We start from the raw sequence: 72,089 nt of genomic DNA on the forward strand, positions 1-72,089 counted from the left end.
TTTAACATTACCAGACTGTAAAGAAGTGTCTTTTAATAAACTAGTAAAAGATGCGCATCAGAACATGGTCTGTTCTCAATGTAAGTCTGAAATGTTATCAACTTTATTTTTCCATAGATAAGGACAATATGTAATATTAATGTTTCAACGATGCAGAGCTGATGGGAGTAAATTGTCAACTTTAATTAAAAATTTTGTGGCTACTCAAGTATCTATTTCTAGAAGAACATTTGTAACTGTAGCCATCATTTTTCATGAAGGGCCTTCCACATCATCAGGACATTATACAGCTTATTTGAAGTGTGCAAGTGGCTGGACGCTTTGCAATGATACCGAATTGACTTTTAAGAAACGTTTGCCTTTTGCCTTAACTAACTCCTATCTGCTATTTTTGGAACCCAAATTTCAGTAGAATCACTTGCTGTAGGAAGATTAATACTGTAAAGATATGAAACTTTCTTGTTTACAAATATCATGTGACTGAGGGTCTACAAATCTATAAATGAAATTTGTGTTTGGTATAGTGATAACATCAGGTAGAAATGTAGTTAATGTTTGATGGTATAAAACATGTTACACATTGTTACTGTAAAGGTTCACAAAAGAATAGATAAGATTAAGATTAAGAAATTTCAGAAAAAAACTACTTAACTCATAGTATTTGGCCATGTGGAAAAATATGAGAGAAGAAAATGAGTACTTTAGATAATTATTTTAGAACATATATGGACGCAAGTTTTTGGGAGAGGTATTTAAAAGATAATGAGTTAACGTATACAATTTGGCCACGCGGAAAGGTATGAGAGAAGAAAATGTATAGTTAAGATAGATTTTTATAGGAGATACTTGCACGGTGTTTTTTTGAGATATATTTAAAAATAGGTCGTATAGTTTAATTAGTTTGTAACTGTGGAAGATGTAGTGTGCTTACTCAAGAAATTGCGAATTTGAGAAAAACATTTAAGATATGTCTTTTTCAGGTATTTATAATATGTATGGAGATTTTGGATGGGTTTTTTAAACACAATCATTTTGATTGTGTTTTTTCCCCGCTGTTATATGATGATTAATATTGAAATCACTGTTTATAGTGAAAATCAATGTATTCTGAGGACAGCAAAAATAAACCATTTAATATGTTGTTTGAGTTATTTTGTTACATTGAATTTAGAAATATGTATTAAAACATATTTTTTTACTGTCTTCCACAGATATTATATTTATAAGGTAAGTACAACTAATAACATCCGAGAGTTTTCTCTGCCTCTCTCTTATTGACTCCTACTTTTTTTTATTTTATGAAATGTACATTATAATCTTATTTTTACTTTTCTTCCACAGGTACTACGTTTTTAAAATAAATTTACTTTACTTTTTTACTATTTTTTAGGTAAGTATAAAAAATAAAGAAACTTTTACATCACTGTGTCATTTCTTTGTCTATCCTGCTTAAAGCAATGTCATGTTTAATATAAGCACTTCCACATAGGATTGGGTGCATTGTTATAAGGCATGCTTTAAAAGTGATTTAATGAAATGAGCGACATTTTACTGAGTGAGTTCAGCAACACTGATATATGAAAACATTGGTGGGAAATGATATTAAATTTTACATGTTGTTCTTTCCAGGAGTTTAAGTCCTTTGCTGCAGTGGCAATTCTGCCTCAGCATTAGGGGGCCGGGGGGCTGAGTGGTACTTCTATGCTCATGATAGAGGTACTCCTTCATGAGCCACGGTTGAGATCTGTTCATGATACAGTGGTTCTGTCATGGCTCTGCTTAGTCAATAGAACGTGTCATGGAGGTACAATATTAGTGCTGTGCAAGCACAGCGGCAAGCCCATGACAAAACTGGTCTATTCTGAGGACAGCTGAGGCAATGCTCGTGATGGAGCGGCTCTGTCATGAGCATGGAAGGACTTAACAGGTGTTAAAAAAAACATGAGGGGTCTCTTCAAAGAGAGTGTTGGTTGTAATTTAAAGGGCACTTTAAAACACATTGTAGCAGCTTTATGTTGACGTTGCGTCTCTTTGCGCCACAATTTCGTCAGTTTATTTAATACAATGACAGTGGAAATAATGTACCATATTTACAACGTTATGGATCTAGGAGATATGTCACATTCTAAAGCCCTGCACCATAAGGAAGTGTTCCTCTGAAGGAATGCGTCTTGAAAGTGGCTGACTGTAATGCATGATATTTCACTCAGTGACTTTCAGACCTATGCTGTTTCAAAACTGTGCATGTGCTTGAAGCAGGCGTAGGTATTGACGCAGTATTGTGAATATAGTGCATTGGTGAGCCTTGCTGGAGCTGCATCACACTTGCGATGCAACTCTAGCAATGTATTACTTTTTGAGCACAGATGTGTTACGCATGTATGGTGTTTTTGTATCATGGTGCGCCACATTTCAAATGTGGCACACCATGGGTAACGGAGCACTAGCATACTGTGGTGCACATTAACTGGTGCCTATCTGGGTATGAAGTAGTTAACATAAATCTGCCCCATAGGTTACAAATCTGCGTTTAGTAGAGTGTTCGGCCTTTGTAGTGTTATGTTTTTTCTGTTATTCTATGTAGGTATGTAATATTGCAAGATTTTTGTCACGAAAAAGAAGCCATGAGTATTGGGTTTGTGAAAGATTGCAAGATTTTTAAAATTAAAAAGCAAGAACCATGGCATTGTTTAATATAGCATTGTAAATACTTATCTTTAATAATGATGAGAGAGTAAAAAAAGGTTAACCTGATGTTTTAAAGTTATTCACAGGCTTCTTTAGAGGAAGTGTTCTATATGATTGTAGCGTGGGTGTTTGACTTTTTTATAGGTAATAGAATGCATTCTGTATGCTGTAGCAGGAGGAGTACTACATACTTGAATATTCTTCAGTGCTTATTTTCATTTTGTAAGTGGTATTGAGACCGACACAGAACTTCAATGGATCGGAGGGGCTGTTCCTGTGCATCTGGAGGACTGCCAAGCCGTTGCAGCAGTGGGAGTGAGGCCTCTCACAGGGGCGTAGCGCAGCTCCTTTTGATGCTCACAATTGCAGATAACAGGGTAGAGATGTCTGTGGAATTTATAGATGGTTAGTCACACTAGAGTGTGGGCGGCGCCCCTAGCACTTCATTACGGCACACAGGGGAGCCGTGTTGCACAGTTTGAGAATCAGAGACTTAGGAGATAAACCTTCATAATAGGAAGGCTTCTAAGTGATAAAAATCGCCGGTGCTCGGCGTTAAAAATATCACTGCTATCGGTGGAATTTTCCACGGTGTTAGTGCTTCAACAGAAATGGGAACACATATCTGATAGAAAATCCTGTAACAATCTCAGTATTTCACATTATCGCGTGAAAAGAAAGTCTTTCGAAAGATGTTGAACGTTGTTCTCTTTTGAGAGTAGAAAAGATAGTGAGAGAAGTGGGTGGAGTGCTCCGTGTAAATTGCAGAATAGAAACTACTAAGAACCAATTGGAAGTGTTGTTTTCAAGTCACATGACTTCACATGCGCGTCTCAGGACGTGTACGCGGTGATAGTATCTGGTCACGTACGCCATTTGGAAGTAGCGGTCTAATTCAGCGAAGTTTCAAAACGTGAAAAGGAGTAAATCCAAACACATCCGGATTTAATATATCTTCTAAACTCGATTCAAGCATACAATTGTTAAAGTATAAAACCTTTTATATTTCTTTTTAAAAATACCAAGGTGTGTACATTCAGTCACGCACGAAAGTTTAAAAAGACATTCGGCTCCATTTAATGAAAATTTTCATAATAATAAAAAAGAAGCCTAGGTTTAATGTCTTTGACGTAGTATAAGTTCTTTGATGGGTCTATGAAGAAATTTAATAAGTTGCAATTGCAAAGTTTTCATGAAATATATAGGCGGGTGCGCGCACACGGTCGCGCACTAACGAAAGCCAAAAAAGCGGAGATAAACCCCCTTTATAATATGCTCCTGGAACTCTTTTTGGTAGAATGAGTTAGTTCTGAAAAGAACTTTTTTTTTATTTTTTATTTTTTAAAACAAGTGTTATGTTGTTTTTGATTTTTTAAACTTGCAACAACATTTTCATGTGTGACACAGGATCAAAATGAAATGAAGAAATGTATCTTTTCTCGGGGCATTTATGACTCTCAATTTTTAGTTTAGTAAGAATGAGGCTCTGCTCTCCGTACAGAAGAATTTCTCCACACTCGTTGCATTTCATGTGCACCGTTGCAAGATATGGTCTCAAGTCCATCACAGCACTCGATGGAGATACAGGTCGTCCACCAGAAGATGTGCTGGCCACCTCTGATGGTAATAGCGTGGCCAGGGCTCTTATCGATGCCTTTTAAAATTCCATAGGGTGCACTTGTTTGACATGCCGCACCATGGTATGTATGGAAAAGGAATATTTTTTTCTTGGATTTCCTCTTGAGAGAACCGAATTGCATATCGTGCAGGTAACTTTTGACGCATTCACTTTCTTTTGTTCTTCAGGATAAGTGAAAAATTGCCAAATAAAAGATTACTTTTTTCTTTTTAAAGGTAGTCGCTCATTTCCTTCAGATTCGGAAGATGAATGCGGGGCGGCAGCCATTTCAGCAAAGTCTTCCGTAGCGTGTTGAACGTCGTTCTCTTTTGAGAGTAGAAAAGATAGTGAGAGAAGTGGGTGGAGTGCTCCGTGTAATTTGCAGAATAAAAACTACTAAGAACCAATTGGAAGTGTTGTTTTCAAGTCACATGACTTCACATGCGCGTCTCAGGACGTGTACGCGGTGATAGTATCTGGTCACGTACGCCATTTGGAAGTAGCGATCTAATTCAGCGAAGTTTCAAAACGTGAAAAGGATTAAATCGAAACATATCCGGATTTAATATATCTTCTGAGCTCGATTCAAGCATACAATTGTTAAAGTATAAAACCTTTTATATATTTTTTTAAAATACCAAGGTGTGTACATTCGGTCACACACAAAAGTTTAAAAAGACATTCGGTTCCATTTAATGAAAATTTTCATAATATTAAAAAAGAAGCCTAGGTTTAGTCTCTTTGACGTAGTATAAGTTCTTTGATGGGTCTATGAAGAAATTCAATAAGTTCAGATTGCAAAGTTTTCACGAAATATATAGGCAGGTGCGCGCACACGGTCGCGCACGAACGAAAGCCAAAAAAGCGGAGATAAACCCCCTTTATAATATGCTCCTGGAGCTCTTTTTGGTAGAATGAGTTAGTTCTGAAAAGAACTTTTTTTTTTTTTTTTTTAAAACAAGTGTTATGTTGTTTTTGATTTTTTAAACTTGCAACTACATTTTCATGTGTGACACAGGATCAAAATGAAATGAAGAAATTTATCTTTTCTCGCGGCATTTATGACTCTCAATTTTTAGTTTAGTAAGAATGAGGCTCTGCTCTCCGTACAGAAGAATTTCTCCACACTCGTTGCATTTCATGTGCACCGTTGCAAGATATGGTCTCAAGTCCATCACAGCACTCGATGGAGATACAGGTCGTCCACCAGAAGATGTGCTGGCCACCTCTGATGGTAATAGCCTGGCCAGGGCTCTTGTCGATGCCTTTGCAAATTCCACAGGGTGCACTTGTTTGACATGCCGCACCATGGTATGTATGGAAAAGGAATATTTTTTTCTTGGATTTCCTCTTGAGAGAACCGAATTGCATATCGTGCAGGTAACTTTTGGCGCATTCACTTTCTTTTGTTCTTCAGGATAAGTGAAAAATTGCCAAATAAAAGATTCCTTTTTTCTTTTTAAAGGTAGTCGCTCATTTCCTTCAGATTCGGAAGATGAATGCGGGGCGGCAGCCATTTCAGCAAAGTCTTCCAAAGGGTGTTCAACGTCGTTCTCTTTTGAGAGTAGAAAAGATAGTGAGAGAAGTGGGTGGAGTGCTCCGTGTAAATTGCAGAATAGAAACTACTAAGAACCAATTGGAAGTGTTGTTTTCAAGTCACATGACTTCACATGCGCGTCTCAGGACGTGTACGCGGTGATAGTATCTGGTCACGTACGCCATTTGGAAGTAGCGGTCTAATTCAGCGAAGTTTCAAAACGTGAAAAGGAGTAAATCCAAACATATCCGGATTTAATATATCTTCTGAGCTCGATTCAAGCATACAATTGTTAAAGTATAAAACCTTTTATATTTTTTTTTAAATACCAAGGTGTGTACATTCGGTCACACACGAAAGTTTAAAAAGACATTCGGCTCCATTTAATGAAAGTTTTCATAATATTAAAAAAAAAGCCTAGGTTTAGTCTCTTTGACGTAGTATAAGTTCTTTGATGGGTCTATGAAGAAATTCAATAAGTTCAGATTGCAAAGTTTTCACGAAATATATAGGCGGGTGCGCGCAGTCGGTCGCGCACGAAAGCCTGGAAATGCGCTATCCATTTTATTGAGAACTGTTGCCGAGAGTGCGCACACCGGGTCGTGCACGAAAGTTTAGAAAGGCTATTTTTATTTACAGGCAAATTTTAATGCGTTGAAAAAAAGGCAAGGTACAGACTTTCTAATTCTGTATCGCTTTACAAGGAGTCTCTATGCAACTTGAACAATGAAGAAAACGGCTTGTTTCCGAAAAAAATATTTTCAGAACTTTATTGACAAAAATATAGGTTGTATACACGAGATATTTCTGAATTAGCATTTTAAAAACCAATGAAATTCACTGAAAAAACCATAGGTTTTACACACGTTATAGTTAGGAAGTAGCATTTACAAAACCTATGAAATTCACTGAAAAAACCATAGGTTTGACACCAGTTATAGTTAGCTGGAAATTTTACTGATATAAAACCAATGAAATTCCACGTTATAGTTAGTTGGACTCACTATAACTTGCGCGTGTAATGCACTGCTGATGACGTCACATATTACATCACTCATGACATCACTGATGACACCATCCTTGTGACACAGTGACAGACCTCCTTTCACTGTAATCTAACCCTTGAAACACATATTCAAAAATAGAAACTAAAATTTTCAAAAAAATGGAGATACCCATACCAGTTACAACAACCAATTCAATAATTCCACCATCTATATACACATGCAATAATTCACCAACAATTCTATATAGTCACTCATACATATATTCACTAATCATATGTAGTGATACACCTACACATCCTGTTACACACCGACAGTCATCCAAAAGTTATTCACACACATACTCACACATGCAAATAAACTATTGAACATCCATTTATTTGCATAAACAGCTATACACACACTACCACTTTACTTCTAAGGAAACTTACACATACTTACTCTCTTAAAAAATCACTTATAGAAACACATACTAATTTAAACAGGAACTCTTACAACCCCTCACTCTCACATATACTCACTTATATACATCAATATTCACATATACTAGATTAAAACATATGTAGTTACTGATAAAGACACTAATAAGACAGTCATTCACTCACTAACACAGACATATACACACTCATCCACCCATACAGTCCTGCACATATGCTGTTTTCAAAACACATACAAACAGAGACTCAGTCATTCTTGCATCTATGTACTAAGTAATACTCCCACCAAAGCATGCAAACACTCATACTGATACTAAGAAAAACATCTAATAACCTATATACATACACATGTACCTACTCATCAACCCATGCAGCCACTTATACACAAAGTGAAACACTAATACATATATTTAAACATTTAAGCATTACTCACTAATATATGTATTCAATAAGATATTCAATAATATATACATATATAACACATATTTATTTTTCAGAAAGACACACATTCACTGGATGGTGTCATCAGTGATGTCATGAGTGATGTAATATGTGACGTCATCAGCAGTGCATTACACGCGCAAGTTATAGTGAGTCCAACTAACTATAACGTGGAATTTCATTGGTTTTATATCAGTCAAATTTCCAGCTAACTATAACTGGTGCCAAACCTATGGTTTTTTCAGTGAATATATATATTACCTACTGGCGGTCGCCAGTAGGTATATATAGTTAGGATTTTTTCCCTAGGTCGTATAGTTTAATTAGTTTGTAACTGTGGAAGATGTAGTGTGCTTACTCAAGAAATTGCGAATTTGAGAAAAACATTTAAGATATGTCTTTTTCAGGTATTTATAATATGTATGGAGATTTTGGATGGGTTTTTTAAACACAATCATTTTGATTGTGTTTTTTCCCCGCTGTTATATGATGATTAATATTGAAATCACTGTTTATAGTGAAAATCAATGTATTCTGAGGACAGCAAAAATAAACCATTTAATATGTTGTTTGAGTTATTTTGTTACATTGAATTTAGAAATATGTATTAAAACATATTTTTTTACTGTCTTCCACAGATATTATATTTATAAGGTAAGTACAACTAATAACATCCGAGAGTTTTCTCTGCCTCTCTCTTATTGACTCCTACTTTTTTTTATTTTATGAAATGTACATTATAATCTTATTTTTACTTTTCTTCCACAGGTACTACGTTTTTAAAAGAAATTTACTTTACTTTTTTACTATTTTTTAGGTAAGTATAAAAAATAAAGAAACTTTTACATCACTGTGTCATTTCTTTGTCTATCCTGCTTAAAGCAATGTCATGTTTAATATAAGCACTTCCACATAGGATTGGGTGCATTGTTATAAGGCATGCTTTAAAAGTGATTTAATGAAATGAGCGACATTTTACTGAGTGAGTTCAGCAACACTGATATATGAAAACATTGGTGGGAAATGATATTAAATTTTACATGTTGTTCTTTCCAGGAGTTTAAGTCCTTTGCTGCAGTGGCAATTCTGCCTCAGCATTAGGGGGCCGGGGGGCTGAGTGGTACTTCTATGCTCATGATAGAGGTACTCCTTCATGAGCCACGGTTGAGATCTGTTCATGATACAGTGGTTCTGTCATGGCTCTGCTTAGTCAATAGAACGTGTCATGGAGGTACAATATTAGTGCTGTGCAAGCACAGCGGCAAGCCCATGACAAAACTGGTCTATTCTGAGGACAGCTGAGGCAATGCTCGTGATGGAGCGGCTCTGTCATGAGCATGGAAGGACTTAACAGGTGTTAAAAAAAACATGAGGGGTCTCTTCAAAGAGAGTGTTGGTTGTAATTTAAAGGGCACTTTAAAACACATTGTAGCAGCTTTATGTTGACGTTGCGTCTCTTTGCGCCACAATTTCGTCAGTTTATTTAATACAATGACAGTGGAAATAATGTACCATATTTACAACGTTATGGATCTAGGAGATATGTCACATTCTAAAGCCCTGCACCATAAGGAAGTGTTCCTCTGAAGGAATGCGTCTTGAAAGTGGCTGACTGTAATGCATGATATTTCACTCAGTGACTTTCAGACCTATGCTGTTTCAAAACTGTGCATGTGCTTGAAGCAGGCGTAGGTATTGACGCAGTATTGTGAATATAGTGCATTGGTGAGCCTTGCTGGAGCTGCATCACACTTGCGATGCAACTCTAGCAATGTATTACTTTTTGAGCACAGATGTGTTACGCATGTATGGTGTTTTTGTATCATGGTGCGCCACATTTCAAATGTGGCACACCATGGGTAACGGAGCACTAGCATACTGTGGTGCACATTAACTGGTGCCTATCTGGGTATGAAGTAGTTAACATAAATCTGCCCCATAGGTTACAAATCTGCGTTTAGTAGAGTGTTCGGCCTTTGTAGTGTTATGTTTTTTCTGTTATTCTATGTAGGTATGTAATATTGCAAGATTTTTGTCACGAAAAAGAAGCCATGAGTATTGGGTTTGTGAAAGATTGCAAGATTTTTAAAATTAAAAAGCAAGAACCATGGCATTGTTTAATATAGCATTGTAAATACTTATCTTTAATAATGATGAGAGAGTAAAAAAAGGTTAACCTGATGTTTTAAAGTTATTCACAGGCTTCTTTAGAGGAAGTGTTCTATATGATTGTAGCGTGGGTGTTTGACTTTTTTATAGGTAATAGAATGCATTCTGTATGCTGTAGCAGGAGGAGTACTACATACTTGAATATTCTTCAGTGCTTATTTTCATTTTGTAAGTGGTATTGAGACCGACACAGAACTTCAATGGATCAGAGGGGCTGTTCCTGTGCATCTGGAGGACTGCCAAGCCGTTGCAGCAGTGGGAGTGAGGCCTCTCACAGGGGCGTAGCGCAGCTCCTTTTGATGCTCACAATTGCAGATAACAGGGTAGAGATGTCTGTGGAATTTATAGATGGTTAGTCACACTAGAGTGTGGGCGGCGCCCCTAGCACTTCATTACGGCACACAGGGGAGCCGTGTTGCACAGTTTGAGAATCAGAGACTTAGGAGATAAACCTTCATAATAGGAAGGCTTCTAAGTGATAAAAATCGCCGGTGCTCGGCGTTAAAAATATCACTGCTATCGGTGGAATTTTCCACGGTGTTAGTGCTTCAACAGAAATGGGAACACATATCTGATAGAAAATCCTGTAACAATCTCAGTATTTCACATTATCGCGTGAAAAGAAAGTCTTTCGAAAGATGTTGAACGTTGTTCTCTTTTGAGAGTAGAAAAGATAGTGAGAGAAGTGGGTGGAGTGCTCCGTGTAAATTGCAGAATAGAAACTACTAAGAACCAATTGGAAGTGTTGTTTTCAAGTCACATGACTTCACATGCGCGTCTCAGGACGTGTACGCGGTGATAGTATCTGGTCACGTACGCCATTTGGAAGTAGCGGTCTAATTCAGCGAAGTTTCAAAACGTGAAAAGGAGTAAATCCAAACACATCCGGATTTAATATATCTTCTAAACTCGATTCAAGCATACAATTGTTAAAGTATAAAACCTTTTATATTTCTTTTTAAAAATACCAAGGTGTGTACATTCAGTCACGCACGAAAGTTTAAAAAGACATTCGGCTCCATTTAATGAAAATTTTCATAATAATAAAAAAGAAGCCTAGGTTTAATGTCTTTGACGTAGTATAAGTTCTTTGATGGGTCTATGAAGAAATTTAATAAGTTGCAATTGCAAAGTTTTCATGAAATATATAGGCGGGTGCGCGCACACGGTCGCGCACTAACGAAAGCCAAAAAAGCGGAGATAAACCCCCTTTATAATATGCTCCTGGAACTCTTTTTGGTAGAATGAGTTAGTTCTGAAAAGAACTTTTTTTTATTTTTTATTTTTTAAAACAAGTGTTATGTTGTTTTTGATTTTTTAAACTTGCAACAACATTTTCATGTGTGACACAGGATCAAAATGAAATGAAGAAATGTATCTTTTCTCGGGGCATTTATGACTCTCAATTTTTAGTTTAGTAAGAATGAGGCTCTGCTCTCCGTACAGAAGAATTTCTCCACACTCGTTGCATTTCATGTGCACCGTTGCAAGATATGGTCTCAAGTCCATCACAGCACTCGATGGAGATACAGGTCGTCCACCAGAAGATGTGCTGGCCACCTCTGATGGTAATAGCGTGGCCAGGGCTCTTATCGATGCCTTTTAAAATTCCATAGGGTGCACTTGTTTGACATGCCGCACCATGGTATGTATGGAAAAGGAATATTTTTTTCTTGGATTTCCTCTTGAGAGAACCGAATTGCATATCGTGCAGGTAACTTTTGACGCATTCACTTTCTTTTGTTCTTCAGGATAAGTGAAAAATTGCCAAATAAAAGATTACTTTTTTCTTTTTAAAGGTAGTCGCTCATTTCCTTCAGATTCGGAAGATGAATGCGGGGCGGCAGCCATTTCAGCAAAGTCTTCCGTAGCGTGTTGAACGTCGTTCTCTTTTGAGAGTAGAAAAGATAGTGAGAGAAGTGGGTGGAGTGCTCCGTGTAATTTGCAGAATAAAAACTACTAAGAACCAATTGGAAGTGTTGTTTTCAAGTCACATGACTTCACATGCGCGTCTCAGGACGTGTACGCGGTGATAGTATCTGGTCACGTACGCCATTTGGAAGTAGCGATCTAATTCAGCGAAGTTTCAAAACGTGAAAAGGAGTAAATCGAAACATATCCGGATTTAATATATCTTCTGAGCTCGATTCAAGCATACAATTGTTAAAGTATAAAACCTTTTATATATTTTTTTAAAATACCAAGGTGTGTACATTCGGTCACACACAAAAGTTTAAAAAGACATTCGGTTCCATTTAATGAAAATTTTCATAATATTAAAAAAGAAGCCTAGGTTTAGTCTCTTTGACGTAGTATAAGTTCTTTGATGGGTCTATGAAGAAATTCAATAAGTTCAGATTGCAAAGTTTTCACGAAATATATAGGCGGGTGCGCGCACACGGTCGCGCACGAACGAAAGCCAAAAAAGCGGAGATAAACCCCCTTTATAATATGCTCCTGGAGCTCTTTTTGGTAGAATGAGTTAGTTCTGAAAAGAACTTTTTTTTTTTTTTTTTTAAAACAAGTGTTATGTTGTTTTTGATTTTTTAAACTTGCAACTACATTTTCATGTGTGACACAGGATCAAAATGAAATGAAGAAATTTATCTTTTCTCGGGGCATTTATGACTCTCAATTTTTAGTTTAGTAAGAATGAGGCTCTGCTCTCCGTACAGAAGAATTTCTCCACACTCGTTGCATTTCATGTGCACCGTTGCAAGATATGGTCTCAAGTCCATCACAGCACTCGATGGAGATACAGGTCGTCCACCAGAAGATGTGCTGGCCACCTCCGATGGTAATAGCCTGGCCAGGGCTCTTGTCGATGCCTTTGCAAATTCCACAGGGTGCACTTGTTTGACATGCCGCACCATGGTATGTATGGAAAAGGAATATTTTTTTCTTGGATTTCCTCTTGAGAGAACCGAATTGCATATCGTGCAGGTAACTTTTGGCGCATTCACTTTCTTTTGTTCTTCAGGATAAGTGAAAAATTGCCAAATAAAAGATTCCTTTTTTCTTTTTAAAGGTAGTCGCTCATTTCCTTCAGATTCGGAAGATGAATGCGGGGCGGCAGCCATTTCAGCAAAGTCTTCCAAAGGGTGTTCAACGTCGTTCTCTTTTGAGAGTAGAAAAGATAGTGAGAGAAGTGGGTGGAGTGCTCCGTGTAAATTGCAGAATAGAAACTACTAAGAACCAATTGGAAGTGTTGTTTTCAAGTCACATGACTTCACATGCGCGTCTCAGGACGTGTACGCGGTGATAGTATCTGGTCACGTACGCCATTTGGAAGTAGCGGTCTAATTCAGCGAAGTTTCAAAACGTGAAAAGGAGTAAATCCAAACATATCCGGATTTAATATATCTTCTGAGCTCGATTCAAGCATACAATTGTTAAAGTATAAAACCTTTTATATTTTTTTTTAAATACCAAGGTGTGTACATTCGGTCACACACGAAAGTTTAAAAAGACATTCGGCTCCATTTAATGAAAGTTTTCATAATATTAAAAAAAAAGCCTAGGTTTAGTCTCTTTGACGTAGTATAAGTTCTTTGATGGGTCTATGAAGAAATTCAATAAGTTCAGATTGCAAAGTTTTCACGAAATATATAGGCGGGTGCGCGCAGTCGGTCGCGCACGAAAGCCTGGAAATGCGCTATCCATTTTATTGAGAACTGTTGCCGAGAGTGCGCACACCGGGTCGTGCACGAAAGTTTAGAAAGGCTATTTTTATTTACAGGCAAATTTTAATGCGTTGAAAAAAAGGCAAGGTACAGACTTTCTAATTCTGTATCGCTTTACAAGGAGTCTCTATGCAACTTGAACAGTGAAGAAAACGGCTTGTTTCCGAAAAAAATATTTTCAGAACTTTATTGACAAAAATATAGGTTGTATACACGAGATATTTCTGAATTAGCATTTTAAAAACCAATGAAATTCACTGAAAAAACCATAGGTTTTACACACGTTATAGTTAGGAAGTAGCATTTACAAAACCTATGAAATTCACTGAAAAAACCATAGGTTTGACACCAGTTATAGTTAGCTGGAAATTTTACTGATATAAAACCAATGAAATTCCACGTTATAGTTAGTTGGACTCACTATAACTTGCGCGTGTAATGCACTGCTGATGACGTCACATATTACATCACTCATGACATCACTGATGACACCATCCTTGTGACACAGTGACAGACCTCCTTTCACTGTAATCTAACCCTTGAAACACATATTCAAAAATAGAAACTAAAATTTTCAAAAAAATGGAGATACCCATACCAGTTACAACAACCAATTCAATAATTCCACCATCTATATACACATGCAATAATTCACCAACAATTCTATATAGTCACTCATACATATATTCACTAATCATATGTAGTGATACACCTACACATCCTGTTACACACCGACAGTCATCCAAAAGTTATTCACACACATACTCACACATGCAAATAAACTATTGAACATCCATTTATTTGCATAAACAGCTATACACACACTACCACTTTACTTCTAAGGAAACTTACACATACTTACTCTCTTAAAAAATCACTTATAGAAACACATACTAATTTAAACAGGAACTCTTACAACCCCTCACTCTCACATATACTCACTTATATACATCAATATTCACATATACTAGATTAAAACATATGTAGTTACTGATAAAGACACTAATAAGACAGTCATTCACTCACTAACACAGACATATACACACTCATCCACCCATACAGTCCTGCACATATGCTGTTTTCAAAACACATACAAACAGAGACTCAGTCATTCTTGCATCTATGTACTAAGTAATACTCCCACCAAAGCATGCAAACACTCATACTGATACTAAGAAAAACATCTAATAACCTATATACATACACATGTACCTACTCATCAACCCATGCAGCCACTTATACACAAAGTGAAACACTAATACATATATTTAAACATTTAAGCATTACTCACTAATATATGTATTCAATAAGATATTCAATAATATATACATATATAACACATATTTATTTTTCAGAAAGACACACATTCACTGGATGGTGTCATCAGTGATGTCATGAGTGATGTAATATGTGACGTCATCAGCAGTGCATTACACGCGCAAGTTATAGTGAGTCCAACTAACTATAACGTGGAATTTCATTGGTTTTATATCAGTCAAATTTCCAGCTAACTATAACTGGTGCCAAACCTATGGTTTTTTCAGTGAATATATATATTACCTACTGGCGGTCGCCAGTAGGTATATATAGTTAGGATTTTTTCCCTAGGTCGTATAGTTTAATTAGTTTGTAACTGTGGAAGATGTAGTGTGCTTACTCAAGAAATTGCGAATTTGAGAAAAACATTTAAGATATGTCTTTTTCAGGTATTTATAATATGTATGGAGATTTTGGATGGGTTTTTTAAACACAATCATTTTGATTGTGTTTTTTCCCCGCTGTTATATGATGATTAATATTGAAATCACTGTTTATAGTGAAAATCAATGTATTCTGAGGACAGCAAAAATAAACCATTTAATATGTTGTTTGAGTTATTTTGTTACATTGAATTTAGAAATATGTATTAAAACATATTTTTTTACTGTCTTCCACAGATATTATATTTATAAGGTAAGTACAACTAATAACATCCGAGAGTTTTCTCTGCCTCTCTCTTATTGACTCCTACTTTTTTTTATTTTATGAAATGTACATTATAATCTTATTTTTACTTTTCTTCCACGGGTACTACGTTTTTAAAAGAAATTTACTTTACTTTTTTACTATTTTTTAGGTAAGTATAAAAAATAAAGAAACTTTTACATCACTGTGTCATTTCTTTGTCTATCCTGCTTAAAGCAATGTCATGTTTAATATAAGCACTTCCACATAGGATTGGGTGCATTGTTATAAGGCATGCTTTAAAAGTGATTTAATGAAATGAGCGACATTTTACTGAGTGAGTTCAGCAACACTGATATATGAAAACATTGGTGGGAAATGATATTAAATTTTACATGTTGTTCTTTCCAGGAGTTTAAGTCCTTTGCTGCAGTGGCAATTCTGCCTCAGCATTAGGGGGCCGGGGGGCTGAGTGGTACTTCTATGCTCATGATAGAGGTACTCCTTCATGAGCCACGGTTGAGATCTGTTCATGATACAGTGGTTCTGTCATGGCTCTGCTTAGTCAATAGAACGTGTCATGGAGGTACAATATTAGTGCTGTGCAAGCACAGCGGCAAGCCCATGACAAAACTGGTCTATTCTGAGGACAGCTGAGGCAATGCTCGTGATGGAGCGGCTCTGTCATGAGCATGGAAGGACTTAACAGGTGTTAAAAAAAACATGAGGGGTCTCTTCAAAGAGAGTGTTGGTTGTAATTTAAAGGGCACTTTAAAACACATTGTAGCAGCTTTATGTTGACGTTGCGTCTCTTTGCGCCACAATTTCGTCAGTTTATTTAATACAATGACAGTGGAAATAATGTACCATATTTACAACGTTATGGATCTAGGAGATATGTCACATTCTAAAGCCCTGCACCATAAGGAAGTGTTCCTCTGAAGGAATGCGTCTTGAAAGTGGCTGACTGTAATGCATGATATTTCACTCAGTGACTTTCAGACCTATGCTGTTTCAAAACTGTGCATGTGCTTGAAGCAGGCGTAGGTATTGACGCAGTATTGTGAATATAGTGCATTGGTGAGCCTTGCTGGAGCTGCATCACACTTGCGATGCAACTCTAGCAATGTATTACTTTTTGAGCACAGATGTGTTACGCATGTATGGTGTTTTTGTATCATGGTGCGCCACATTTCAAATGTGGCACACCATGGGTAACGGAGCACTAGCATACTGTGGTGCACATTAACTGGTGCCTATCTGGGTATGAAGTAGTTAACATAAATCTGCCCCATAGGTTACAAATCTGCGTTTAGTAGAGTGTTCGGCCTTTGTAGTGTTATGTTTTTTCTGTTATTCTATGTAGGTATGTAATATTGCAAGATTTTTGTCACGAAAAAGAAGCCATGAGTATTGGGTTTGTGAAAGATTGCAAGATTTTTAAAATTAAAAAGCAAGAACCATGGCATTGTTTAATATAGCATTGTAAATACTTATCTTTAATAATGATGAGAGAGTAAAAAAAGGTTAACCTGATGTTTTAAAGTTATTCACAGGCTTCTTTAGAGGAAGTGTTCTATATGATTGTAGCGTGGGTGTTTGACTTTTTTATAGGTAATAGAATGCATTCTGTATGCTGTAGCAGGAGGAGTACTACATACTTGAATATTCTTCAGTGCTTATTTTCATTTTGTAAGTGGTATTGAGACCGACACAGAACTTCAATGGATCGGAGGGGCTGTTCCTGTGCATCTGGAGGACTGCCAAGCCGTTGCAGCAGTGGGAGTGAGGCCTCTCACAGGGGCGTAGCGCAGCTCCTTTTGATGCTCACAATTGCAGATAACAGGGTAGAGATGTCTGTGGAATTTATAGATGGTTAGTCACACTAGAGTGTGGGCGGCGCCCCTAGCACTTCATTACGGCACACAGGGGAGCCGTGTTGCACAGTTTGAGAATCAGAGACTTAGGAGATAAACCTTCATAATAGGAAGGCTTCTAAGTGATAAAAATCGCCGGTGCTCGGCGTTAAAAATATCACTGCTATCGGTGGAATTTTCCACGGTGTTAGTGCTTCAACAGAAATGGGAACACATATCTGATAGAAAATCCTGTAACAATCTCAGTATTTCACATTATCGCGTGAAAAGAAAGTCTTTCGAAAGATGTTGAACGTTGTTCTCTTTTGAGAGTAGAAAAGATAGTGAGAGAAGTGGGTGGAGTGCTCCGTGTAAATTGCAGAATAGAAACTACTAAGAACCAATTGGAAGTGTTGTTTTCAAGTCACATGACTTCACATGCGCGTCTCAGGACGTGTACGCGGTGATAGTATCTGGTCACGTACGCCATTTGGAAGTAGCGGTCTAATTCAGCGAAGTTTCAAAACGTGAAAAGGAGTAAATCCAAACACATCCGGATTTAATATATCTTCTAAACTCGATTCAAGCATACAATTGTTAAAGTATAAAACCTTTTATATTTCTTTTTAAAAATACCAAGGTGTGTACATTCAGTCACGCACGAAAGTTTAAAAAGACATTCGGCTCCATTTAATGAAAATTTTCATAATAATAAAAAAGAAGCCTAGGTTTAATGTCTTTGACGTAGTATAAGTTCTTTGATGGGTCTATGAAGAAATTTAATAAGTTGCAATTGCAAAGTTTTCATGAAATATATAGGCGGGTGCGCGCACACGGTCGCGCACTAACGAAAGCCAAAAAAGCGGAGATAAACCCCCTTTATAATATGCTCCTGGAACTCTTTTTGGTAGAATGAGTTAGTTCTGAAAAGAACTTTTTTTTTATTTTTTATTTTTTAAAACAAGTGTTATGTTGTTTTTGATTTTTTAAACTTGCAACAACATTTTCATGTGTGACACAGGATCAAAATGAAATGAAGAAATGTATCTTTTCTCGGGGCATTTATGACTCTCAATTTTTAGTTTAGTAAGAATGAGGCTCTGCTCTCCGTACAGAAGAATTTCTCCACACTCGTTGCATTTCATGTGCACCGTTGCAAGATATGGTCTCAAGTCCATCACAGCACTCGATGGAGATACAGGTCGTCCACCAGAAGATGTGCTGGCCACCTCTGATGGTAATAGCGTGGCCAGGGCTCTTATCGATGCCTTTTAAAATTCCATAGGGTGCACTTGTTTGACATGCCGCACCATGGTATGTATGGAAAAGGAATATTTTTTTCTTGGATTTCCTCTTGAGAGAACCGAATTGCATATCGTGCAGGTAACTTTTGACGCATTCACTTTCTTTTGTTCTTCAGGATAAGTGAAAAATTGCCAAATAAAAGATTACTTTTTTCTTTTTAAAGGTAGTCGCTCATTTCCTTCAGATTCGGAAGATGAATGCGGGGCGGCAGCCATTTCAGCAAAGTCTTCCGTAGCGTGTTGAACGTCGTTCTCTTTTGAGAGTAGAAAAGATAGTGAGAGAAGTGGGTGGAGTGCTCCGTGTAATTTGCAGAATAAAAACTACTAAGAACCAATTGGAAGTGTTGTTTTCAAGTCACATGACTTCACATGCGCGTCTCAGGACGTGTACGCGGTGATAGTATCTGGTCACGTACGCCATTTGGAAGTAGCGATCTAATTCAGCGAAGTTTCAAAACGTGAAAAGGAGTAAATCGAAACATATCCGGATTTAATATATCTTCTGAGCTCGATTCAAGCATACAATTGTTAAAGTATAAAACCTTTTATATATTTTTTTAAAATACCAAGGTGTGTACATTCGGTCACACACAAAAGTTTAAAAAGACATTCGGTTCCATTTAATGAAAATTTTCATAATATTAAAAAAGAAGCCTAGGTTTAGTCTCTTTGACGTAGTATAAGTTCTTTGATGGGTCTATGAAGAAATTCAATAAGTTCAGATTGCAAAGTTTTCACGAAATATATAGGCGGGTGCGCGCACACGGTCGCGCACGAACGAAAGCCAAAAAAGCGGAGATAAACCCCCTTTATAATATGCTCCTGGAGCTCTTTTTGGTAGAATGAGTTAGTTCTGAAAAGAACTTTTTTTTTTTTTTTTTTAAAACAAGTGTTATGTTGTTTTTGATTTTTTAAACTTGCAACTACATTTTCATGTGTGACACAGGATCAAAATGAAATGAAGAAATTTATCTTTTCTCGGGGCATTTATGACTCTCAATTTTTAGTTTAGTAAGAATGAGGCTCTGCTCTCCGTACAGAAGAATTTCTCCACACTCGTTGCATTTCATGTGCACCGTTGCAAGATATGGTCTCAAGTCCATCACAGCACTCGATGGAGATACAGGTCGTCCACCAGAAGATGTGCTGGCCACCTCTGATGGTAATAGCCTGGCCAGGGCTCTTGTCGATGCCTTTGCAAATTCCACAGGGTGCACTTGTTTGACATGCCGCACCATGGTATGTATGGAAAAGGAATATTTTTTTCTTGGATTTCCTCTTGAGAGAACCGAATTGCATATCGTGCAGGTAACTTTTGGCGCATTCACTTTCTTTTGTTCTTCAGGATAAGTGAAAAATTGCCAAATAAAAGATTCCTTTTTTCTTTTTAAAGGTAGTCGCTCATTTCCTTCAGATTCGGAAGATGAATGCGGGGCGGCAGCCATTTCAGCAAAGTCTTCCAAAGGGTGTTCAACGTCGTTCTCTTTTGAGAGTAGAAAAGATAGTGAGAGAAGTGGGTGGAGTGCTCCGTGTAAATTGCAGAATAGAAACTACTAAGAACCAATTGGAAGTGTTGTTTTCAAGTCACATGACTTCACATGCGCGTCTCAGGACGTGTACGCGGTGATAGTATCTGGTCACGTACGCCATTTGGAAGTAGCGGTCTAATTCAGCGAAGTTTCAAAACGTGAAAAGGAGTAAATCCAAACATATCCGGATTTAATATATCTTCTGAGCTCGATTCAAGCATACAATTGTTAAAGTATAAAACCTTTTATATTTTTTTTTAAATACCAAGGTGTGTACATTCGGTCACACACGAAAGTTTAAAAAGACATTCGGCTCCATTTAATGAAAGTTTTCATAATATTAAAAAAAAAGCCTAGGTTTAGTCTCTTTGACGTAGTATAAGTTCTTTGATGGGTCTATGAAGAAATTCAATAAGTTCAGATTGCAAAGTTTTCACGAAATATATAGGCGGGTGCGCGCAGTCGGTCGCGCACGAAAGCCTGGAAATGCGCTATCCATTTTATTGAGAACTGTTGCCGAGAGTGCGCACACCGGGTCGTGCACGAAAGTTTAGAAAGGCTATTTTTATTTACAGGCAAATTTTAATGCGTTGAAAAAAAGGCAAGGTACAGACTTTCTAATTCTGTATCGCTTTACAAGGAGTCTCTATGCAACTTGAACAGTGAAGAAAACGGCTTGTTTCCGAAAAAAATATTTTCAGAACTTTATTGACAAAAATATAGGTTGTATACACGAGATATTTCTGAATTAGCATTTTAAAAACCAATGAAATTCACTGAAAAAACCATAGGTTTTACACACGTTATAGTTAGGAAGTAGCATTTACAAAACCTATGAAATTCACTGAAAAAACCATAGGTTTGACACCAGTTATAGTTAGCTGGAAATTTTACTGATATAAAACCAATGAAATTCCATGTTATAGTTAGTTGGACTCACTATAACTTGCGCGTGTAATGCACTGCTGATGACGTCACATATTACATCACTCATGACAAAATTGTTTTGACCACCTCCATTTCTGTCTTTGGCATATATTTGAATATACCAAGGCAGTCTGAGGAAAAAGTGCCATTAATTGCTCAAAGGTGTCCTTTAAAAGCATTTCCAGACCTACACCAGTCAAAGTGCCCAAGTCATTACCTCCACAGTGCACAATTAACAGGTCAGGTTTTGGCAAATGCATAAAGGTTTTCACCAATGGTATCAATTGGTGACATTTTAATCCTCTGTGGCCAAACCACTTAATTTCCACATCTTGTAAATTGAGGTTAGGTAAATTCCTGCTTTCAACGTACCTTTGAGCCCAGTGAATATAACTATGACCAACAATCCAGACAGAAAACATGGTGAGAGAAGGTTCTCCTGCAGTCAGATGAAGTGTGGCAATGAAATGGCAGTTGAAAAAATGAGAGTGTAAAATGAAAAAAAAACTGTGGAGTTTCTGTGTTCATGAAGCAGTAACAGTGATTGGTGGATTTTGATTGATGAAAACAGAAAGTTAGGGTGCACAGATGTGTTCTTTGAAAGATGTATTTTGAGTGGTCAATAAAAAATCATTAAATGAAAGAATGCACTGGATATGCAGGTGCACTGAGAGTTCAGAGTTCAATTGCAACATTGTTGTGTGAACTTGCAAACACCAGAGTTTTTCCAAGAGGTGGTTGCTATGGAAAATAGGCAGAAAGGGCAGAGGGGGAAGGGTTTTCATTTGAAAAAAAGTGAGGGAAGAGTTTTGATTGGGTGACATGAGAAATATGTGTGAAGAATTACAGCATTTCTGTGCTTTTGATAGCTGCAGACTCTGGAGTGCATACCTTTTGCTCTGCTGAAGACAAATTGGTGTGTTTCTTAGACTGTTTTCAAACTCAAAGTATTTGCTAAGGTGAGAAAATATTTCTTTAATTTAGATAGAGAATAGTGTGCTTTAAGGAGAAAATTATGATTTATGTGGCGCAAATTGCTTGTAAATATGCTCTCACATGTGCATGGAAAATTTTGATTTTGAATGTTTGTGTTACATAGCCATGTTAAAAGTGACCCAACCATGCTGGAAAGCCAATCAAAAAATGCTTTCATGTGTTTTAATGACATTTTAAGTCATTTTCCCATGTGCAGTGTTTAGAAATTATGATTTGAAAATCGTTTTTGGGAAAAAGGAATTGTTTTTAAATTCATGACAAGGACATAATGGTGTATGGTTCTTTATAAGGCAATTGACTGTCCCTGATGTTATTTTTCTCATTTTAGTGTAAGACCTTTCTCTGTGGCGCAAATTGCTTGTAAATATGCTCTCACATGTGCATGGACCTTCGCAGAAGCGTGTCTGCATTTACCTTGGGCACTGCTGTTTCTTCTTCGTGTCTGTCGCTGCCGGGTGCTGGGCTCCTGACGCCGTTGGTGATCCCTGTTGACGGCGCCTCACACCATCTTGGCTGCCGAGGGGAGGAACTACGGTTCCCAGCATCCATAGCGGCCGGACACCACCGCCACTTCCTGTCCCGCGCACCAGGAGGTGCACAAAATCGAGGAGCTCCCTCGGTGGAGCGGGGACCTTCGCAGAAGCGTGTCTGCATTTACCTTGGGCACTGCTGTTTCTTCTTCGTGTCTGTCGCTGCCGGGTGCTGGGCTCCTGACGCCGTTGGTGATCCCTGTTGACGGCGCCTCACACCATCTTGGCTGCCGAGGGGAGGAACTACGGTTCCCAGCATCCATAGCGGCCTGACACCACCGCCACTTCCTGTCCCGCGCACCAGGAGGTGCACAAAATCGAGGAGCTCCCTCGGTGGAGCGGGGACCTTCGCAGAAGCGTGTCTGCATTTACCTTGGGCACTGCTGTTTCTTCTTCGTGTCTGTCGCTGCCGGGTGCTGGGCTCCTGACGCCGTTGGTGATCCCTGTTGACGGCGCCTCACACCATCTTGGCTGCCGAGGGGAGGAACTACGGTTCCCAGCATCCATAGCGGCCGGACACCACCGCCACTTCCTGTCCCGCGCACCAGGAGGTGCACAAAATCGAGGAGCTCCCTCGGTGGAGCGGGGACCTTCGCAGAAGCGTGTCTGCATTTACCTTGGGCACTGCTGTTTCTTCTTCGTGTCTGTCGCTGCCGGGTGCTGGGCTCCTGACGCCGTTGGTGATCCCTGTTGACGGCGCCTCACACCATCTTGGCTGCCGAGGGGAGGAACTACGGTTCCCAGCATCCATAGCGGCCGGACACCACCGCCACTTCCTGTCCCGCGCACCAGGAGGTGCACAAAATCGAGGAGCTCCCTCGGTGGAGCGGGGACCTTCGCAGAAGCGTGTCTGCATTTACCTTGGGCACTGCTGTTTCTTCTTCGTGTCTGTCGCTGCCGGGTGCTGGGCTCCTGACGCCGTTGGTGATCCCTGTTGACGGCGCCTCACACCATCTTGGCTGCCGAGGGGAGGAACTACGGTTCCCAGCATCCATAGCGGCCGGACACCACCGCCACTTCCTGTCCCGCGCACCAGGAGGTGCACAAAATCGAGGAGCTCCCTCCGCGTCGCGGACGCGCGCGGACGTCGCCGGGCGGAGCCCGGGCAGAGGGCGGGCCGTCTGTGGCCGTCCGGGGACGACAGGGGACGGGCGGGCCACCCCCCTAAGAACATCTTAACCGTAAGTGTCATACCTAGGCGCAAACATGGGTGATTCCACTACCATAAACACCCACATTGATATATCCTCCCAGGATGCTGATACCTCTGCCTCAGTCTCCCTGATCACATCTTTTGAAACACTAATTGAAACCGCTTTCAATGAAATTGTAGAGACAGAGAGGAGGTTTTCAATGGGTCCTTATATGACTAACAACATACCAAGTGCTTCCGGAAATACCCATATTACCCCCGAGATTACAGTGGTTAAGCCACCACTTCCACCTGCAGCCGTGCCTACTGTATCGGAAGACGAAAACACAGTTATATATATAGCTACAGATTCTGCCCTATTAAGAACTACAGCAGTTAGCCAACTGGCACCTCTGTCTAAAGAAACCACCCCTATTAGCATACCTGTTTCCCAGGGGGATGTCATTACCCTGGATGTTACGGAGCCCAGCAGTAACAAACCAGGAGGGTGGAAAAGGAAACGATGCATCATTAAGCAAAGTACTAATAAAAGAAAACAACCCTCATCAAACAAGCGTCAGCCTACTCCCCAAAGCCTGTGGAACAAACAAAAATCTCTGGGGGTGGCAACTGTACCCACGGAGGAAAAAGACTCTATGGATATAGACAATACATCTTTTTCACCCATAACCCACCCTGATGGGAACGGTAATACTGTTTGGACCCAAACAACACTAATGGGAGATAATTATAACTTTTCCAAGCAGAATGGGAACTTTATTGAAACTATAGTAGACACTATTTTTAATCGAGTAGAGAAACTTATGATCAACCAATTTAATAATGTTTTTAAAAGACTGGACAGATTGGACAACCTGGTCAAAAATGTTGAAGCCAAAAGAAAGGGGTCTATTAGCCTGGACCAAATTAGAGCCGACCGTCTTCTAAAGGATCTTGAATCCTTAAGCAACACCCTTTCATCAAAAACACAGGCTGCTTGCATTGTATTGAATAAGGGAACAAAAAACCTGGAATCATCATCATCATCGCCCATTACACAACCTCCAGCCCAACCACGAACTGTTAATGCAGGGGCTAAGTGTGTAAAACCTAGTATGGCTGTTAAAACCATCCCTACCCCTGCACCAAGGAAAATCACCCCTTTGGCCACTACTAACAAAAGTGTAACCAGCAAGGATGACTACCTTACCCAACCTATTACAGCCACAACATCAGCTGCAAACGATAACATAGGTTCTACCCAAGTAAGGTTAAATAAGTCCTACAAAAACGAAGGGCCGGTGCGTCCTTTACACTTACCACCGGATGCCTGCCCATTTGTTTTGATTTTGGCAGGAGTACCAGTGCTGAGGGAGGATCAGGGGGAAACCTGGGTTCAACTCCGAAACAAATGTATAGACTGGCTAACTAAACATAAAGGGGTCGGATATGACATATCAAGAGAAATAATATCAGCCCGCAGGGTGCCTTGGATTGGACCACTACCTAAAGATAAGGATGGAGATTGTGTAGTTCTTAATTTCAAAAATTCAGGAACTGTAAGACATCTGCTTAATATAAGTGGTAACTGTTCAGCTATTTCTACGGTTGTAACTATGCTACCTTTAAGCTACTTTTACAGACAGCCACCTATGCAATTCCAACCGCCTTTAATGCATTTTTATCCTCTACCAAGGCACCCTCAGCCACCAGCCATGCATTTCCAGCCAGTTGCTTTCCCCTTCAATACATTTAATAGATTTGCACCCCTGTCAGGTTTGGATATGTTGGACTGACCATCTCTAATTAAGCCAGCCTACTCAGTTGCTTCCTTATCATCTGTCACCAACGGAAATCAGACAGATATAAATTCCCTGATAGGAAATCCTGTAAGAGGCCAATCTACGAATCATAAGTCCTCGGACTCTGTACTTTCCGTTGTGAGTTGGAATATAGCGGGTCTTAACTCCAAACTGAAAATCAAAGAATGGCTTGACTGGGTGAAAACTAATTGTGACTTGTTGTTGCTCCAGGAAACTTGGTGTTTAACTGACCCTACAATGGAGGGCTTCTGCTGCTATAACTCAAAGGCCTTAGCCTCATCTATGGGACGGCCAAGCGGGGGGCTATCCATTTGGTCTAAGATAAAACCAGGGGTACAAATCAAAACGATACCAACACCAGGCAAAAGTTTTATGGCTGTAAAATACATTAATAGGATGATTTTATGTATAATTAATTTTTATAATAATGATTTTGTTAATCATCCCAATGGAAATTTTTTGTCCTTGTTTGGTTTTATTGATGATATCGTTGAGGGTTTGAAATATGGTAATTATGATGGTATTTGTATAGGGGGAGATTTTAATGCACATATGTATCGCACGAGTGCTCCGTGTCAAAATGGTGAGGAATTAAAGAACATATTAGCCTCACGTAACTTAGTGAACGCCATTGAAATCGCTGGTACTAGCGCCGAAACAAAATTCGCACCCACCTATATAGGCCAAGGCTGCGCCTCAACGATTGATTATGTATTTCTTTGTCCATCTCTGTGTAATATAATTAGAAAAGCTGAGGTTATTTGTAGTACATATAGTGACCACTATCCGCTAAGAATACATCTAGACCATCCTCAGACAAGAAAGGCTGCATTAAAGGTTGAGAGTGGCCCACAAAATCTGGTACTGTCTACTGATAGACTTAGACTAATATGGAAAGGGGCGGACAACAAAGCTATTCTAGCCAATGTAATCAGAAAGCACCCAGTGTTAATAGACATCTGTCTGTCCTTTGAGAGCACCGATGAAGTGTTGATTGGGGCATTTGGTAATCTCTGTGGGGCAGTGAGAAGGGAATCCTCTAAACCATCTAGGCCCAACACAGACCACAGCCCACGCTGGTTTGATTCCGCGTGTTCTAAAGCCAATAGGGAATTGAGGGCGGCCTTACAACTAAACCCTAGGGATTTTAACCTAGTGAGAGAACTAAGAACTAAATATAAACTCGCCCTACGGACAAGAACAGAGGCTTTAGTGGTTAACCATTGGGAGTTACTAATACGGAATGTCTCTCTAAAAGACACCGCGGGGTTCTGGAAAGAAGTCAAATCACTCAGGTCTTTTGGTTCTAACATCCAACCAATTAACTGTAACATCAATGGAGAGGACTGGGTGGAGCACTTCTCCAAAATCTACAACATAGCTGCCCCTAGCATAGATTCTATTTTGCCTATAAACAATAATGATCAACTGAACTTCTCAATATCTGAGGTGGAGGATGCAATTTCTGATAGTGCTAGTAATAAAGCCCCTGGCCCTGATGGTCTTTCTATCGACCAGATCAAATCGGAAATTAACTTTTGGGCCCCCCTATTATGTAACTTATTTAATCATTTGACCGATAGCTCCATCCCCGAAACCTGGTCGAACAGCGTCATCGTACCAATATTTAAGAAAGGTGACAGGGCCGATCCGGCCTGTTACCGACCGATTTCGCTGATCGACAATACATTAAAAGTCCTTGGTAGGGTATTATTTAAGAGAATAAGGGATTGGGCCGAAGATAATAATGTGTTACACTGCAGCCAATTGGGGTTTAGAAGCCATGTGGGCACTGTTGAGCAGTGTCTCAACTTGAACCTAATCATGGCCAAATATATTATCGTTAAAAAGTCCCCACTTTATTTAGGTTTCATGGATCTGAGTTCCGCTTTTGATTTTGTTAACCGCTCTAGGTTATGGTCACAATTGCTGGAATATGGTTTAGATGATTCTTTAGTACATTTCCTTTCATATTTACACAGGGATCTTAAGGCAAAAGTACGCATTAACAATGAAGGTGAATTATCTGGTGACATTTCCATCCAAAGAGGAGTCCGGCAGGGCTGTGTACTCGCCCCTTTACTTTTTATTTTATATATCAATGGGCTGAGCCCTGCTCTGAGTAAGAACACTAAGGATGTCCCAATTATTAATGGTTCCCCTATCACTACCTTACTTTACGCGGATGACGCTGTATTGATGGGGCGTACCCCAAATGCGTTGCGCTCATTAATTACAGGGTTTGTTGTTTTTATGTCTGATTTAGGTTTGAATACCAATTTTAAAAAATCATTTATCATGAATTGTGGTTTAAAAAGATATAATATCCTTTCAATCAAAAGTGGCGAAAATGAACTAAAATGTACAAGTACCTTCCCCTATTTAGGGTTATTATTCTCTAATACTGGCTCGTGGCAGCATCACACTGCCCTCGCAAGAAATAAGATTGGCAAATCAATTAATTCAATTTTATCTCTTCGCCAACCGAGAGTGGCAGATGTGATTACCCCATTGTTAAATATTTATCGTACCCAATGTCTGCCAACTGGGACATACGGATCCAAAGTGTGGGGCTATTGTAATAGCTTGCCTCTGCAGCTAGAGGAAAATAGATTCTGTAGGAAGGTATTGGGTGGTATTTCTTGCACGCCCATCTTTATCTGCCACCAAGAACTTAAGTTGTCATACATAGCTGATTTCATAAAGTCAAGGCCTACGCTTTTCTGGTTAAAAACCTGGACAAATCCAGCAGCTTCCTTGACCCGTAGCATAATTTTAGACTGTTTATCTCATGAACGATCCAACCTTATACCTTGGCTAAATGCGGTCAAGAATAGTCTAATTAGTGTTGGACATGGTTCCCTGTTTAGCTCACCAAATACCATTGTGCCCGCCCATAAGAACATTGTAAAACGGGCACTATATGAGTTATACAAAGAGGAACGCTTGAGAACTGAATTAATGAAACCAGCTATTATTAAATATCTTCCACTAACTGTGACTAACAATATTGTTTTAAATGAATCCTCCAAACCCTGCAGATATCTGACATTACCGATAGGTAGATGGAATCGGAGCCTCTTATTCAGGTTCCGTGATGGCAGTATTGTAAATTTATTGAGCTTTCCACTCGGCTATAACAAAAATCTAGAAGAGCTTGAATGCCAGTGTTCTGTCGGTGGGAAACAAAGTTTATTGCATTATTTTATTTTCTGTGGCCACTATAAATTGTATATCCATCATTACCTATTGCCAATTTTCAGAAAATACAATCTAAGAGATTTTAAATTGGCATTTAAATTTTTGCAAATGCTACCAACCGATGATGTCACATTTACCGTAAGCTGCTTCATAAAATCCTGTGTTAAATCGAGGGCAAGTATGGAACATGCATAACGGTCTTTGGACGCATAACGCACTTTAAACTTTAAATACAAACTATATAGAAATTTATGAATGTTTTTCTAAACTGTTTGTGGTATAATTCTATGTAATATGCACTTTTTGCCATATATGCTGCTCATGTCTAATTGGGATGTATTTTAACATTTTTAACTTTTAACTTTGTATATGTCTTCACGTATTTTAAAAGATTCATTCTGTATGTACTTTTATGGATTTTTCAGAATCCGAATAAAGATCATTTCATTCATTCATGTGCATGGAAAATTTAGATTTTGAATGTTTGTGTTACATAGCCATGTTAAAAGTGACCCAACCATGCTGGAAAGGCAATCAAAAAACGCTTTCATGTGTTTTAATGACATTTTAAGTCATTTTCTCATGTGCAGTGTTTTGAAATTATGATTTGAAAATCGTTTTTGGGGAAAAGGAATTGTTTTTAAATTCATGACAAGGACATAATGGTGTATGGTTCTTTATAAGGCAATTGACTGTCCCTGATGTTATTTTTCCCATTTTAATGTAAGACCTTTCTCTGTGGCGCAAATTGCTTGTAAATATGCTCCCACCTGTGCATGGAAAATTTTGATTTTGAATGTTTGTGTTACATAGCCATGTTAAAAGTGACCCTACCATGCAGGAAAGCCAATCAAAAAACGCTTTTATGTGTCTTAAGGACAATTTAAGTAATTTTCCCATGTGTAGTGTTTTGAAGTTATGATTTGAAAATCGTTGTTGAGGTAAAGGAATGTTGTTAAAATTTATGTGCGCCATATGCCCCCAAATTTCTTTTTTAGGGTTGCAGCAGGGTGTTCTTGAGACACCCCTGCACCTTTGGAATAAATTCCTAATTTGTGATGAGCAAATTGTTAATCGCAAATTGCACCTTCATTTATATGAGCCTCCTAGCCCATGGAAATGAATGGGTAAAATAGCAATTAGCAATTTGCTCATTGCAAATTAGGAATGGTAAAGAATTGCTATTATTTCCTTAAAATTCGCTATTTAGGAAATGCAAAATAGTTTGATGATACATATGGCGGTTGATCTCTAACAAGATAAGAAGCTTATGGATTCATTTATGGTGACTGGCGCAATGAAGTAGACATCACTTACTTCTTTGGTAGAGCTTTACATATATTATCTCCTCTGTATTCTTCATCAGGCGTAAATTTAATCTGCAAGCCTGAGTAGGCCTCACTTTAAACAAACCTCTGGATAGGCTACATCTTATTGTTATCCTGTATTAATCATTTAAAATGCTAGGGACAGATTTATGATAGGTGTATACCTCTTTTGCGCCACTTAGAAAACATTGTCCATGGGGAAATGACTTAAAATGTCCTTAAGACACATGAATGTGTTATTTTAAAACGTTTGCAATTTTTTTGGGTCACTTTCAACATGGCTATGTGACTGAAACAGTCAAAATCTAAATTCGCAATGCACAGGTGGGAGCATATTTACAAGGAATGTGCTTCATGGGGAAAGGTCTTATAATGTAATATGGGAAAAATGACATCAGAGACACTGAAATGCCTTATAGAGAAGCATACACCATTATGTCCTTGTCATAAATTTGCAAACCATTACTTTTCCCCAAAAACGATTTTCAAATTATATTTTGAAAACACTGCACATGTGGAAATGACTTAAAATGTCAATAATTCAAAATTTGCGATTCCTTAAATGCAATGTATCAAAAAAAAATATGTAAAAAATGATATTAAGGATTTGGAAACTACCACCAACTTCTAGTTTGTGGTAATTTGCGAATTCTTTTCAAAAAGCATTTTTTTCAACAAAAAAAAAGGTCCCATATGACGCCCATACATGCCATTAGGGCATGTAGGTGTGCCATATGCTCCCAAATTTCTTTTTCAGGGGTGCAGCAGGGTGTTCTTGAGATACCCCTGCACGCTTGAAAAAAATCCTATTTTGTGATGAGCTAATTGCTAATCACAAATTGCAACCTTCATTCCTATGAGCCTCCTAGCCCATGGAAATGAATGGGTAATTTGCAATTAGCAATTTGCTCATTGCAAATTAGGAATAGTAAAGAATTGCTATTTATTCCTTAAAATTTGCTATTTAGGAAATGCAAAATAGTTTGATGGTACATATGGTGGTTCATCTGTAACAAGATAAGAAGCTTAGGGATACATTTATGATGACTGGCGCAATAAAGTGCACATTACTTACTTCATTGGTAGTCCTTTATATGTATTATCTCCTCTGTATTCTTCATCAAGCGTAACTTTAATCTGCAATCCTGAGTAGGCCTCACCTTAAACAAACCTCTGGATAGGACACACTTTATTGTCATCCTGGATTAATCATTTAAAATGCTAGGGACAGATTTATGATAGGTGTATGCCTTTTTTGTGCCACTGTGCGTCACTTTTATGATGCAGCGGTGGTGCAAAAGATTTGCTATGAGGCGACAACATTACAAATTGATGCATTTAGGCAGATATGTCATGGTGTAAAAAAAACGTACCACATAAAACCCAAGCAGCAGTGATGCAAAAGATGCACCATGTCGCAAGACAGGCCTCACTTGGGGCCATATGTATCAAGCTAATTAGCATTTGCAAAGATCAAAATTCTATGAATTTCGGCCTTTGCGAATGTTAATTAGACAAATGGTATGTATCAAACAACTTTGATGCAAAATAAGGAGTAGCAAAATTTGCTATTCCTTATTTTGCGATTGCACTGAAGCATTTGCAAATTTTGTGACTACTTAAATGCAATGTATCAAACAAAAACTATGTAAAAAATGACATTAAGGATTTGGAAACTATTGTGGTAAATTGGTGGTAATTTGTGAATTCTTTTCAAAAAGCTTTTTTTCAAAAAAACAAAAGGTGCCATATGACGCCAACACATGCCCTTAGGGCATGTATGTGTGCCATATGCCCCCAAATTTGTTTTTCAGGGGTGCAGCAGGGTGTTCTTGAGACACCCCTGCACCCTTGGAAAAATTCCTAATTTGTGATGAGCAAATTGCTAATCGCAAATTAAACCTTCATTCATATGAGCCTCCTAGGCCATGGAAATGAATGGGTAACTTGCAATTAGCAATTTGCTCATCGCAAATTAGGAATGGTAAAGAATCGCTATTTATTCCTTAAAATTCGCTATTTAGAAAATGTAAAATATTTTGATGATACATATGGCAGTTCATCTGTAACAAGATAAGAAGCTTAGGGATAGATTTATGATGACTGGCGCATCACCAGGGATGTGACAGTCATCCTGCGCCACTGTTCCGCCACCCATGTTGTGCTGCATTTACAATGCGGCGCAGCATGGGGCAAAAACGGAACAGATGCGTGACGCATCTGTGCCGTAAAGGTGGCGCATTGCTGGAGTTGTATCGCAAGTGCGATGCAGCTCCAGCAAGGCTCAGGGGTGCCCCATCTCCACAATGCTGCGTCAAGACCTATGCCAGCTTCAAGCAGGCGCAGGGTTTTGACGCAGCTTTCTCCTATCTGATTGTAAATGCGGCACACCATGGGTGGTAAAGCAGTGGTGCACATTAACTGGTGCATGCCTGGGGATGTGCCATTTAATATAAATCTGCCCTTTAACATTTAAGTATGTGCAGGGGACACAGAGTCGGTGAGGCTTATCCAAGGTTAAGAAGAGATGAGTCCTGTTCAGTGAAAAATTAGACATAGGCTTCACCTGCTCAGCATTGCTGGACATGGCTAAATAATAGCTGCAAAATGTTAATCTTGTTGAACAATTTTACTATTATAATCTCTGAGATTTGTTTCTTACTCTGCAACATCTCATTGTTGTTATCTTTCTTTAAAGATAAAGACAACCTCAACATGAGCGACAATCTGCAATCAGTTGATTTTGACCTCATCATTGAACTTGTAATTGAAACATCAGTGGATGTTGATCCATTGGATGATTTAAATCCTGAGGATGAAGAAGAGCGTGATGAGGATGCAGATTTGTCCGAATTATATGATATAGGATGGGAAGCTGACCTGCTTGAGCCTTTGGAATTATAAACATTTATTTTTAAAATGTATAATCAATAAAAAGTAAAAAGGTAAACCGTTTAATTTAAAAATAAAGACACCTTCAAAAACAGGTTATGTGTAGTGTCTTCAATAAAATATTAAAATATGCTCATAAAATTAGATCAGATTCACATATAAAATAGCATAGGTAACATAAATATAAATGTCATTTCTTTTCTGGTATTTCTGTATTGTAAAATTGCCAATGACTAAAAAATCTTCAAATTAAAATGTCAAGTAGTGTGTTATGTTTTTGATCACTATTACTGATTTACTGTTTGATAATAATGTTTATTAACATTTTTTATTATATTTTTCCTCAGATTCAACTGCAGATCATTTCAAGATTTCACCATGCCTACAATACAAAGACAGATAAAGGCTGCAAAACGTCAAAGACAGCAGGTGAAAAAAAAAACGCAGCAGTCCTCTAACAAAAAGATTTCTCAAGCCACGAAGAAAGCACCGGGTAAGAGCTCTAAATATTTCATAAGAAATATTTGTAATAAAAAAAAATTACTACAGAAAATGTTTCAGTCCATAACACGAGAAGGAAATCAAATGGAAAGAAAAGGACAATGAAAAATGTTACTGCTAGAGCAAGAGATAAATCTGTGCATGATAGTAGAAGGAAACAACAGTTTAGGGAGATTTGTAAACGAATGTTCCGCAACAGGATAATTGGCAATTTGTTAAAAAATATTAAGAAAGGTCAACAGAAACTAGTTTTTTATAAGAGAAAAAAAAAAGTTGAGAAAGTTATTGATCAGGCATTTGAAATTAAACGTAAGTTATTTATTTTGATAATCAATAGAATTAGGAAGCTAAACAAGGCAATTTTTGATTTCAAAAGAAATAGTAGATGGAAGAGAATAGTTAATCGTAGTAATTTTTGTGAAGTTTTTTCTGGAGAATGGATGCATAGTTCAAGCTGTGAGGCATTTTTTAATGAAGAGAGTTATTTCCAGGATAATGATTTGGTGCATGCAGTTGACACCAGTGGTCGTGCTTATGAAGTGAAAGATGGTTGTCCAGTTGAAAAAGAAAAACTTGTGACAACAGAGGCAGAAGAGTTGTTAGGTAATGAGGTTTTAGGAAGACGTGCTAAGGGTCCTGTGTACACCTGGAAGTGTAGTAGTATTTGCAGTGTGCGACAGGATTCCATCAATTTGCTTTGTGATTTTGTACGGTCATTTAACAAAAAAAGTTTGAAGCAGAAAATGATGTTGTTGCAAGAATTAGATCCTTGCAGAGTAAGAGAAGTGACAGGTTTGCATGGTCATTCACTGGCTTGTCTTTCCAGGAGAGTATGCCAGAGTGTTTTTCATCATTTCAGGATGCTAGCAGTGCATCATAACAAAGTGAGGAAATTAGTTAGAATGTTGTATTATGCTAAGAGTCCAGCAATTATGCTGAAACAATTATGCGCTGCTCTTTTGCATGGTTCTGAAATAGATGTGAAGAATATATGTGAAGAAATTGAGTTTTGTTACTTTGGAAGTAAAGAGGAGAATGTTGAAATTGAGCAAGAAGTAGAGGGTCATTTGGAAGATAGTGTACAGGTTTCCAGTACAGATAATTTCCAGAGGGAAATTGCGACGTTTGACGTGAAATCAAGTGAGAGGCCTAATTTCACTTGTGTGTGTTGTAGACGCACTTATTATAAGAATCAGACTAAGTTAGTGGATTTATATGCAAAAAGTGAAAGGGAAAATAATAGTGAATGGAAGGATTTTGCAACATACTTGATGGTAGAAAATTGTTTTGATTTGGGATTGGATCAACGTGTGTGTACTTATTGTTGTAACAAATTAAAACAAAACCAGATGCCTGCTAGAGCAGTTCATAATAATCTGGAATTGGTTGAGATTCCTTCTGAATTGAAGGACTTAAATACTTATGAATCTATTTTGATTCAAAGTATCCATCCCTTTCAGGCTATTGTAAGAATGGAGCCAAAGACAGGGAAATTGCCTCCATCAGATTTACAGAGAGGATTAAAGGGAAGAGTTGTTTATTTGCCTCTAGATTTGAAGAAAAACATTAACACAATTGGAGTAGAAAAAGTGGAAGAGGAACCTCTGGTTATCTTAGTTAATGGGGTTCCGACAAAGAATAAGAAAATATGGCAAGATTTAGTAGATGTTAGGAAAGTTAAAAAGGCAACATTGTATTTGAAAAAAAATAATAAATACTATAAGAATGTATATGTTGCAGAAGAGGAAGTAAGTGAGGAAGAGGATAGCGATTTGTGTGCTGGTCAAATTGAGAAAGTAGAACCCTCTACTAGTGAAGAAATATATGAACATTATAGTGTTCATCCTTTGCATTCCAAGGAAGTCGTGGGGAATGCTATTGAGTTGTTTCAAATGAAACAAGCCAAAGGGAGTCCCATTAGTGTTTGGGAGGAAAGTTTGGAAGCTCGGTGTTTCCCACAGCTTTTTCCAACAGGTCAGGGAGGAAGATATGATGAGCGACCTCATCAAATTCCTGCTTCTGAATACCGGACTTTGCGATTGTATGCAGGAGATGCTAGGTTTCGACAATGCATTCCTTATTTGTTTCATCTCCTGTTTGAAAGCGATCTGTCTGGACTGTCATATGCAGTGAACCACATCTTGAAAAGTGGTATACACATGCAAAACATCTCGGCAAGTGATTTTATGGATAAAGTGAATGTCCAAGATAGTATTTTGGATTCTCACCTGATTAATCTCATGGCGTGTCAGCGTGGTACTAATGAGTACTGGTACCGTCGTCATGGTGATTTAAAATGTATGCTGAGGAACTTAGGTACTCCCACATGGTTCCTCACTCTGAGTTGTGCCGAGTATGGCTGGGAAGACTTACTTCAATTTCTACGAGAGGCAAATGCTAACGTAGATAACATCGAATTCAAGACACCCGGAGAACTGTGCTCTTTGGATCCAGTCAATGTATGTAGGTACTTCAATCATAGATTTGAAGCTATGATGTCTTTCATCATGAATAAGAAGAATCCACCTCTTGGAGAGGTGTTGGATTTCTTCTAGAGAAAGGAGTACCAAGCAAGAGGTGCTCCTCATATACATATGTTGCTGTGGATCAAGGATGCACCTAAATTTGGAACGGATCCAGAAGACTCAGTGATGAGTTTCATCCAACAGTATTCTACGTGTGCTGTTCCAAACGCAAAGGAGAAGAAAAGCCTAAGAGAAAAAGTTCTGCGTTTCCAAAGCCATCGATGTGGAAAGTACTGCCGTCGTAAATTCCGAAACAAAGACAAGTTCTACACCAAATGTCGTTTCGGCTTTCCACGACCGGTGATTTCTAAAGGAAGAGTAAACAGTTTGATGTCTTCGCTGCGACATAATGTGATGAAGAAATCACCTAAAAACACATACAATTTGAAGAGGAACGAAGAGTCCAAGTACATCAACGACTACAACCCGGTGATTTTGTCCATGTGGAATGCTAACATGGATATACAGTTTGTGGCTGATAACTGTATGGCTGTGGCTCGGTATGTGACGTCTTACATCACCAAAAAAGAGAAGACAGAATTGAAGGATATGTGGGAGGACATTTCCCATGAAAAGAGCCTCAGCAAGAAGTTGTACAGTTTCAGTCTGAAGATGTTGTCGCATCGAGAAATCGGAGCGTACGAATGTTCTGACCGGTTGTCTTCAGCAAGTCTCTATGCCAAGTCCAGGAGTATCGTTTGGGCGAGTCTTGGTCTTGCTGCAACGCGTAATCGAGTTCTCAAACCTGTGCGGGAAATTGAGTATTTGGCGGAAAAGGAGCCAAACAGTACCGACATTTTGAAGACAAACATGTTGGATACATATTATCCAAATCGAAGCAGTCACCTCGAGAATGTTTGTCTGTATGAGGTTCTGCAAAATTACATATTCAAGAGGAACATCAAAGAAGATACTGAGAAAGGAGTGTATGCTGTAATAGGAAGTGAGGGATGTCTGGTCAAGCAAAGAAAATGCCACTTGATAAACCATCGAAAATTGAGTGGCGAATGTCCTGAAAAAAAGGAGTTTTTCTATTTAGCACTTTTGCAACTTTTCAAGCCTTGGCGTGCAGAAGAGGAACTGCTTGGAGATTTCCTCTGTTACGAAGACTCTTTCAATGCCGCCAAGGAGACCATAGAATGTCCTGCTTTTCCCAAATATGTAGAAATGTTGAATGCGGAAATTGAGCAGGAAGCAACGATTGCAGCCGAGATTGCCAGAGACAGTTCTCAGGACAGTCAGAGTTCTGCTTCATTGAGTCAGGATCCACTAGGAGGACCTGTTATCGAAAATGAAGCTGCCACTGCTATGAATGAAGTGGAAAGAGCCATGGCACATGCTCAAGAGGATGCGGTTAACTTAGAAGAGTTGGAAAGGCAACTCAACGTTGAGCAGAGGAAAATATATGACGAAGTTACCATGCAAATTGATCATGGATTAAGTCATGATAAGAAAGAGTGCTCATGTACGTCGTTGAAGCCTGTCCGACTGTACGTGAGTGGAGAAGCGGGAACTGGAAAAAGTTTCCTCATTAAAGCAATTTCATGCTATTTGCAGGAAAGGACAGAGTCATCGCTGTCTTGTGTTGTCACTGCTCCAACTGGACTGGCAGCACATAATATTAAAGGGATTACTTTACATCGTTTACTGATGCTGCCAGTGGAGCATGACAACAAATTAGAATATCACAAGCTATCTGGAGATGCTTGTTTTGAAGTTTCAAGAATCTTGAGGAAAATGAAACTTCTTATCATTGATGAAGTAAGCATGGTTTCCAATGTCATGCTTGCCTTTGTGCATTTGAGGATGCAAGAAGTTCTCAAAACAGAGTATGATGTGTTATTTGGTGGCAAACACATCATTGTTTTTGGAGATCTTTTGCAGCTGACACCAGTGAAAGGGCAACCTGTGTTCAAAATGCTCACGCATGAAGATACCAGGAAGTGCCTAGGCAGCATTGGCAACGTCAATATATGGTTAAACTTCAATTATGCTGAACTGCATGAAAATATGCGTCAGGCGAAGGATGAAGTTTACAAGACTATTCTACAAGATGTTAGAATTGGAAAAGTGACCGAGCATGGGAAAGAAGCTTTACATGCACGATTACTGTCAAATTTATATCCAGAACAAGATGTTGTGCCTGAGAATATTTTTCAGAAAATTACTGAAAAGAAATCTGGAATATGTTTGATGCCAACTCTTGCAGAATGTGTCAAATTTAACAACAAAATGTTGCATTTAGAAAAGCAAGAGATTGTGAAACTGGAAGCTATTGATAGAGTAGAGCATATGGGATCAACAATTATTTTGTCTGAGAATCTGAAAACAAAATTGGATTCATTAGAGAAGAGTATATCTAAAACTGCAGGTTTTGAAAAGACTCTGAATGTGTGCTTGAACTGCCGTATAATTTTAAGAAGGAATTTACATGTTGAAAGAGGTCTGGTAAATGGATCAATGGGCAATGTTGTTGATTTTGTGAAATACAGAAATAGAGATGGAATTGAATTTTTAAAAATTAAATTTGATGGCATTGAGGAAGTACAGCTAATTGCTCGTTGTTCTGCTAGATTTTTGCTTGTAAAAGACTTATATGTTCGCCGTAAGCAGTTTCCGGTTTGCTTGGCATATGCGGTGACAATCCATAAATCGCAAGGTTTAAGTGTAGACAGTGCATTGGTGAATATTGGCAGTTCTGTGTTCAAGGAGGGTATGGCATATGTGGCATTGTCACGAGTTAGAACTTTATCGGGATTGTACTTGATTGAGTGTGATGTCACAAACATTTGTGCAGATCTAGATTGTGTTAAGGAATACAATAGGTTAAGAAGAGAGTATGCGCCACATTTGCCTCAGTTTCCTTTGTTTGAGAAACGTCTGGTAGGCCGGAAACGAAGAAATGAGAACAATACTGGGGAGGTTATAGCAAAAAGACAAAAAGTGAATGAACCTAAAATTACAAGCAGAAACAAAAAGGATTCTGCTGAAGATGTTGTTGGTTTTCAGTTTGAAAACAGTTCTGGTGTCAACTGCTATGCTAATGTAGTAATTAATGTTTTGTTTTCTCTAAAAAATGTAAAAGAAGAGATTGTGGTCAATTCTGATCAAAGATTTTGCGGTTTGTTAAATTCTGTGTTAGAGAAATGTACCACTGATAGAAGAAACATAGAAAGTGTGTCTGAAATTCGAAATCTGTTAGACAGATGTTCAGGCCAGACACAATTCTCTCAAACTATTCAGCAAGATTGTCAGGAGTTTTTAATGTATATGCTTGATGTATTACATGCTGAAGGTGTAGATGTGGATCAGCTGTTTGGGCTTTCTTATCAATGGCAGCATGACTGCGAGAACTGTATGATATCAAGTACTACTAGTGTAGACTCAGAAAGATTTATATATTTAACTTTGCCAGACAGTAAATCAGTCTCCTTTAATAAGCTAGTAAAAGCTGCTAATCACAACATGGAGTGTAGCCAATGTAAATCTGAAATGATGTCCACATTATTTATACGAACATATGGCCAGTACGTCATTTTAATGTTCCAACGATGTAGGCCTGATGGAACAAAATTGACAACTTTAATAAAAATTTTTGTAGCTTCGCAGTTGTCAATATCAGGAAGGACTTTTGTAACTACAGCAATTATATATCATGACGGCCCTTCAATATCATCAGGACATTACACAGTTTATTTAAAGTCTAGAAATGGCTGGTCATTCTGCAATGATTCTGTTTTAATTTTCAAAAAAAAATTGCCGTATGACCTTAAAAACTCTTACCTGGTGTTTTTAAAACCAAAATTTTAGGGAAATAATCTCGGGATGTGCTCTGTGGAATTTCAAGAAGTTCTAATGGCTCCTACACAATTTGGCCTTGAGGATAAGTGTAGTTCAGAGACATAACTTCTAATCATAGGACTGGACATGATGGAGATATATGTGCACTTTGAATGAGTTCAGAAAAACTGTTTCTTTTTATAAGCTAATTGAAGCAGCCAATCAAAACATGGAGTAGAGGGAATGTAAGTCTGCAATGCTGTCTACTGTTTTACATTGCTTTGTGATTAAAAGTGATGTAGAGAATTAAATAATTGTACTAGTCATAAAGGTAGTGTAAGTCTGCTTCATAGTAAGTAGTATCAGTGTCATAGGAAATGTAGAACATGACTGAGCAAGAAGGGGAAGATATTACTATTCCAGGATTGTGAAAATGATCTTCAACATTTTAATTCTGAAAGTTGCGGAAATGCCAAATGATGGGATTGGCTTACAAGAAATCCAAGAGTTATAAATGGCTCTGACTAGATTTGGCCTTGTGGAAAATAGTGGTAGAGAGCAAGAAGTCATTTATTGCATGTAACGTGTTTTTAAAAACGATGGAGGTTTTCTTTCAGAAAGTGGCGGGCTGAAAGTAATAACAGCACAAAAGAGTGTAAGCTGTTCATAGGACATCCTTGGACGTCATGGAAAGTAAGTTAACTTTAAGGAGTTCTGAATTTTGATTTCTGATGTTGTATGGGTTTTTTAAACACAATCATTTTGATTGTGTTTTTTTTTCCCCGCTGTTACATGATGAATACCTTCAAGTCACTGTTTTTAGTGAATTTTGATACATTCTGAGAACAGCAAAAATAAACCATTTAACATGTATAATTAATTCTGTACTGTTTGCATTTATGATGTATATGTAGAACTGTGTAGGACGCATGGAGAAGGTGAGGCTTCTGTAAGTGTCAAAGTTGTTGCATGCAGTGCTGCACTTCTACGTATTCTTTCATATGCTGGACTACATCTGCACAATGAGATACCTAAGCAAAGGAAACACAAGTGATGTGATTATGAAATGAGCAAAATAAATTGCACATATTTGAATTACATCACCTGTGTTTCCTATCATTATGAATCACATTGTGCAGATCAAGTTTAGGTCTGTCCAGGGAAACATAGGAGGTTTCTACTTTGTTGAAGAGTGCAGTGGACATGACTCACTTCATTGGTAGACTTTCACAGATATTATCTCCTCTGTACACTTCAACAAGTGTAAATCTTATCTTGAACTCTGAGTAGGCCTCATCTCAAACAAATCTCTGGATAGGAGACATGTTATTGGCATCCTGAAGCGACACTTTTCTGAAACAAGAGCAATGCAAAAGATGCACCATGTTTTAAGATAGGCCTCACTTCATCTGCATCAAGATACTGTTACTTTAAAATGTATATCTTTAGGACTGTGTAGGGGGCCTGGAGAAGCAGAAGCTTCTGTCAGTGTCAAAGTTGTTGAAAAACTATTTGTCCTTCAATCTTTTCCCTTGTCTTTTGTAATTTTTAAATACATGTTTTAATATTTTTCAAATGTTGGTTCTCTCTTTCACAGATTGAAAGTATAAAAATAAAAAGTGATTAATTTAACGGCAATTATAAGGTAAATAGTTGTACTCTTTTCGTTACATTTCTATCACATTCACCTACTATTAGATCCACTGCTTCACTTCTTTAACCCTCAGTTTCCTGCGTTTGCTACTTTCCTCATTCCTTTCTCTATTACCTACTTACTCAATCCTTCCACTCTTTTTCTCAGTCCCTCTGTTCTCATAGTTCCTCAGTCTTGTTCACTCACTCCGTCTCTATTACTCTTAGTGTCTGTGAATTACTTTCCCACCTTTTTTTTTGGACCGCTTCCCGGGAAGTGGCCCGGTTCGTAAACCAGCAGCGTTACGGGAGTCCACCATTTTGTGTTTCGGTCGAATCAAGATACAAGATGGAGGGCAAATAATGTTCAGAATGGGTAGAAGGGGGCACGGTAGATGTATCTTGACCCCCTTGGTTTTCTGAGGGTGGCTGAGGAGGACCATAGTTCTTCACTCTTGTTCATTCTCTCTGTTTCTATTAATGTCACTGTTTATGACTGATCAAAATTTTTTTTTTTTAAAAAGAACAGTAACTATAAGGGAAGGAAATAGACAGTTATGTTAAAAGAAAGACAGCTATAGGGAGTAAACTAAGGATACTGTTACCCGCAATCCACTGCTGTTGATGTTACTGACCATGTCATGAATGATGTAATATGTGACATCATCAGCAGTGGATTGTAGGTAACAGTATCTCTTGTTTACTCCCTAGAGCTGTCTTTCTTTTCACATAACTGTCTGTTTGCTTACCTTATACTTACTGTTCTTTTTTTTAAAAAATATTTTTTTTGGTTAGCTTCCGGTACGCGTACCGGGTAGCGCTCCGGGGAGCGAACTAAGAGAAATAGAGGTTGGCAGAGTTCTAAATATTCTACCAATTTTTTTATAATGGGAGGTAGTTCTGAAAAGAACTTTTTTTTTTATGTTTTTGTTGTTTTATATTTTTTTTAGTATTTTTTGAACATTTTTTTACTTTTTTTGTATTTTCTGAACGTTTTTAAATTTTTTTTGGTTTTTTTGGGGGGGGGGAAACAAAAACGATCCATTGTAAAGGGCTCAACAGGAGCAACAAAAAAAAAGAATTTATTCTTTGGGGCGTCTCGGACAAACATTAACATGATTTTGAATAGCTCTCATAATTAAAATGATGCTACTTTCCCTGTAGCAGATGAAATCGCCACAGTGCACGCACACTTGCTTTACGTGCCCAAACAACATTTGGATGTTTGGGATCATCTCCCTCGCCTCTGGTCCCGACACCTCTGGAACAACCGATCTTCTTGCCATTGGGAGGGGATTTTGTTGCTCATCACGTAGCTGGGCAGCACTATAATTATTTGGGTGCCACCTACTCATATGCCGATGCATAGTGTGATTGCCGTAACTGTATTTTTTGTCAGTTCCCCTTGACAATCTATCACCGCATATACGGCAAAACACGTAGCGTGCATTCACTTTTTTTTGCCCCTCAGGAATTCTATAGAATTGCCAGATGTAATTCTCCTTTCGATTGTACCTCCTGGGCTCCTCTGGCAAAAACCTTGGCTCTTCCTCCTCTTCCTCCTCTTCCTGTTCTTCCTCTTCTTGCAAAATTACTTCAGCAGGTGGTCCTCTCTTTCTTGGATTTGGTGGAGGTGGTGGGTTAGAACCAGCTGAAGCTACTACTGAAGCCATGTCAAAGTGTAAATAAAGGGTCTTTCTCTCACCAAGATGAAAGTCAGAGTGAGGAAAGAAGGAGGGATTTTCATCATTTGGGAAAAGCAAAAGTTGTAAACCAATGAAAAGTGTTCATTTTAGATCACATGACCTAGTATTACATCATTAGGAAACCAAAAGTGAAATGAACCAATGAAAAGTGTTATTACCGAGTCACATGACCTGCTGTGTTTACGTTACGCGGTCGGCGCCGCGCCGCGGATCGCTTCCGGTTCGCGTACCGGTGCGCTTCCGGGTACGCTAACGTAGCACGTAATATGACGTATTACGCGAGAACGCGAAACGTCATGCTGATGCGACGCGTCACGATGTTGTTTTCTAACGCGAGAGGTGCGCAAACGGAACGTTTACCGGTTCACGGACCGGGTCGCGCCTCCGGATTGAGCTAACGGGAAGCTAACCGGTTCGCGTACCGGGAGCGAAACAAAAAAAATAATAAAAAAAAAATTGTATTAAAAACATGTAAAATATATTTTTCTATTTAAATAAGAATACATTGTAAAGGTTTTGATATTAGCTGTTAAAAAACCAATGAAATTCACTGAAAAAACCATAGGTTATAGACCATATATATTTAGGAATTAGCATTTACAAAACCTTGAAAATTCACTGAAAAAACCATAGGTTATACACCATATATAGTTAGGAATTAGCATTTAAAAAACCTTATTTTACTCAAACAAAACCATTGAAATTCCATATATAGTTAGTTGTACTAACTATATATCGCGCACCCGCAATCCACTGCTGATCATGTCACATATTACATCATTCATGACATGGTCAGTGACATCACTGATGACATCACTGATGACATCTCAAATGACATCACTGATGACATCACTGATGACATCTCAAATGACATCACTGATGACATCACTGATGACATCTCAAATGACATCACTGATGACATCACTGATGACATCTCAAATGACATCACTGATGACATCACTGATGACATCTCATTTGACATTACTGATCACATCACTGATGACATCATTCATGTGATAATACGATGAAGCTCTTCAGACTCTAATATAACCTTAGATACACTCAGTGTAAACAGACACGCACAGACTGTCACTCATCCATGGAGTTACTCACACACCTAGTCAGTCATGCAAAGAATCAATCACACCTCCATTTCCTCAACTATACAGTTATACACACCTTACTTATTCAAACATATACTAACACATATTTACTCTCTTATACAATCCCTGATACAAGTTCACAATGATCCATACAGCCACTCACACATTCACTGGTTCTTTTGCACAGTTATTTATATATGTCAACTCTCACATGTACTGTGTTTTACATATGTACTTACTTTGACATGTAGCACTGAGATATCCATTCACTCACCAATACGCTCATGCACACAGTCAACCGCCCATACAGCTGTTTCCACATGCACTTTTGAACCCATACATCTAGTGAATCAACTGCTCACACATCTATGCACAGATTCATACACCTCCCAGCCACCCACACACACACTCAGTCTCCCATACAAATACTTGGGCAACCAATCAATAACCCATATAGTTACTCATATAGCTACTAAACAACACATGCAGCAGTTTTCAGAACAACAGACATAATGATGCACAAATTAAGACAGTTTAGTCACTAACCCATGCACTCAGTGAGACACATTTAATCACTCATTCATACAGTCAGTCATGCACCTACTAAATCATTCATCCAGACACTTATACATCCACTCAATCTTCAATATGTAAGACATATTTTAACTTTACAGAAAAATACAGTCACTGGATGTTGTCATCAGTAATGTCATTTGAGATGTCATCAGTGATGTCATCAGTGATGTCATTTGAGATGTCATCAGTGATGTCATCAGTGATGTCACTGACCATGTCATGAATGATGTAATATGTGACATGATCAGCAGTGGATTGCGGGTGCGCGATATATAGTTAGTACAACTAACTATATATGGAATTTCAATGGTTTTGTTTGAGTAAAATAAGGTTTTTTAAATGCTAATTCCTAACTATATATGGTGTATAACCTATGGTTTTTTCAGTGAATTTTCAAGGTTTTGTAAATGCTAATTCCTAACTATATATGGTCTATAACCTATGGTTTTTTCAGTGAATATATATATATATATATATATATATATGTTCACTGAAAAAAACATAGGTTTCAGGCCTTATATAGTTAGGAATTCGCATTTAAAAAATGACATCAAATGACATCACTGATGACATCACTGATGACATCATCCACGTGACAATCACATACACCTTTTCATACACTAGTAAAATCTTTCATCACTCTTTGTAAAATACAGAGTATCACATTTGAATCCATTGTTACAGCAATACAAGTATCTAAAAACCCACTCAGTGATTCATAGATGTATACAGACATCTAATCACTTACCTGTAGATTCACACATACATGCTGTCAATGAACACTAGAACACTATCAAAAATACTTATACCCCTAAATCGACATTACACACCAGCACACAACCTATTCACATATGAAGTCATCCTACTCACTTATGCAAACAATGGATCATACTTACATATTTACTTAGCTACACACTTATACAAACACACCTTCATCTATTCATTTAGATAGTAAGTCATACTTAGTGAATTATAAAATCATTATTACAAGTATAAAGTTATCCATACAGTCACTCACACAATCATTGAGTCTTATGTATACATATTTATATACAACAACTGACACATACACTGCCTTTTATTTTTCTAGTTTGTTGGACATGTACCATTGAGAAATATATTTGCTCATCACCACACCGATAAAGATATTCACTCACCCAAACAACTGTTAGAACATGTAGTTTTAACTTCATATATCTAGTGAGTCAACTATTCACACATCTTTGGGCAGTCACACCCCCCCCGAACCACACACACATTCACTCTCCCATACAAATACTCAGTTAACTAATCAATAACTAACATAGACTTTCACATAGCTAGTAACCAACTGGAGAACCAGTTTACACAACAACTGACAAAGTGATACAGATATTCAAACTGTTTAGTCACTATCCACTATATTTAGTGAGACACTATAAAGTGGTCAAGTAAACAGTCAATTACACTGCTACTAAATCCTTCATCCAAATATTTATTTTTATATATCCACTCATTCTTCAATGCAAATTGCTATATATATAATGCATATTTAAATAACGAAGCAAACCACATTCACTGGATGATGTCATCAGTGATGTCATTTGAGATGTCATCAGTGATGTCACTGACCATGTCATGAATGATGTAATATGTGACATCATCAGCAGTGGATTGCGGGTGCGCGAAATATAGTTAGTACATCTAACTATATAGGAGCAATTTCAATGGTTTTGTATGAGTGAAATGTCCAGCTAACTATAACACCCCTAAAACTTATAGTTTTTTGAGTGAATTTAAAAGGTTTTCTAAATGCTAATTCCTAACTATATAAGGCCTGAAACCTATGTTTTTTTCTGTGAATTTCAAAGGTTTTTTAAATGCTAATTCCTAACTATATAAGGCCTGAAACCTATTGTTTATTCATTGAATTTGCAAGTTTTTTTAAATGCTAATTCCTAACTATATAAGGCCTGAAACCTATTGTTTTTTCAGTGAATTTCAAAGATTGTTTTAATGCTAATTCCTAACTACATAAGACCTGAAAGCCCTCCAGGAATCTCCAGTATGCGCCAGGGGACTGCATTGCAGAGAGGTGTAATGAAGCCACGCCCCTTTTTACAACTCTCTGCAACGCAGCCCCCAGGCATGTTTGCAGAGGGGGAACTAATTCCCCTTGCATACTGGGGGTCCCTGGGGGCCAACTAGCCCACCTTGAACCTGCAGTATGCGCCTGGGAGCTGCATTGCAGAGAGGTGTAATGAGGCCACACCCTTTTTTACACCTCTCCGCAACGCAGCCCCGTGCATGTTTGAAGAGGGGTAACTAATTCCCCTTGCATACTGGGGGTCCCTGGGGGCCAACTAGCCCACCTGGAACCTCCAGTATGCGCCAGGGGGCTGCATTGCACAGAGGTGTAATGAGTCTATGCCCCTTTTTACACCTCTCTGCAACGCAGCCCACTGGCGCGTTTGCAGAGGGGGGACTAATTCCCCTTGCATACTGGGGGTCCCTGGATCATATCTGCCCAAACGCTGATATTCCGAACGATTGAAAATTACTTTTCTTGAGAAACATTTGGATTATCATGTCCTATACTTTGGAATTTTTGAAAGACTGACTTTGAGGATGCTATAAATTACTCAAGTCTGCCCGAATTGTGTGGGTAAAATTGATACCTAGTCACTTTGAATAAGAATGTACTTACGTCTCGTCTAACATTTGGAAGAAATATCTAGTTATATGACAACAGGATACCGACATAACTTGAAGGAAATAAGAACGCCCTGAAGAAGTTCTGTTGTAAAGAACGAAACGCGTCGGCTGGCTGTGGTACATAAACTTAAGGAAAATAAAAGTATTTGAATATACACCAAGATTCAGTGCTTCAATAAGGACTCCAAGTGATATGATTTGATTGGACTTATTGTGCAAGTGGTGCTGTGCCAAACTTTGGAATATTCCCCACTACTCTCTACTACTTACTCTCTACTACTCATTCTCTACTACTCTACTACTCTCTACTACTCTCTCTCTACTACTCACTCATTACTACTCACTATCTACTACTCTCTACAACTCCCTCTCTACTACTCTCTTCTCTCTACTACTCACTCTCTACTACTCTCTCTCTACTACTCACTCTTTACTACTCACTCTCTACTACTCTCTACTACTCACTCTCTACTTCTCACTCTCTACTACTCTCTACCTACTCACTCTCTACTACTCTCTCTCTACTACTCTCTACTACTCCCTCTCTACTACTCACTCTACTACTCACTCTCTACTACTCTCTACTACTCACTCTCTACTACTCTCTCTCTACTACTCTCTACTACTCACTCTACTACTCACTCTCTACTACTCTCTACTATTCTCTCTCTCTGCTACTCACTCTCTACCACTCACTCTCTACTACTCTCTACTACTCACTCTCTACTACTCACTCTCTACTACTCTCTACTACTCACTCTTTACTACTCTCTACTACTCACTCTCTACTGATTTCTAATTCTCACTCTACTAATTACTCTCTACTACTCTCCACTACTCACTCTCTACTACTCACTCTCTACTACTCTCTACTACTCACTCTACTATTTACTCTACTACTCTCTACTACTCACTCTCTGCTACTCTCTCTACTGCTCTCTACTACTCTCTACTACTCACTCTCTACTCTCTATTACTCACTCTCTACTCTCTACCTCTCTACCTCTCTACCTCTCTCTACTTCTCTCTCTACTAGTCTCTACCTCTCTACCTCTACCTCTCTACCTCTACCTCTCTACCTCTACACCTCTACCTCTCTACCCCTCTCTACACGCACACATATATATGCATATATATGCATATGCATTTATATATATGTATGTGTATATTACCTACTGGCGGTCGCCAGTAGGTAGTTTTAGTTAGGACCTAGCTACCATAGGAAATCCGCAACATTCTATTGGGAATAACTTTGGCGCCGGTTGAGGAATTTGCGTGTAATTTTCCAAACGTTTGGCCAGCTCCGCTCTGCTCCTTCCCTGAATGTTTCGGGGGGATTCGTGAAGTGGGGGCTGAGAAAAAAAGGGGGTCCCAAAACGTGTTTTCCCCATGTTAATTTCCATAGGACGGTCTGACAAGTCTACAGCCCGAATGGCTGAACGGAATTACGAGAAATTTGGCAAAATTGTAGGGAGTGGTATGCAGATGTGCCTTTGCTATATTTGGGGAAAATTGCTCCAGTGGTTTTTATGAAAATGAACTTCAAAAACACATATATATCTATAGGCGCGCTACGAGCGCTCACCGGTGCGCGTACCGGGGAACGCACCCGGCGCGCTACAGGAGTGCGCGAGCGGAAAGCTGATTGGCTGTCGGGTGTCTGTCAACATTCTAAACAGTCCGGAGAGTCCGCCATCTTGTGTCTCGGTAGAATCGAGACACAAGAGGTGAAAAAGAAAGGGGGAAATAATTAAAAGGGGGCAGAGTAGACACCCCCTGACCCCCTAGTTTTTCTGAGGGGGGCCTTTTTGTTTTAAATTTTCACGGGGTAAGCACTGGGTGCGTTCCCAGGTGCGCTCTCCGGTACGCGCACCCTGAGCGCACCACGGGGGAAAATAGTGCAAGAAAATAGAGTAAAAAAATAATTTTGAGTGCTAAGAAGTAGGGAAGCTCTGAAAAGAGCTGTTGTGTTATGTGGGTGTTTTTTGTACCAATGCAGAGTCTTATATTCAAGAGGAAAACTCTATTCCCCTCATCTGTAAAATGCACACCATCTCTCCTATAGGTGCCTTGCATGTTGTAACGCAAGTTGTTGTGGTAAATGGAATCCATACCATAGTCTCTGAGGAAAGCAGAAACAGATTTATTTACATGTTTCCTTGCTTTCTCAATCTGTGGACAAAATTGGTTGGACCAGTTCCATTTTTGCCTTTGGCATATATTATAAAATACCAAGGCAGCTTTTGGAAAAAGTGACATCAATTGCCCAAAGATGTCCTTTAAAAGCATTTCCAGACCTATCCCAGTCAAAGTGCCCAGGTCATTGCCATCACAGTGCACAATTATGAGGCCAGGGTGTGGTAGATGCATAAAGGATTTTACCAATGGTATCAATTGGTGACATCTCAATCCTCTCTGGCCAATCCACACAATGTCCACATTTGGTAAATCAAGGTTGTAAATACCTCTGTTGCTTGCACATTTTTCACTCCAGTAGACAAAGCTATGACCCACAAACCAGACTTTTGGCATCTTGAAGGTAGATGTGCTTGTATTCAGATGAGTTGTGGAAATGAAATGGCAGTTTGAAAGTAGGAGTTATGAGAAAAAAAGTGGTTGAGATTCAGGGCACTTGAAAAACAAGAAATGCTTGGTGCTTTCTTAACATTCTCCACTGAAAATTAGGGTGCATGCTTTTGTTTTTTGAAAGAAGTCATTTAAATGGTGGAGAAAAAGTCATTGAAAGAAACATGGCACATGATTAGCTAGTACATTGAGAGGTCACCTGTGTGCTCAGTTAGGTGGGAGTTACCTTGGAAACAGGCTGAATGAGCACTGGGGGGATGGGTGAATATTATATGAGTTTCAAAGTGTTGAAACGTAGAACCAATTAACCTTTTCCTCACTTCCCTCCCACACTCACCTTCTTTCAGACCTTCTGCTTTACTTTCCTTCCTCTCTCTTCCCTTCCTTCGCTCTTTTACTCTTTTCCCTTCCCTTACTCTCCTTACTCCACTTCACTAACTCCTTCTCTTACTCCCTCTGTCCTCTTAGTTCTACACTCCCCTTCCCTCATTCTCTCTCTGTTAGCCTCATTCTGTCCGTCCCCTTAGTCTCTCACTCCTCTTCTGTCACGCTCACTCCCTATAACTCAGCCATACTCCCACACTCACCTTCTTTCAGACATTCTCCTTTACTTTCCTTCCTCTCTCTTCCTTTCTTTCACTCCTTCACTCTTTTCCCTTCTCTTACTCTCCTTACTCCACTACACTAACTGTTTCTCTTACTCCCTCTGTCCTCTTAGTTCTACACTCCCCTTCCCTCATTCTCTCTCTGTTAGCCTCATTGTCTCCGTCCCCTTAGTCTCCCACTACTCTTGTGTCACGCTCACTCCCTATAACTCAGCCACACTCCCACACTCACCTTCTTTCAGACCTTCTGCTTTACTTTCCTTCCTCTCTCTTCCCTTCCTTCGCTCTTTCACTCTTTTCCCTTCCCTAACTCTCCTTACTCCACTTCACTAACTCCTTCTCTTACTTCCTCTGTCCTCTTACTTCTACACTCCCCTTCCCTCATTCTCTCTCTGTTAGCCTCATTCTCTCCGTCCCTTTAGTCTGTCACTCCTCTTCTGTCACGCTCACTCCCTATAACTCAGCAACACTCCCACACTCACCTTCTTACAGACCTTCTCGTTTACTTTCCTTCCTGTCCTTTCCCTTCTTTCGCTCCTTCACTCCTTTCCCTTCCCTTACTTTCCTTACTCCACTTCACTAACTCCTTCTCTTACTCCCTCTGTCCTCTTAGTTCTACACTCCCCTTCCTTCATTCTCTCTCTGTTAGCCTCATTTTCTCCGTCCCCTTGGTCTCTCACTCCTCTTCTGTCACACTCACTCCCTATAACACAGCAATACTTCCACACTCCACTTCTTACAGACCTTCTCCTTTACTTTCCTTCCTCTCTCTTCCCTTGTTTCGCTCTTTCACTCTTTTCCCTTCCCTTACTCTCCTTACTCCACTTCACTAACTCCTTCTCTTACTCCCTTTGTCCTCCTACTTCTACACTCCCCTTCCCTCATTCTCTCTCTGTTAGCCTCATTCTCTCCGTCCCCTTAGTCTATCACTCCTCTTCTGTCACACTCACTCCCTATAACTCAGCCATACCCATACACTCACCTTCTTTCAGACCTTCTCCTTTACTTTCCTTCCTCTCTCTTCTCTTACTTCACTCCTTAACTCTTTTCTCTTCCCCTACTCTCCTTACTCCACTTTACTAACTCCTTCTCTTACTCCGTCTGTCCTCTTAGTTCTACACTCTCCTTCCCTCATTCTCTCTCTGTTAGCCTCATTCTCTCCGTCCCCTTGGTCTCTCACACCTCTTCTATCACGCTCACTCCCTATAACTCAGCTACACTCCCACACTCACCTTCTTTCAAACTTTCTACTTTACTTCCTTTTCTGTCTCTTCCCTTCTTTCGCTCCTTCACTCTTTTCCCTTCCCTTACTCTTCTTACTCCACTTCATTAACTCCTTCTCTTACTCCCTCTGTCCTCTTACTCCTACACTCCCCTTCCCTCATTCTCTGTCTGTTAGCCTCATTCTCTCCGACCCCTTAATCTGTCACTCCTCTTCTATCACGCTCACTCCCTATAACTCAGCCACACTCCCTCACTTATGTTTCTTTCCTCCCTCACTCAGTCCCCTACTCTCACTTTTTCTTTCACTTTCTCTGTCTCTTCACTCCCTTACTCCCCATGTCTCACACTCACTTGCCTTTATCCAGTCTGTATCTCCACTCTTTCCTCAACATCAGTGCTCTTTTCTTACCCTTCCACACCCCCGTTCCTTTACTACATTTTGTTCACTTATAGGGAGAGGTGTGGCGCCGCGGCCAGGGCGACTGACGCTTGAATCTGGGGATCACGGTTCGATCCCCGGCTCCGGCGGCAGGTTAGCCGAGCACCATGTGACTCTGGGCAATAGCTTGCTTAATCTTCCCGACGGCCCCCAGCGCCTAGAGACCCTTACGTGTGATTGTGCGCTTTACAAATGTGGATTATTATTATTATTATTATTATTATTATTATTATTATTATTATTATTATTATTATCCTCATTCCCCTTGTTCACTCCCGTTCTCCTCACTCACGTCCCACACTCACCTTCTTTCAGTCCCCCTACTTCACTTCCCTTCCCCTCTCGTCCCTTTCTTTGCTTTCTCACTCATTTTCCTTTCCTCTCTCGCTGCACTCCACTTCAGTTACTCCTTTTGAATTTGTTAAGAATACAGCTCTTTTTTGAGAATTGGAGGTAGTTCTAAAAATAACTGTTTTTTTTCTTCTTTTTTCGTTTTTTTCTCAACAAAAACAAAAACAGGGAATGCAAAACTGCTCAACAGGAGCAAAAAAAAGGGGAAAAAAAGGGGAGGGCAGCGGTGTTCTTGCCTCTTGCGTGTAATGAGCTTGATGCTCTGCTCACCATAGCAAAGCAATTCATCGCATTGCTTGCATTTTATAGGAATGTCATTAAAAACAGGTTGAATGTTTGGAATCTTCTCTAATTCCGCTGCAGGTCCTCTCCCTGATGTTGTGGCTCCTCCTGTTGATGTAGAGGCACCATCCCTTGGGGGATTACGTGCCAGGTCTCGGACACTCTCCCGGGCATAGTTCTGAGGATGCCTGCGTTGAACGTGGTGAATCATTGTTTAATTTCCAAAACTGTACTTCCTTTTGGGGTCTCCTCGGGAAAGCACAGTTTGTCAGATTTTACATTCATCTTTGGGAGCATTTACCTTTTTTTAATCCTTCAGGTTTTGAAAAGAACTTCCAAATAAAATGTTCCTTGACCTTGGGCTGAGGAGGCTCTTCATCAATGAAACCATCTGACTCCTCACTGCTGCTGGGTGCTCTGGCAGCCATTCTTTCCACAAAATGGTAGGACAGAAAAAATCAGGTCTTGCTGTCTCCAAAGTGAAAGAAGAAGTGAAGGAAAAGGGTGGGGTTTTCTTTAGTTGTAAAAAAAACCGTTAACAACCAATGAAAAGAGTTATTTTAAGGTCACATGACTTGACGCGCTTACGCTGCGCGTACCGGAGTGCTTCTGGGGGCGCTTACGCGGCGTGAACGTAGGCGCTTCCGGGGGCGCTTACGCGGCGCGCATGAATGACATTTTGGTAGCTTTACGGAAATGCAAAATCATTTTCATTCTGAAAATCAAAATTACTACTTTTATAAGTATGGTACTGAATGTCTTGCATTATTATTTAGTTTTCATACATATTTTTTTTTATGAACGCAGAAATAGCGCTCACGCTGCGCTCTTGGGAGAGCTTACCGGTGCGCGCACCCTGAGCGCTCCAAGTCAAAATGATACGGGTGAGCTTACCGGTGCGTGCACCCTGAGCGCCTCAGGACAAACTGATAAAAAAAAGACATGAAAAATACATTGAAAAAATAATTTTTTTAATAAAAAAATAATAATTACTAGTAATAAAAAACAGCTAATAAAAAAATAGTTTAAAAATTGTAGGTTACAAACTCGATATATAAAGGAATTAGTTTTTAAAAAACCTTTGAAATGCACTGAAAAAACCATAGGTTTCACAATCGTTATAGTTAGGAATTAGCATTTAAAAAACCTTTGAAATTCACTGAAAAAAACATAGGTTTCACACCAGTTATAGTTAGCTGGATATTTTACTCATACAAAACCATTGAAATTCCCACGTTATAGTTAGTTGGACTCACTATAACTCGGGCGCCCGCAATCCACTGCTGATGATGTCACATATTACATCATTCATGACATGGTCAGTGACATCACTACCATTGCTGAAACCATTGACACACCAATATCAGTAACTACATACGCACTCACTGATTCCTAGGTCTACACACACATCCACTCATTCACACATACAATCCCTCATACATACAGACACTCATCAATACAACACTATCATGTGCACACATACACCTATACAGACACTTACACACTGACACTCATCCATGGAGTTACTCACAAACATAGTCAGTCATTCAAAGAATCAATCACACTCCCATTTCCTCATCTATACAGTTATACACACATAACCTTACTTATTCAAACATATACTAACACATACTTACTCTCTTTTACAATCACTGATACAAGTACACATTTATCCATTCATCCACTTACGCAATCACAGGCTCTCATGTATTGTCATTGATATATGCCAACTCTCACATGCACAGTGTTTTACATATGAACTTACTTGGACATGTAGCACTGAGATATCCATTCACTCACCAACACACCCATGCACACAGTTGACCGCCCATACAGCTGTTTCCACGTGCACTCTTGAACCCATACACCAAGTGAATCAACTGCTCACACATCTATGCACAGAGTCACACACCTCCCAGCCACCCACAAACACACTCACCCTCACATACAAATACTTGGGCAACCAATCAATAACCCATATAGCCAATCATATAACTACTAATCAATACATGCAGCAGCTTACACAACAACAGACATAATGATGCACAAATTCAAACAGTTTACTAACTAACCCATGCATTCAGTAAGACACATTTAATCACCCACTCTACAGTCAGTCACGCATCTACTAAATCCTTTATCCAGACACTCATACATACACTCATTCTTCAATATGTTAAACATATTTTAATTTTACAGAAACACACAGACACTGGATGATGTCATCAGTGATGTCATCAGTGATGTCATTTGAGATGTCATCAGTGATGTCATCAGTGATGTCACTGACCATGTCATGAATGATGTAATATGTGACATCATCAGCAGTGGATTGCGGGCGCGCGAGTTATAGTGAGTCCAACCAACTATAACGTGGGAATTTCAATGGTTTTGTATGAGTAAAATGTCCAGCTAACTATACCTGGTGTGAAACCTATGGTTTTTTCAGTGAATATATATATACATACATATTAAAACATATAAAATATGCATATCTATATAAATATAAATATAAATGCATGCATACATATACATATATGCATACATATGCATGTTATTTACATGAACGTTTTAAAAACACTAATAAAAGCAAAGCTAAAAAGCCACCTCATTACAAACAGAATGGCTTTAACTTAAACGAGGGCGAGATCTATTGCATTTTCAATGCTTTTTTACTTTGGTTCCATCAAGAAGGCATTCGGATGTGTCACACATTTGCCATAAATTCTGAATGTTAGCACTCTAGTTGCTCATTAGATCACTGTAGTAAAGCTACTGCTCACCAGGGAAGTCTGCTGCTGATATTCAAAGTGCATGTTTCAGTCTGCATGTCAGAATTCTTTTTTTTATAAAAGTAAGTTTTATTATATTTGCAGAAAGGATAAACAAAAGAAGACAAACAGAAAGAGAAGGCAGGCAGCATCATACAGCAATACAACACGAGCCCCACAGGAGCAGCAAAGACAGCCCTCAGTAGCTTCATGATTGGCAAAGCGTAGATAGCAAAGTCCGTGAGAACGGGCTGATAAAGCCGCACTTAGTGGATGCTATTCCCCGGTTCAGTCTAGGGCATTCTAAGGGGGAGGAACGCTGGTAGATGAAATGTCACAGAAGATACCCAGGCGGGTAAAGTCCTTCCTCAGTGCCGTAGTGCCGCAACATAGAAATCAACAAGACCCCAACGGTAACTCCCCGCCCCCCCCTTAAGTCCCCCCCCTCCCCCCCCCCAGGTGGTGGTGCCAACATATATTCAAAGCCCTCATCACGCACTCAGCAGTCACACAATTAGAGTTGGAAGAGGTGAAGCGCTGTCAGTGCCGATGGACAGACTGCAGACGGCAGACCTTTCGACAGAAATCGCACTAGGGGTCCCCACCGGAACATGAAGTTCTTATTGCCCAGGAAGATGTCTGCCATTCTCTCCATGCTCAGCAAGTTCCACAACTTTGCATGCCATAGTGATATTGCAGGAGCCTTTGGTTTCTTCCAAGCTGCAGCGAGTGTCAATTTGGCTGCCCCTAAGCACAGCCACATAATGTGTTTATCTGCTTTCGTCTGGTGTTCCAAAAGAGGGTCTCGTAGACCCAAGATCACAAAGGCCAGTGAGTCAGGAATTGGGTATCCCAACATGTCTTTGATGTGGGATAGAATTTCCGTCCAAAAAGGTCTAATGATTGGGCAGTCCCACCAGATGTGGCGAAAGTCTCCCAGTAGGCCACAGCCCTTCCAGCAGCGATCCGAAGTCGCCGGGAATATGCGGTGAAGTTTCGAAGGGTGGAGGTACCAATCAAACATGGTCTTGAAATGGGCGTCCCTCAAGTCCGCCGAGTGGTTGTGGCTCTTGATGTCTCGCCAGAGACCCTTCCATTCAGTCTCCGGTATATCCCTACCCAGCTGGCTTTCCCAATGGTCCATATAGCGAGGCCAGGGAGAGATCACAGTGTCAAGCAAAAGTTTATATAAAAAAGAGATTGTTCCCTTCATCATGGTGGTTCGTAGTAAAAAGGCTTCAAACTGCGTGGGTGGTCTTGTGGCTGCCTCTCTGAGCCCGGGTGAGGTAGCCCAGTGCATCAGCTGGATGTATCGGAAGCGCTCCGTAGGTTGCAAGCCGTAGTCTCGCATACAGTTAGCAAAGGTGAGGGGCTCCGTGCCGTGGAAGAGATGCGTCAGGGCCCTACAGCCGCCTTCTCTCCAAGGCCTAAAAAGTCCATCATGCTGTCCCGGCGGAAAAGCCGGATTAAAATGCAAAGGGGTGAAAGGGGAGGGGAACGAGGTCCAGCATTCGTCCCCTGATACCGTGTCCCAAACCTTAAGGACCGTGCTCGTGGGCGTGCTGATGTATGCATTTTTAGGCCTATCGGGCTTGGGTTTCCATGCCAGATCCCAGACCGACCGTCCCGCCACACTCCTGTCCATGTGCAGCCAGTGCTTTTCAGACTCTTGCTGCGACCACTCCACCAAGACCCTCAGCTGTGCGGCCTTATAGTACAGGTGCAGGTCCGGGAGGCCCACTCCTCCCTCCTCCCTAGGGCGCCTAAGAGTCGCGAAGGAGATGCGCGCCCGTCCCCCCTGCCAGACAAATTTCAAGAGGAGGGTTTTCACGCGCCGGAAGAAGTCCACTTCCATTGGTATGGGGAGGGCTTGGAAAAGGTACAGAAATTTCGGGAGGAGGACCATCTTAATGGCATGAATCCGGCCCAGCCAGGTTATGTATTTCGGCTTCCACTTATCTAATTCCCCTCGCACAGCCCGCAACATAGGAGGGAAATTCGCTGCGAATAGGGAGCCTACAGAGGAAGTTAAATGGACCCCCAGGTAGAGCAGAGAGGACGTCGCCCATGCCAACGGTGTAAGCGGCCGCAGGCGCTCGACCTCGATTGGCGGGAGCGTCAGGTTCAGGATATAAGACTTATCAAAATTGACTTTGAAGCCGGCCACGGTTTCATAGTCGGACAACAACGATTGTATGTGCGGTAACGAATGTGCCGGGTCCCCTACGGAGAGGAGCACATCGTCCGCAAAAAGAGATACCTTGTGTTGTTCTCCCGAAAAGGGGAGCCCCTTGATCTGCTCCTGTTCTCTCAGCGTGATGGCTAGGGGCTCTATGCTTAAAGCAAAGAGCAGGGGCGAAAGAGGGCAGCCCTGTCTCGTACCCCTGGTGTGGCCAAACCAAGCGGAACGGTGTCCATTCACCACGACTCTGGAGCAGGGATTGCTATAGTTCGCGCGGATCATGGTAATGAAGCGGTGCGAGAAACCAAAGGCCTCCAAGGTGCGAAACATAAAGTTCCAGTCCACCCGGTCGAAGGCCTTCTCGGCATCCAACCCCACCAACACCGCCGGGAGGCGAAATCTCGTAGCCTTCTCGATGAGGTGAATCACCCGCCTTAGGTTATCATGTGTTTGACGCCCCTTGATAAACCCCGATTGATCCGGGTGAATGATGGCCGGCATCAAATCCCGAAGTCTACGAGCAAGGATTGCGGAGTATAACTTGGCATCTATGTTTAGGAGCGCTATCGGGCGATAGGATGCACATCGAGACGGGTCCTTCCCTGGCTTAGGGATCACCGAGATCCTAGCCTCGGCCATGGAGCCCGTGGTACTCCCCGTGGCCGCCATCTCGTTAAAGAGAGGCACTAGGAACTCGCAGAGCTCCGTAGCAAAGGATTTATAGAATAGCGCCGTGTAGCCGTCCGGCCCAGGGGCTTTGTGCAGCTTAAGGTCTCGAATTGCTTCCAGCACGTTGTCGATAGAAATAGGGGCCGACAGGAGTTCGTTCCACTCAGGCGACACCTTCGGGATGGAGAGGTCAGCCAAAAAGTGGTCCTGAGCCGCGTGGTCAAGAGAGTCGCCCCTATAAAGTGCCTCATAGAACTGGCCAAAAAGGCGCGCCTTGTCGGCATCATTGTGGTGAAGCGATCCGGAGGGGTCCAGGATGCCACCTACATATTCCCTTTCTCGCTTATCACGCAGTTGGCGTGCCAGATGTCTACCTATCTTATTTCCCTGTGAATAAGAGGTGCGGCGAAGCCGGAGCAGAGTAAGCTCCGCACGGTTAGCGTAGTGTGCCTTCAACTTACCCCTCACTGCAGTCAATGGCCTCAGAGTAAGTCTAGACGGGTTGGCCTTGTGGGCCTGCTCTAGCGTGGCCAGTTCCGCTTCCAGGTCCTCCCGTTCCTTCCTCCGTAACCGATTAAGGTTGGCATTAAGCTGAAGGCACGTACCCCTAATGGATGCCTTACAGGCATCCCAGGTATTAAAGAGGGAAGTGTCCGAGGGCGGGTTGATAGACCCAAACTCGCCAATGGCCTTGCGCAGTGCCTTACAGGAAGAGTCGTCCCTGACGAGCGCCGGTGGAAAATACCAATTCTTCACGCCATCCCCCCCGGACGGCCAGTGCAGCCCAAGTACCAACAAGCTATGATCCGAGATAGATAGAGGAAAAACATTAGCAGTTCGGAGATCACCTCGAAGGGCCTGGCTCGCAAAGACATGGTCAAGCCTAGAGTAGGAATGATGAACATGGGAGAAGAACGTGTAGTCGCGTGAGTGGGGATGTAAGAATCTCCAGCAGTCAACCAAACCAAGGTCACCAAACAGTCCCTGCGTCTCGTGTGAAAACACCCCAGCCCCCGCCCTCTGTGTACTAGAACTGTCCACGGCACCATCCCAGACCATATTAAAATCACCCATCAGCACCACAAGGCCCTCAGCAAAATTCCCTGCCCTGTCCAGCAGGTCCCGGAGAAAGGCATTTTGCCCCGAGTTGGGAACATACACCACCACAAATGTACATGACACTCCGCCAAGCACCCCCTTGACCATAAGCCACCTCCCTTCCCTATCACAGTTAATCCCCAGTGGCTGAAAGTGCAGAGATGCACGAAAGAGAAGCGCTACCCCTCTGTGTTTGGTGGAGGCAGAAGCTCTATAGATCAGCGGGAATTGCCTATGGCGCAGCCTAAGCTCATCCTTACGTGCTAGGTGGGTCTCCTGGAGCCCCACGATATCCAGGTGATGGTCAATAAGATACTTCCAGACTTTTTGGCGCTTCTGAGGGGAATTAAGACCCTTGACGTTCCACGTCCCAATACTAAGCGGCATTAGAGGGTTCCAGCACCCACCCCCAGCTAAACATCGCCAATACCACCTCGCCCCAGCATCCTTCAAATAGCATCCCTGCACAGACCGTCAGTCCCCCAACCATTGTGGCTCCCCGGAGTCCTGCAAACCCTTCAGAGGTCAACATCTCACCAGCAAAAACGACAACCCTTGTGTCCCCGACAAACCCATGTACCAAGAACCCCAGAAACCCAACTACTACAAGAAAGCAGCACATCACACAGTCACACCAGGCACCACCACCCCCCGTTCCACCCCACCCCGTCCCAACAAGGTCCCCCCAACAGTCCCTAGAGCCCACCCCCCAAGCTAACCCCCAGGTCAAAAACAAGCAAAAATACTTAACAGTCACAGCGAAGAGTCCCAGTACAGTGCAGCGCACCGTGAAGTCACTGGGACGGGGGTGGAAGACCTCAGGCAGGTCTCCCAGGGCCACAGTCTGGGGTGTCTTCTCACAAAGTTTTTGCATACCCCCAGGCCCAAGAACGTGTGCCCCTCCGGCACCTTCGGGCCACAGCCTTCCAGTTAGGCCGCCCCAGAGCTCTGCTGCGAAGTCGTCAACGTCGCCGAAGCAACGGAGGCCACAGCGTCACCCATCTCCAGTAAGCTGGTCGCTCGATCGGGCCGTCCCCGACCCGTGTCTGACCCCACTCTGTGCCAAGAGGAGGATCGATGTCGCCGTCTCGGTGATGGGCTGCCTGTCCTCGGCGTTGGCGAGTCATCCTCGATGCCCAGTAAGTCCTTTGCCACTTGCAGCAAACGTATTTGCTCCAGTTTGTTCCGCCAACGGAAAACTATGCGGAAGGGATGGCCCCATGAGTAAGGAATGCTATGTAGTCTCAGGAACGCCGTCACTGGTCGAAACTCCCGCCGTTTCTTAAGAGTCGTGGCCGCCAAGTCCTGGTAGAGTTGCGGACGGTGGTCACGAAACTGCACAGTAGGAGTGTCTCGAGCCTTCCTAAGGATCCTCTCCTTGAGCTGGAAATCGTGGACGCACACTAGAATGTCCGGGGGTGGTCCTCCTCCCCTCCTCGGCAGGCCTACTCGGTGAACCCGGTCCATGCGTATCTCACTAACGTCGTCGTCGCCCAGAATCTGGTGGAAGAGGTCTTGCACGTAGCCACGGAGGTCACCCGCTTCGCCATCCCAGGGCACCGCTCGTATGCGAATGTTGTTTCTCCGCGAGCGGTTCTCCAAATCCTCCGCATGGGCCTGCAGGTCTAAGTTCTGTTCAGTGAGCCTCAGAATGTCCTGCTGCAGCTGGTGGACGTCGTTCGCCATGCTGAGGTCATGGTCCTCCAACGTGGCTACCCTCTCTCCCACCGCATCAACATCTCTTCGCACCTCCCGAAGGTCAGACGTTAGCTGCGCCCGGAGGTCCGCGATATCCTCCTTGATAGATTTGAAACGGTCGGTCATGAAGGCTTTAGTGGCCGGTGCATCTTCATCGGAGGTCCTAGGGGAAGAGCTCGGGCCAGGGGACGCCGGCTGCTGGGAGCTCTTCGGTTGGCCATCCTTCAAAGTCTTCCCCTTGCGCGCACCGGTAGACATTGCAGCTCCTTTGCAATTTCGTGGGAGGCACCACGAACGGAGCCTCCTCAGGCAGAGTCTTCACAGGGACCCCGCCGGGTACCCCCACACCCAGTCCAGATCGCCAATTACACCCCGCTGGTGGAAGCCTCCAAGTTCAATAGCCGCTTCAGGCCGCTATCAATCGCCAGGGTGTGGTTACAGGCCAGCCAATGCGCAGCTAGGAGACGGTGGGGCCAACGAGGTCTGCAGCCTGACCCTGCCCGCTCCCTCGGTAAGTCAGCGTCCCAGTGCCTGTTCCGAGGGAAGGGGGGGGGAGCGGAACTCAGCCAAAATGGAAGGCGCCCAAGTGGTGCTGGCAGAGCGCCTCCGCAACAGGCCCCCTCTCGCAGTAGCTCCAGGCCCCCCAAGCAGCCGCTGCCACAACCGCAGTCGCACACAATTGGTGCCCTCTCCAATGCACCCCCGCTGCGCTGCTCACTCCCGGGGTCGAGCCCCTCGTGCTGCTTCTAGTCCCTGCCGCAGGTCCCAGCCGATGATCCAGCCGGCCACGTGTTCGGGCCCCAGCCGTCAGTCCCTGCACTCACCGCCACAGTCCGGGCACAGGCAGTCCACTGGGGGTCGGTCCGCTCCCCCCCAGAGCCCGCGCTGTAGTCAGGCGCTATCCAGGGCCCCTCTCTGATGCGGAAGTCCGAGGAGTCGCGCCAGGTGCAATCCCGACCAGGCCGCAGACCACGGCCTCAAGTAGGGAGCGAGCCGCACCTCGGTTCCGGGCGTTCTCTGACGCGAGGCTCCGCCCCCCTCCGGGGGATCCGGGATACGGCGATTGTCCGGCTTCCCCTCGACACTGAACGGCCCCCGCGGCGCTCCACATCCGTGCCTGGGGAGTTCGCTGGTCCCCGCTCTCCACACCGTGGGCTCCCGGGCTGCCACCACAAGCCGCCTCACTCTCCGCCGCTCCGGATCTCGGCACTGCTCCCAATGCGGGCGCCGCTAAAGCAAGCTGCCGCCTCTCCGGGTGCACACCACAGCTGGCCCCCGCTTCACTGGGGCGTCCGGTCAGCTAACTGCCCGAAAAGAGGCTCCGGGGACCGTGCTAAACAATGCTGTACAGGGCCTGGTTAACACCACCACTGGGTCTGGGCACCCAACAGCACAGCTTGCCACAAGCTACTGATAAACAAAACAGAGTGCACGTGCTGCTAATTATTTCTTTGCCTGAATTTTTGGCTAAAACATCTGACTTCAAACCAATGTTTTGTGTGCAAATAGTCACTTTTTATTTTATTTTTCTTAAGTCAATTATTCAATTTTGACATTTTTTTCGAAAATTCCTTATACCAAAATGTTTTTCTTTTTTCGACCTTATGTACAACACAAACCTATTTACTACCATTATATAACAACTTATTATCATTCAAACAACAGGCATACCACTTCCATACACTACAGTATAAACAACACTTAAAATCCAAAACAAACAAACAAGTAAGAAAATATATTAATTATTTTCAGTTGGAACAATGAATTATTACAACAAAGCCATATACATTTTCTACAAGAAAGAGAATGATTAGTTATATTTTTGTATAACTCAAGATTTTTCTGGCTTTTTCGGTCTACGCGTTTCGAACTCGTATGGTTATGGAGTTCTCATCAGGACCGTAGTCTGTTGAAGAGAAAGAACAATTTTGCTGGTTTTAGAATCTATTCTTGCTATTGTGCTGCCCTCACCTCCACTACAAGCCTCCTACTCTTACCTCTCGGTTATCAAGGGACCGCGATGGGTTCAAATGTTCCCGTCGAGGGGGGGACCTGTAAAATATGTATTGGACACTTAGCCATTCATCCGTTTTTAATTTTTGCCATCGCATCCACACAATGACCATTCATATGTGACTTACTTTGTCAAAGGACCACTCGTTATAGTGCTGTACTGTTGTTTTAGTCAATTTCCAATCACTGCAAAACAATAAATGGGTGCGAGCGCGTTAGCGACTTTCCGTGTCAATGTTACTTTTGTATGAGCACTCAGTCTATGGGCTTACCTCAGGAAGGAGTCTTGGGTCATGGGACGTGGGGTTCTGTGCCTTCGTCTGGTCTTTACTGTAAGAGAGACACCATAAGGGGATTATCTCATATATCCTGTGGCTTTGCGAAAGTCCTCTAAGGTTCAAAATTGTTATTTGAATGTTCTTACTTGACACAGACGAGGCGGGTGTCTGATTCTGTCTCGTTTGTTTTCCAGCCGCGCCCGCGATACGAATGCTTCCGGGTCCGCAAAGAATCATGGAACCTGCAGTTCAATGTGCCTGCTGATATGTGGTTCCATGCGGGATCTGTTCGCTATTGTGCGTCCAAGAGTGCCATATTCGTTCTTAGTTCTTCCTATTATCGTTGGTCATGACAATAGTATATTATGATTACTTTTATTCGTAATGCCAAAATGTGACATTCACTTTTATTTCAGAGTGCCCATATGTATTGCATTGTGGTCATGGTCGTTTTATACAATTAAATCAATGGAGCCAGTTGGCTAATGTTTGCAATTGTGGGCAACAATTAAAGAGGACACAGCGTGCATTGCAGTCCAAACGCTTTGGGTGGTCCAGAGATGGCGATTTCTTTTGATGTTGGTCCTTATATTGTGGATCATGTCTGACCAATGCATTATGGTCATGGTAGTTGAAGTGGATGAATTCGAGTCCCTATTCGTTCGTCTCTATATTTATGAACCACAGTTCAAAACACCATTGGGTCATCACTCAGAGTTTTAATATTTCGGACAGTTCATTTAATCCCGAGATCGCGGTGTCAAATTTGACAATTAGCATTGCCTCCATTCTGGTAAGTTTTGCATCCAAATCGCCCCCTCTGGCGTCATTTTCGACTTTTGCTATCACTGTCCAGATAAGATCGTTTTCTTTGTGTTGCTTCTCCCGCCAGTGGTTCACTAAGGGTGCTGTTGTGACATTGTTTCTAATTCGTGATTTATGCTGTTGTATCCTTGAGCGTATTTCTTGGTTAGTCTTGCCTATATACACTAAATCACATGGGCATCGAATGCCATATATCACATATCTTGATTTGCAATTCGAAAATCGCTCGTGTTTCCAATTGATCTGATTGTGTGAAAAAACAGATCCGTCTTTCGTGGTATCACAGCAGGAGCAAGTTCCACATCTGTGGTGGCCCTGAATGGGCGGTAGTTTGAGCATTGTCCGTAAGCTGGGATTTTGTTCCTGCGGTAAAGCTGCTCTGACAAGCTGGTTAGCAAGGCTACAATTTTTTCTGAATGCGAACAGAGGCTCATTTTGGAATGCTTGATCTAACTTGCGTAGCAGATGCCAGTTTTGTTTGACAACCTTTTTCAAGGCGTTGGAATTAGGGCAGAAAGTGGATACAAAAACCATCCTATCGTTTTCCTTTTTGGTTCTTCTTTCTAAGAGGGTGTCACGTGGAGTCCACCACGCTCTTTTCCGTGATTTATTGAGTAATTTTTTTGGGTAGCCACGTTGTTGTAGATTGGATGTCAAAATGTTAGCATGTCTCAGATATTCTTCTTTACATTGGCAATTGCGTCTTATTCTTAAGTATTGCCCATATGGGAGATTCTCTTTCAGGCTCCGTGGATGGTTACTTCGGAAATGCAATGCCTTATTTCGGTCTGTTGGTTTTTTGTATAGTGTAGTTATTAGTCCACCTTCTGAGGGATACACTTCTACGTCCAAAAATGGCATTTTGTTTTTTGAGTGTTCCATACTAAAGGTTATTGCTGGTATTCTGTTGTTGATCCAGTCATGGAACTTAGTCAGTTCATCCTCTGGGCCTGACCAGACGAAGAAGATATCGTCAATGAATCGATACCAATGTGATATCCATTGTATGTAGGGATTATTGGTATACACAAACATTTCTTCATACTTTGACATGAACAGTATGGCTAATTCCGGGGAAAATGGACATCCCATGGCCACACCTCCTACTTGGAAGAAGAATTCTCCATTGAAAAAGAAATAATTATTCTTTAAAGCAAATGAGGCCAGCTTGAGAATAAATTCTGTTGGTACTTGGTGCGGTCTCGGTCTTTCATTGAGAAAAAGTTCTAGGACATTAATGCCTTCGTCTTGTGGAATCTGGGTGTATAAGGACGTAATGTCCATGGTTACCATCCAATCGGAGTTTTTGTTGAATGTAATCGTTGTTAATTTATTTATAAAGTCCGTCGTGTCTTGTATGTAGGACTTGACTTCCAATACTAGCGGTTTTAGAAAAAAATCTACAAACTTGGAGACAGGTTCAAGTAGGGATTCACACCCTGATACTATTGGTCTTCCCGGGGGTGTTTTTTCGTCTTTGTGTACTTTGGGGAGCACATAGAAGAGAGGTGTTCTTGGGTGTTGTGTTTTCAAGTATTCAGTTTCTTTTTTGCCCAGGAAGCCTTGTTCTGTACCCTCATCGATTATTTTGTATAATTCATTTTTGAGGTCAGATGTCGGGTCTTTGTTGATTTTTCGGTAGCAGGTTTCGTCATACAGTTGTCTTTTGACTTCCTTGATGTAAAGATCTTTGTCCCAGATGATTATTGAGCCGCCCTTGTCAGCCTGCTTTATAATGACTGAGGAGTCAGATTTTAAATTGGTTAAAGCTTGTGCCTCTCCTTTGGATAAGTTATGTTTGATCCATTTTTTCTTTTTTTCCATTTCTGTCACTGCAGATAATATGGAGCGTTCAAAAGTAATGACCTCTTTCGGGATTTTGTTTGATGGCGGACAAAAAGATGATTTTTTGCGTAGTCCTGTGGTTTCCAATGTTGGTTGGTAAACATTCTCAGCAAAGAAGGTTTTTAACCTGACTTTACGGCAGAATTCAATAACTTCTGTTTTTAGTTTGACAAAGTCTGTGTTTCTAGTGGGGACAAAGGAAAGTCCTTTCTCCAAAACCTTTTTTTCTTCTGATGTTAAAATCTTTTTTGATAGATTGAATATAGGCGAAGGGGCTAGTTCTTGTAATTGTTTCGTCTTGTCGACATCTCCCATGGTTGTGGCGCAAACCTTGTTTTCCCGCGGGGCTTTGTTTGGCCTCTCCCTAAAAAACCTCCCTGTTGTTGTTGTTGGAATCCTTGGGCTTGTTGAAAGCCACCTCTTCTGTTGTTGTTCCTCTGGGGAGTTGGGTTCTCCCCGTCACTTCCACTACCTGAAGATGACGTATCCGAGAAAGTGATGAATTTGTTGAAGGACCGGCCTTGATAATCTTGCAAGTGTTTTCTGGATTCTGGTCTTGTATAGAAATCCGGTTGGGGAAAGGGGTATACTTTTTCAAGGCTGAAGTTTCTTTTATCTTTCTCAAATTGTGATGTCTTTTGGTTTATTGTATAATCCTTGAATTCCCCTATGTCCTTTTGTACTTTTTCTAATAGTGATTTTGCGTCAGTAATCAACTGGTTGGTAGAAATGCCTGTCTCAAGAGCCTCAATTTCTTCTAATTGTGTTTTGGAAAGTCTTTGGGCTGTTTCTATTGTTAGCACCATTAGGTCACGACTACATTTTGTTTCTATGAAACTATATCCTTTTTTATAAAGAGGATCTTCCGTGAAGATTACAGGTACGTTTTTAATCTGTAACCCGATTGGTATGGTGCCACCTCTTAAATGTTGAAGCAAGAAATGACCATGGAGGTCCGTACGAATTAGCTTTTTCTTTAATCGTGTTAGTTTGTCTACTTCGTTCTGGTTCTGTGCCGAGACGCTCAGAGACGCAGAGGCGAATAGAGGGGGGGCAGCGAGCAAATTTTTTATGTGTTCCTCACTGTAAGCAAATGTATCTTCTTCACTCATACTCACACCACTTATTCAAACACAAGGTCTCACTCAGCATAAAACTGTAGTGTAGTTCCTATCTTCCCAATAGGCTCTGCGCATTGGAATAATACCTACAGCAGTAAAGGCCTAGGCCAGACGTTAACTAGGTCTACTACTGTCGATACTAGACTTAAGTTTTGGGTTTGCCAGCGTAGCTCAGAGTTCGCTAGAAACTTTCTCGAATGTTCAGGAAAGAATTAACTCCCCTGATTAGACAAGAAGGGATTTAGTTTCTGACAACCATAGAACATGACAACTTTGCTCTCCCCTAATCAAGAGTGTATCTCCAGAGTCGTGTGAGCACAAGGCAATTATTTTACTCAGTCAGTACGTGCATTCTTAGTCTCATCAGAATGTAGAGAAAAGGAAGAGACGGGCGTGTTCAATAAAAAGGTGTTATTTATTGATCAGTCTCTTTTCTCGTACAAGAGAAATGGATCGATATTATTGCAATACTTATAGTTAAGTAAAGTGCATACATTAAAAGCAATAGTATAAAATAATACTGTAAAAACATTGATATGGTTTCTGAGCCATATGATGTTTAAAATGATTAAAATATATTTACATACACATATACATTTGACTAAACATACTCAACTGGTGTTTCTAAATACGCCTACCCCGTGTACCTGACCTAAGTCTAATGCATGGGCGGGAATAGAAAGTTACAGTTTAAGTTAAGTTTGTTTTTGCCAAGTGAATAACTAAAGAATTCTCTGTGAGGGGTTATTCAGTTCTGTACCTGGAATTTAGGATGAATGAGGAATGGTATCTCTTTCTCTGTTCTCGATATTCCAGGCCGCCTGCGAGGGCTGCCCGAAAGCGCCGGTGCTGGGTCTCTCGGCAGGAGATAGCAGCGCGTCTCTCAGCGCGTCAGGAAGGCGGGGCTGCTGCCAGCGGGGTCTGCTCTGCTCTGGGCTTCGGCAAGTGTGGCTGCTCCGTCTCGTCACCACGCGTGTGTTTGCATAGGGCAAGATCGGCAATATTTATACCTTAAAGGTGCCGAGATTGACGTAAGGATGGACATAGATACGTCAATAAAGATGTCATACGACTTGCTCGTTAGCACATTCTTTTACTGAAGTTCTCTGTGAAATCAAAACAATGGCCGCACGGATTTTCCAGGTTGTCATAGGTTTGATTTGTTATGAGAACGTCGTATGCCTTATCAGGGGCTGGAGGAATGTCGCTTGTCTAATTAGATCTCAAGCGTTATGACCTAATCAGATAACACGTTCCTGTGCCGTAGTGTGACTGCGTCAGATAACGGTATCTGCATCATGGGGGCTTGTCTTGCCTCATGGGCTGACTGTTAGTTAACTTGATAGTTAGTTTAACCAGAATAGGGTCAGGAATAGGGGGATCAATTCAGAACCTATAGGAATACATGACACCCACTCCACGCTAACTATGGTCATATTTACTAATCTATGCATAGTATAACATAGTACAACATACTATAGAGTATAGTGTATACCTTACCACCCCAAAATACATAAATGCATTTTGAAATTTTCAAATATACTGAAAAATTGCAGTCATATATTTTGTATGCACTTAAGCTATGAATTAAACGCTAAAGTAAACACGCATTTGTATACATTATTGCTTATTTGGTATATGAGAAATACACATGAAATGGCTCTTAATATGGCTATACAGAAAGAAAGTTCGAGACCATTTCATCACATAATAAAATGTTTGTGAACATACCAGCGGGCAACTAAAGTTTATAAAGTATCTAAAAATAGAAATCTTAGTTCTCTTGGAATAGTTTCTTACTTTAAGCAGAAGATAAGTGTCCCGAAAATTTTGTAAAAAATAATTTGGGGCTGCTAAAAAATTGCTGTCCGTGAACTGGTGGGAAAAATTGTTCATGTGACTTTATTTTTAAAGTTGAAGGCCGAATTCAGGGAACGCCGTGTGCGAGCTTGCTCAAAAGTCTCTATTTCTGTTCGGGTGAGAACATCATATCATTAAGGCTTTCGAATAAACTGTCAACAGCTTCATGGGAAAGTTCCACTAAGTCGGAAATAGGTGTAACCATGCATTCGTGCGCATGATTGTCTCCATTGACATTCTGATTCGCATTGCTGACAGAAGGTCGTACCTGTTCGATGCTGCTTTCATCTTGAACTTCACTACTCTTCAATCGTAGTGGTGAAGATTCCACGAATGCCGTCATCAGGATTGGCAGCCTTTGAGGGCAGCACAAAGCGTGAACCTTGGTAGGAACCAACAATGTATCTGCATCCACTGGCGCATCCGATTGTAGCGTCAGACAGGTGTCTAACACGCATTCTTCTCCGCATAGCAGACACCTCAATACAGGTAAAACACACCTTTGCCACATTGGTCGAAATGATAGAAACCAAGTCATGTTCAGGTCTCTAAGCCGGGAGAGTCCCAGGATTTTTGATATCCGGTCCCGGTATCCAATGGCTAGGATTGTATCTTCCATTGTCGCGAGAGTTTGATCTGTGACATGGGTTGCCATAACGAAAAATAAGGACTAAGAATAGGATTCCTGCAATTAGTCCCAGGATCAGGGGAAATCCGCCAAAAATCGAATGGACGAAATCTGGAAAAATGCCCAGTATGGCTTTGAATGGTGTTAATGCCATCGAAAATACTGTCTTAAATACCTTTGAGACCCCTGTGGTATCAGAAATATTTAAGATTTCGCTCAGGATTTCCGCGAAATGTACGGGGGAATTAGTTGATAATAATGTATGTATCTCTGCAGTCGTCCTTGCGACCTGTAGATCATACGTTTCTTTTGATGACGTGAGCCTTGTAGGCGTCTGAAGAAGCACTGTTTTCATTCTGCTTAAAGTATCTATTCGAATAGAAGTAATTTTCAAATTGGGCCATGCCCTTGCCTCCCTGTCTGGAAAGGAGCTGGGGAACAATGAGCATCCACAGCACTTGACCTTCACAGTCGTAGTTACTAGATAAGGAGTCCCGGGCATAAGACTACAACATCTGCGGTCTACAATAAGAATGTAACTCCCATTATAGAGTCTTTGAAAGAATGGTTCTATTTCAGTTGCAGGTGCGCCTTGCTGGTGACATGAAAGGTTGTATGAATTCCCTTCACAGGCTCCATGCAAACTAATTCCGTTACACAGAAGCGTGCCGCCTAGTGACATAGCACAATTGTTGCCACTAAGAAACACTTTCTGTCCTTTATTACTGACACATGCATGTGAATAGGGCAGGTTCCAAGTTGTTTTAATGTACCCCTTTCCCAATTTCTCGTACATGCCAGCCTGTATATATTTTTGGCAGTATTGAAACCTGAAGGTTGAGATTGGAATATTTATGATTCCGTGTATTATCCATTCACTGACAGGTCGTTCTGACATTGTCATTGGTAATCTTTCTAGTTTTTCAATGCTCAAGATTGTATAATCAGCACCCTTTTGCGCCATACCGATTTGTCTATCAGTAAGGTTAAAGATTTGGAATAGTGACGTTGTGTTGATTAAACGCCAAGGCACATAGCCTGAACGCAGATTTTGTAACGTCCAGCCAAGCTGTACAATAGAACGCAATTGTGACTGACCATGTTGTAATAACAGTAAGTCTTGCGATAATATATCGATTGCTGAAGACACAATGCTGTCCAATGAAAAAATTCTGGAGGACAGAGTCATTAACCCATTGTCCACTACAGAAAGTGATTTTTCCAAATTAATACGGTCAATTTCCCGTATTCTCTCTGCTGTTTCAATTTGAGTAACCTTCCAGGCCTCATTGTATGCTGCATATACAGAGGCTGCTATGAAACGCTTTTGACGCTGTTTGCGTGGTCCCAAAGTGAAATCACGCAAGTCAGCACCATCAGTAAGTAAAGTTAGGTGTTGCTTAAATTCTGGCAGTGTGGAAGTTTGAAGCCATTGAAGGCATAATTTGCCCACACTGTAGGTTGTTATTATCCCTGGGTGATGTCTTTGGGGATATCTAGGGTCTGGCCTGGTCATTTTGAACCCCTGTGTTTTATTCAGGAATCTGTCTTGACAGTTATTTGTATCTGTGGGCCAGATCAACCACTGTTTCCAATCAGGATGTGTTCTGTTTTGGTTTAATATATGGTTTACGTCTATCTCTTCATCTGTATCAGAGCTATTGCTAAACATTGTTGGCTTTGGAATAGACGGTTTATTTAAATCTTTGATTTTGGCTAAGCCAAGACAGGTGGTTTGTTGAACAGTGTCATTTAAAAATATCATTTGTTCTGGGATCATGCAGGCTCTAAACAAAGCTTCTATACCCTGTACTTGCCATTCTTTTGTACCCCAAACACTTTTCAAATCAACATTTTTGTCCCAATAATCAAATCCAAAAGTATTCATTTTTTCAAAAAATGAGTCTGAATATAACAATTTTGTGTTGGTTATCATCGTTGTCATCCCTGTCTTGTTTGACAATTTAAAATAAAATGTTTCAGCATTACTTGTGTTAAAACCTGAAAAATATGAATATTTGTCGTAAACGGTTCTGGAGCTCCCTTTTGGAGGTGTTG

The sequence above is a fragment of the Lissotriton helveticus genome, chromosome 4_1, assembly GCF_964261635.1.
Source record: "Lissotriton helveticus chromosome 4_1, aLisHel1.1, whole genome shotgun sequence".
NCBI lineage: Eukaryota > Metazoa > Chordata > Amphibia > Caudata > Salamandridae > Lissotriton > Lissotriton helveticus.